At 39.1% G+C, this 72,089-nt stretch overlaps 1 protein-coding gene across 1 annotated transcript; it reads right to left on the bottom strand.

Moving 5' to 3' along the window:
* Positions 1 to 25,849: 25,849 nt before the first annotated feature.
* LOC133805798 (zinc finger BED domain-containing protein RICESLEEPER 2-like) lies at positions 25,850 to 26,323 on the bottom strand. The gene has a single exon (XM_062243952.1). The coding sequence runs from the start codon at positions 26,321 to 26,323 to the stop codon at positions 25,850 to 25,852; it is 474 nt and encodes a 157-aa protein (XP_062099936.1).
* Between the last annotated feature and the right edge of the window lie 45,766 nt (positions 26,324 to 72,089).

Genomic DNA, 72,089 nt, shown 5'->3' with positions numbered 1-72,089 from the left:
ATACTGGTTCTCCATACCTGTCGAAGTTCAGAAATGTAGGCATCTTGAACTTACTGGGGGTTTCGGCCGCATAAATCCTCTGTACAAAGGGGGTGCCCCTCCTCCTATCCTACTCAATATAGGACGTTCGTCCCCCGACCAGTTGTTGTACCGCCTGGTTTAGGGCATCAATCTGAGCCTGAACAGCTTCTGGGACTGCTGGGGCCACCGGTGACGGGGGAGCGTACTCGTCGTGCCTCTCATGACGGTCGTTAAGTACGTCCCTTAGATCATCCTCTCTGCGTCTCTGCTCACTAGCTCCTAGCCGACTGAAGACGTTTTGCTGCTTGCATTTCACCCTAGCATTATGGCTAGCTGGCCTATTTTCCCTAGGTGGGGGGCTTCTGCCTCCACCTCTTTCTTCATTTCTCCAACCAGCATTTCCTCTGCCGGAATCAGCTTCATTATAGCCATGGTCATCTCTGAATTGTGGCTGACTATGGCATGACCAGTTGTTCATGCTATTTCCTCCTCGGGCTGGCATTTCCTAAGCGTCAGGGGGAGGCCTCTGCAGGTCGTTGGGTCCCTGTGCATTGTTATGCCGTGGGGGGCCCCTGACTGCAGAGCTTGACTCGATGTTCCTCCTGTTGGCAAAAGGATGCTTCCCCCTGCTCGGTAGATTTAGCTCTTCATCCCCTGGGCGTCTAGGGCTGCGGGGCGGCTGCCCTGCCCTATTCTGCCTCAGGTGCTGGGGATTGCCTCGACCAGCCTGGGATGGAGGTTGCTGCTCAGGATCCCTAGGTGGGACATCATCCTGAGCCATAGACGGCTGCTCCGGCCTTTAAGGGCTTGCTGGCTGGAGAGGAGGGCTTGGATTGGGACCTCTTTGAGGTGGTGCATTGGGTGGCCGATCTTGTTGGGAGGCTGGCACAGCCTGATTCCTAGCCAGTAAAATGGCAGCTTCAAGGGCGGCCATGGCATCCCTCTACCGACGATCCATTTCCGCCTGCCACTCAATCAGCTCTTGGCGCTGGCGTTCTATTTCTCTTTGCTGCAACGCCATTGTCTCTGCAGCATTCTCCCGGTTGGCCCTCAGATTAGCCAACTCATCTTGAAACACTCCTAGCGTTTCCCTCAGTGTTTCAGAATCTAATTCCTCCTTATCAAACTCCAAATGTGGTTCATTCTCGACCACATTTGGGGGAGAAGGTTGGGATGGTGCAGCGTTGGCAGCCTGCCCAGTCTTCTTGGATGTTTTCGCCATTAGATTTTTTCACAGTTTTTTGTCACACTCTCAATGAAAGCACCAGAATGTTGACCCACGATTTGGCCAACGACACGGAGTCATATATACGACAAAAGATAAAACGACTAGTAAGAAAGATAATCTAATGGAAGAGAAGAAAACACCAAGATTTATAGTGGTTCGGCCCCAAAAGATGGTAATGACCTACGTCCACTTAGTGCTATTATTAAGATTGAATCTCAAAGTAGTGATCAGAGAAGTAGGGTTCTTGAGTTTCACAAACTTTGAAAGAAATACAATAAAACGATGGATAATTGCACTATAGCTCTCTCTTTTTCTCTATCTTAGCGAAAATATTCAGGAATCAAAAGTCCCTTCCTTGAGCCATTTCATGTATATTTATAGGCTCAAGGAGGGTTACATATGCCAACGTGCCCTATCTTTCCTTAATAATCGCGTATCAAGATAATAATGAAGAAATATTCAATGCAATTATTATAAGATTACAGTCTTAGAAGGAAACAAATTAAGTTATACGACCAGCCTGGTCGTATCTAAAAGTTAACCCCTGGCGAAGCAATGTGCCTCTGGTCGATAGTCGAGCAGCACTTCTGCCACGTGTCAACCATGTAGGAGAAATCCTTGCCACATCATTAGTAGCCGTTTTTAGGGTAAACAGGAAGTATTTGGGATTAGATATGATTCAGAAGACTAATGAAGCTATTGAGAAGATCCGAGCTCGAATGCTCACTTCGTAGAGTAGACAGAAAATCTACGTTGACCCTAAGCATAGGGACGTGGAGTTCTAGGTTAGGGACAATGTATTTCTATGAGTTTCATCATTGTGAGGGGTAAAGAGATTTAGGGAAATGGGCAAGCTGAGCCCTAGATTTGTAATACCTTTCGAGATCCTTGAGAGGATCGGGCAGGTAGCCTATAGATTGGCTATACCCCTGTCATTATCAGGAGTTCATGATTTTGGCCTGTTGAGGGCATAAATGTGATTATATGTGTTAAATGATTGAGACCCCATTATTATGTGGATATATTTGCAGTATTCGGCTCGAGGCAATCCAATTGAGCAGATTAGCGGAATAGTCACAACGTGATCTAATATCCGACTCGGGGTGAGCCTAGGGGTATTTGGGGAAATTTAATGTATATTTGGGATTTATCGAGTAACGGGTAAGTATGTGGTGATTAGTTGGGCATGTCGGGATTAATTGGGAGCTTATAGGACCACTTGAGGATTAGTAGGAAATGCGGTAAAATGACAGGTTTGCCTTTAAGGGCATTAGGAGGCTAAGGACAAGTTAGAGGGAATTTTGGTCTTATGTGTGAGGGATAAGCTTAGGAAACCTTAAGAAATGACCAGAAAACATCAGAATATCTCACAACTTTCTCTCTTTCTCGTTCTCTCTATCTCTCTCTCTTGTGAACCTTGGGGAATCTTTTGGAATTTTTGAAGAGAATGCTTAGAATTGAGGCAGGAAGTTGTGGGTTCAAGCTAAGAATTGGAGCTAGGACTACTTGGCAATCAGTTCAAGGTCGAAATCACTCCTGAGGTAAGCTTCATGACCTAATTTCTTTGTGAATTATGCTGTTATGATAGGCTTTGGCTGGGTTTTAAGGTTAGCTTTAATTTCTAAATTGGGGTGAGGTTTGTGGTTGGTTTTTGGGTAGTTATGATGCCTAGGCTGTGTTGTTAAGAGTCCTAGACTCAATTTTGGGTTTATTTCAAGGTTACAAGGAGTTTTTCTGAATTTGGTTTGGAGAAAACGTGGTGAAAATATGCAGGTTATTTTAGGTTTTGGGCTCGAGCCGCAACCTTGTTCTTCAGGCGCTGCGACCCGTGTGTGCAAAGAGGCTGGGAGCCTCTACATTCTGCCCAGGCGCTATGGCACAGGTTGAGGCGCGCCGCGGCCTGCGTCCCCTAGAAGAGAGCCTAGGGGCTCTCTGAATTGTAGCGCATTGCGGCCCTAGGGGCTGGGCCGCAGCTCAAATAGGGGATATTGGCCAATTAAGGGATTTTAGGCTCGGGAGCTCAAACCTAAGTGCTCGGGAAGGATTCTACTACCTGGCTTAGTGGAATTTGAGGTTCTAAAGGCTAGTATGTTATTATGGGTTTTTAATTGGTTTAGGTTTTAATGGTTTTCCATTATTGCTTTGTGACTAGGGTTACCGTTAAGGCTCGGGAATAAGGAACGTGCTCGGGAGTACTCTACGCCTTCAGCTCAGGATTCTAAGTAAGAAAACTGCACTTCGGTTGTAAATGGGGCTGAGACCCCCTGTAAATGAATAGATGTGAGATTGTAAATATATTCATGTTTGAGGATATCTAAATAGGCATGTTTGTTCGTGCTACTTTCGATTGTATGTTTTGCAATCTATATATTTGTTATATTTGATCCGAAAGTCCACCGTAAGGGAGCCGGGGCTGATGTTAAGCGTGCAGAACGCAGCCCGGCCTAAGCGAACCGAGGTCACCTAGATAACTAGAGATCTCGGCGTAAGGGCACCGACACTCAACTAACAATTTATTATTGCCTAGTTTATTTCTTATGTTCTGTTATTATTGACTTGATCAGCCTGAATATATTGTATGTATAATGTTGTGCATTTGTGTATGTGAATTACGTTTTCTTGCTGAGCCTTGGCTCATGGGTGCTATGTGGTGCACATAAGGGAAAGGGAAAGCTGGACCAGCCGTGAGTTGGAGGGCTTTGGGGGCAGTGTGTACATCAGCAGCTGCTCGACCACCACGATCGAGGGATTGATAGGGACTAGAACCAAAATTGTATTTTGCCACTTAGGCTGGCTTCAGCTGTAATTGTTTTGAGGGTTGTAATTGCCTTGTAAAAACCATTTTTGGGATCCCGTGTAAAAACTCTTACTTTTAATGAAAACAACTATTTTATTATCAAATTCTTTAACCCTAATCCGTTAGTTGACTTTAGTAACACGTTTATGTCTAAACGACTTGATCAGCAAGTCTTGCACTTTTTTAAATACACAGTGTAATGGTTTTGTCTATCCAGGGCGTTATACGCACTTTGCATCGAGGATATCGTGCCTAGCATCTCGGGAGGCCCATCACATGACGTTTTCATAGGACCACCCCACTAGGTCCTTGCCTTCGAAGCCTCTTGGAAGCATGGATCTCATTGATGAGGCCCTACCTTATTTTCAAGGGTAAGTGTCACGAGTAGGACATGCCTCAGGTATGTTTCCAATTTAAGGCCACAAGCGCCCATACTTAGCCGAATATAAAGAAGTTCGAAGCATAGGCATGACTAGGAAAAGTGATAACATCTAATAAGTACAGATTGCATGTACAAGTATGGAAGGCGCACGCAGGACAAAAAGAACTCGGGTATGTGCTTAACGTATGTTCTTGTAACATCCTACTAATCCAAATATTCATAAGAAATAACATATGTTTTACAAATGATAAATGCATTAATTCCAATCATATACATCATAAACACATTTCACTATCACAAGTATATTTATTTCAATCATATGAATCATTTACATGGCCTAGAAAAAACAGTATTGCTGAGCGCGTGGGGACTGCACCCTCAAGAAAAGCTCGCGTTCACGGCCTATGTTATGCACGCTTGTTGACGGCCTGCATTAAATGCACTTGTCAACTGTAACATGATGGCCTTGAGGGCATGTTACAAGCTAGGTTGGTGCTCGTTCAGAAGCGCACGCGAGGGTAAAGGCTGGTGAGCATGTCGATGCCTAGTTTGTATGACAATGAGCATGGTGAGCATGTTGAGAAATGGACGAGACTTGGTAGGTTCCATATTAAAGGGTTAATGAACGCAATGGTGTGATTGGATTTTGGAGATTAGGAGAATTGGTGAGCTAAAAGCCAAATATGTCTCCCAAGAAAAAATCATATATGTTCCTGGTAGAAGGCTAAAAGCTCAGAAGACTCTTTATAGGGGGAGCACCTTGTGTCAGCTCTCCACCACCCCCTGGCGCAGGTGTGTCAAGTGAGCTATTACTATTCAGGAGGGCTAGTACGGTGGGCATATGAGGACCACGAGGGGACTCAAATGTCTCCATGAGTAGAAGTACTCATGGCCATTACCGAGCCGCCCTGGTAGTGCGATGAAGTGTGTTGCCAAAGTTTTATGGGTATTGTTCTCTTGGCTTGCCATTATGCTGCTTGCATGGAACGTGGCCTAAACCTCTGAGAGACATCGTGGTGTGCCATGGCCACGAGTCTTGACATGAGATGGGACGGGAAGTCATTCATGGGACTTGCTAGCATACATGCATTGAAGGGTGCACAATGCTTGAGAAGGACAGAGGTCCAGTGTGTGCTACTAGTCTGGTAGTTAGTCTCGAGGGCCTGGCCATATGCGTGAAGGCATGGTGCCTTGAGGATTGGACCATGGACATATGGGAGTCCTTGGTTTGTGATGGAAACTTTTCGGATGGTATCGAATGGGGCATGACGATAGGTGTTGGCTTGCTAGCTTGGTGTTGGCTCCATGCCACACATGCTACCTTAGCTTACAAATGTCTGGGTGAGCATCAGGGTTTGATTTTCCTTGACATAGTGAGAACCTATGGACAATGTGAGTGTCTTGGATAAATAGCCTAAATGCATGGTTGCACTCATAGATGCTTGAGAGCGTGACTCGGCAAGAGTTGTACGAAAGACAGAAGTGTGCAGAGGCACACTATCGCGCGAAAAATGTGCCCATTGTTATCTGAATGGTTGGAAGGCTGAACTTGGCTTAGAGGAGTTAAAGTGTTGCACGGGCATTTCTGCTGTCAAAATGTCAACCCGTGATAGTTTGTATTAGAGATAGGTTCATCTCAAGTGGATGATGAACCTGGTTGGCCCATCCTAGAGTGGATGTATGCGTGTAGAAGGATCAAGAAGGTCTGGATGCTTTAACCTATGTCGTTGAGCCATTTAGTCACCAAGAAATGATAAGTTGGCTAAGATGGGATGAGACTTGGTTGCTTTTCTTCATGGGAATATTGGACATCCTAGAGAAGGGGCAAGTTATGGTTGATTCGAATTAAAGTTCAGTGATGCTAGAAAGACAACAACCACGTGCAATTGTCGAGGGGCGTTATAAAAGAGTTGGAACTTATTGACATGAGACAAGGTTTGATCGAGAGGTCAATGTTCTATGCTGGGTTCGCTAGTGTAGGTTTGACTGAGTGACAATGTATGTTGCACAAAGTGCTGTTGTTGAAAAGGGAACTTGTACGCACGAGTGTTAAAGCATAATGGTGGTCGTCAAACGCTTGGTAGTCACGATAGTGGTCGAGAGTGTACAACTTTGAGGATTTAGATAAAGATGAGCATGAAATGCTTTAATTGCTACTTTTGTGCCAAAGGGTATCACATGGAGACCATGGTGGTAGTGGCTGCAGTTGTCAGAGGATGATCGTACTTGGAGGTATTCGCATGTTATCTTGATTTGACCTAGAAGGGAGGCGCTGAGACAATTGAAGGGGATGTGTTGGCTCACAAAGATGTTAAATGGTGTGAGAAACACTAAGGCATCGGAGGAGATGCTGAGTTGTGGAATATATGCATCAAAGACCAGCAAGGCCAAGTAGACTACACGTAGTGGTCAGATTGGTACTAGATTTTCATGAGTACTGGAGGGCTATGCTAAGGAAACTTAGTACTACAAGAGGGCTTAAGGAGGCCAAGATGGTGACAGATTTTAAATCTGGGTCAGAGGCCCTTGCTATTGGGACTTAGTGATCATAGGAGCCTAGAGAAGCTTAGAAGGTGCGCTAGAGTTTGTATATGGACAGAGGGCTGCATCAAGAGGAACTTGGTGCTTCTTGGAAGCCTAGAGGGGTGAGATGCTAGTATGGATCAGATGGGTAGCTATGTGGAGAGTGCACGCATAAGGGAATCGACAATGGTGCTACACGAAGTAGTTGACTCGAGAGTCACATCCTGTGGGGTACACTTATAGATTTTTTTTGTGCATGAAAAGTTGGGGCGGTCAGACATTCTTGTGTGTGGCCAAGTTGTCAAGGACGCCAACAATTGAAGTGGGGGAGAGACCTTCACAATTTAAACATCCAAATAGTAGACCAATGTTCCATTACAAAAGCATCAAGATGAGTTATCATGGAGATCGTTTGTTGTTTAGAATGTAAAGTCAATGAGACTCAGAGACAAAGACAGAGCCAGTTACCTAGGGTGAAAGTCGTCAGGACTCAGGTACTAAGGTAACATCAGTGCAACATTTTCCTAAGGTGAAAGTTAGCAGGACTCAGGTAATAGGGCAACGTAGAGTTGTCGAGGGGTGAAAAGTCAGAATGATCGAGGCATTAGTTCAACATCATCCTCAAAAGTGATAAACGGAGCGAGGGACTGCACGAGAGAAAATGGTACGCTTGCAAGCTATACCTTGAGAGTTACACCTCAAGAAGAGAAGCTATTCCCAAGTTTAAGTGGGAGAGCCCACTAATTTTTATGTTCCAAGGGTCAGGGTACTTGTTCAGTTTTGGTGTGTGAATCTGGTGGGAAATACAACAATAGATGGGTTCTATAGTGCGAAGACATGCATGACTGATGCGAGTGGGTCTGGTGACTAAGTCAAGATGCAGATAGATAGTATGCATGGATGTAGGCTGAGATCAAGAATGGGCAGGTTTTGCAGCATGTTATGGGAGATGTTTAGTGTTTTATGGGGACACGTGTTTATGGAAACACAAGACGAATGGTTCAGAGAACATATGCCGAAGGGAGATAGCGGGGGACAACTTCAGCCCACAAGAGTGAGGTAGTGTGCAGTCAAGTTGATCAAGATTCAACATGTCGTATGAGTTAGGCATTGTTGATTTGGGGGCAAAACTTGAGGTAGGATGCTGGGGAGTCAGCATTGTAGTGCACCAAATATTTTTTTTAGTTTATTAAAACTTTTGGTGTTTCATTTTATTTAAGTCTTAAGTTTGGTGAATTATTTTATTTAAATGTTGTTTATTTTATTTAGTTGTTGTTTGTTTTATTTAATTATTTCTTATTTTATTTAATTGTTAGAATTGTTTGGTATAACCTTTTTTAATTTAAATTTGTTAATCGTTTGTTTGATTATTTATTTTTAATATGTGAATAATTGTGTAACTTATTTATTTTACTATTAGTGTTACATTTTTAAATAAGTGTGACAATTGATGTGATTAAAATAGGTTATTTTCTTTTATTTTTAGTGTGTGCCGAAATGTGTGTGTGTGTGTATGTGAATGTGTTTTATTTTTCTTTTATTACTTTATTTAGTTATTGTTCCCATTATAGAAAAGGAAAGGGTAGTATGAATCTAGAACTAATGTGAGTCTTGAGCATTTTCCTTTTAATTATGAAAAGAAAAGAAAATAGAAAAGAAAAGAAATATAAGTTGTCATCTTGTAGGAAAAGATGACAAGGTTGATTTTGGATTTGGTTCACATTAAGATAAGGGTTTAGGTGAGGTGTAAGGAGAGGAAATAATGGGATTTAGCTTAAATTATGGGATAGGAATTTGGATTTTCACACTTGAGTCATTTTCTTAAGGTTGGGTCACTAGAGGCTATAAATAGGAGAGTATGGAAGCCTTGGCATTCTTTTGCTTGTGGCTGCCGAAATTAGAGAGAAGGAGAGAGGGAGAGAGGCGTGAAAGAGAGAGAAGGAGGAGAAGAAAGGAAGAAGAAGGAGGAGGTCTTAGGTATGGTTTTTCTTTTGATTCCTTGTTGTTTTAAGATTTAGGTTTACCTTCCTCATTATCTTAAGTCTTTTTCTATGTTCTTCTTCTTCATGGGTTTAAAAAAAAACCCTAGGGTATTCAAGGGTGATTATCACTTGGGTGTTGATCAAGTTGTGTTCTTGATTTTACAATCAAGAGAGGTATTGAATCTCTACCCCTAATGCTGTGGTGTTCTCTTGAGTTATTGGATTTGTGGTTATTTTTCAATATGTTGATGCATGGGAGATTGATCTAGGCGTGGGTAGGGGTTTATGGTGTTGGTTTGATTTTTATTGTTGTATGTTCAAAATATGTGTAACGAGATGATTATTGAAATATGATGTTGATGATATTCTATGATTTTATGTATGTATGTTTCGGCCTATGTGGTTTGGGCATATTGGGTTGTTTTATTATGTGTCACATTTACATGTTAGAAACATGCTAGGTTTCATGTGTATATAGATGAGGATTTTGTGTAAATTATTGTTGGGTATCCTAGGTGTTTCGGCCTAGGGGTGATGTTAAAAAATGATTGTTTTTCTTATATATTTTAGAATCAATTGTGAATCTAGAAACATGATAGGGTGTATATGAGATTATGTATCAATATATTATGGTATGCATGAAAAATAATAGGAACATGTTAGGTTTAAAATAAAAGCATATATGAGGATTTGTGTTATGTTATTCATGCATGTTGTATTATTATTTTGTTGGGTTGTATGCATGAACTCATTAGAAAAATAATAAGGTTTTATAAGGTTGTATATAAATATGTGTTAGTTATGTTCTTTGAATTATTTGTATAATAAGAGCATGTTAGGATTTGTGAATTATTGTGTTTATGAAACATGAATGATCTTGTATCAATTTTATGAGGCATGAGGTAAAAGATAAAATTCATGGTGATTTATGCTTGCTGATTTTGTGATTAAATCACTATAACAAAATTGATATACAATGACTCCCTACAATGTCTTACACCATTGGTGTAAGACATTAAAACTTATCAGGGATTTTAAATGTCTGATGGTGGAAGACATTGAATGTTTTTATTAATGGCTACAATTGGAAGACATTAAAAATGGTGGAAGATGTTAAAAATATGATGGGTGCATGGCCAGGGGGACATCCAACGTCTCTCATTGGGAGACGTGGGACACGTGGCACGTCTCCCAGTGGGAGATGTTGGATGTCCCCCTGGCCATTTTATTAATTTGTGGTCTTCTTCCTCCTCATAACAGCAAACAGAGAGCACGCATATACGAAAGGGGGCTGCGATTTTAGGGTTTTAAGGTTAGTTTTTTTAAAAAAATTTTATGTATTTTAGTTAATTATTTTGATAAAAAAAATCATAGGTTTAGCATTAGGATGAGTAATATACATGACTTTGTGTTAGTTTTACATTTTTATGCATTTTTTTCTATACATTGTTTGATTTATTAGTTTTTCCATGGAAGTTTTTTATAGATTTAAGATTTCTTAGTTTTTTTTTTAATCTAACTTATCACATTGTATAGATTTCATTATAATATATATATGTTCATGATTTTTTTTTAATTTTTATCATTATTTATTTCGAAATTTAGATATATTTTTGTATGTATATTTAAACTTTTTTAAAAAAATTCTAACTATTTTGTTATATATATATATAGTTATGTTAAAATAAATTTATTAAATAATTTTAAAAATATAAATATAGGGAAAAAATTATGTTTTTGTTGATTATTGAGATTTTAGGTTATGAAATTTTTTATTGATTTTTTGTTTAGGTTATAATTAGTGGCTCATTGGAGTTTTTTTATTTGTTTACTAATCATTTACTTATTAGGTATTTAGTGATATTTGTTTAGTAATGTTTAACATATTAATTAATTTAATTTCGTAGGTTGTGATTTTGGTGGTGAGATTTTAGAGAGTATTTTGCATCAAAACTTCTATATCAATCACACATTTGAGGTAATTAAGTTTCTAAAATTACAATATTAAGTTATATATTGCTAGATATTCAGTGATATTTTATTTATTATTTATTGATTTAATTTTATTGGTTTGTGGATTTAATAGCGAATTCGATTACTACGTGAAGTAATTTTTCTAGCTTTTGGATTATTAATTGCAAGAGGTACATATATATTCTCTTAATTCTACTTTTTAATATTATTAAACAAATGTTATAGGAGTTTGAATATCTTAAATATTTATTCATAGTGAAGTAGGTTCTGAGATTAAAATTTTGTGCTGCAGTGATAACGGAAGGCTGAGAACTTGTGTGTTTTAGTGAAGTAGGTTCTGAGAAATTTGGTTGTGTGCTGCGGAGCTATAAGGAAGAAACTTATTGTATGTTTTTTTTTAATAGAAACTTATTGTATGTTGTTTGAATTGTTTGTTTTGTTATTCACATGCAGATGGTTAGGTCACTATTATAGGGGAAATGCTGCCCGATTTTATCTAGGATAATAAACAATTAGTTTTATATAGACATCCTATAAGGAAGAAACTTATTGTATGTTGTTTGAATTATTTGTTTTGCTATTCACATGCAGATGGTTAGGTCACTATTATAGGGGAAATGCTGCCCGATTTTATTTAGGATAATAAACAATTAGTTTTATATAGACATCCAACTTTATCACATGCTTATTTAGTGTCGTTTCTTTTATTTTTGATAGAGATAGGAGAATATATGGATAAACAGTGGATATCAGCGAATAGATTATCTGCGGAATATAGGAACGGGGTCGATTTGTTCTTAAGGTTTTGTTCGAAAAATGTGAAAGACCCAAATTTTACTTATTGTCCATGTCTTAAGTGTGTAAATGTTAAAAAGATGGATCTTAAAAAGATTAAAGAACACTTATATTTCAATGGGATCGACAAGAGTTACACAATTTGGTATTACCATGGGGAGATAACTCCTATTGCTCCAACTCTGCCAAGTAGACAAAAAGGAGTGAGGAGAAATATAGTAGAGGAGAACTGGGATCCATTAGATGAAATGATTGATGACACACATTTTGGATCAGGAGTAGACCCAAATAAGTTTGAGACACTCCTTAATGATGCTGAGAAACCAATTTACCCTGGTTGTACAAGATTTACAAAATTATATGTGCTTCTTAGGTTGTGCAATCTAAAAGATAAACATGACTGGAGTGATAAAAGCATTACTAATTTATTTAGTTTTTTGAAGGAGTTATTGCCTGAAGATAATGAAATTCCAATTTCATTTTATGAGGCAAAGAAGACATTATGCTCATTAGGCATGCAGTACCAAAAAATTCATGCATGTCCTAATGATTGCATATTATATCAAAATAGCTTTGTAGACGCAAAATCGTGTCCAACTTGTGGTTAGTCACGATGGCATAAGAAAAGAAATAGTGACGATGTCAAGGAAGGAGTACCTACCAAAGTTTTGTGGTACCTTCTGCCAATTCCTCGTTTCATCCGATTGTTTAGAAATGCCGAACATGCTAAAAGTTTATCGTGGCATGCTAATGAAAGAATAAAGGATGGTAAATTAAGACATCCAGCTGACACCCTAGCTTGGAAGAGAGTTGATTTGAAGTGGCCTTCTTTTGGAAATGATTATCGTAATATTCGTCTAGGTCTTTCCACTGACGGGTTTAATCGACACGCATCTCTTAGCAGTAAGTATAGTTGTTGACCTGTTATGCTTGTTATTTACAATCTACCCCCATGGTTGTGTATGAAGAGAAAGTTTATGCTTTTGACCTTGTTGATATCAGGACCTAAACAACCTGGTAATGACATTGACGTCTATCTAGCTCCTCTTATAGAAGACTTGAAAACTTTGTGAGATGAAGGGGTTAAGGTTTATGATGCGTATAGGCAGGAAGAATTTAATCTTAGAGCGTTCTTATTGTGGACAATTAATGAATTTCCTGCTTATGGAAATTTATCTGGGTTTAGTGTGAAAGGATATAAGGCTTGCCCCGTTTGTGAAGAAAAAACATGTTCTGAATACTTGAAACACTCTCGGAAAATATGTTATATGGGACATAGGAAGTTCTTGCATAATACGCATAAACTTCGGACATGGAAGAAGGCATTCAATGGTAAACAAGAGTTTGAGGAGGCTCCTGAGCCATTGAATGGGATCCAAGTACTTGAGAAGATGTCTAAAATTGTGTTCAAGTTAGGGAAGCCTAAAGTTCGTACACCTACAAAGATGAAACGTAGTCGTAAGGCTAATTTTGTGGAGGAGCCAAAGGGTGTTATAAAAAGAAATATGTTTTCTTCGAACTTGAATATTGGCATTTCTTATTTATACGCCATAATTTAGATGTTATGCACATAGAGAAAAATGTATGTGATAGTTTGATTGACACTTTGTTGAATATTCCCGAGAAAACTAAGGGTGGAATTAAGGCTAGACAAGGCTTGGTTGCAATGGGTATAAGGGATTAATTAACTCCAAAACCAGATAAGAGAGGAGCATATTTACCTCCTCCTGCTTACACTCTTACTAAAGAGGAAAGAATGGAAATTTGTAGATGTTTATTTAATATAAAAGTTCCAGACGGATATTCCTCAAATATAAGGTCATTGGTAGATATGAAAAGTTGTATTCTTACTGGTATGAAATCTCATGATTGTCATATTCTAATGCAGCATTTACTATCAGTGGCCATTCGATCTGTGTTGCCTAGGAAAGTTCGAGATGTAATCACAAGGTTATGCTTGTTTTTCAAGTCATTGTGTTGTAAGGTGATTGATTCGCTTAAGTTACCTAAGTTAAGAGATGAAATTGTTGAGGTATTGTGTGAGTTGGAGAAATATTTCCCGCCGGCATTTTTTGATATAATGATCCATCTGACAGTTCATTTGGTTAGAGGACTAAGATATTGTGGTCCCGTTTATTTAAGATGGATGTATCCATTTGAGCGATATATGAAGATTCTTAAGGGGTATGTTAGGAATAGTAGTCGGCCAGAAGGATGCATCGTCGAATGCTATATTGCAGAAGAGGCAGTTGAATTTTGTTCTGAATACCTGACTGGTGTACAAAGAATTGGGTTAAATGATGTTGAAAATGTTGAGATTCAAAGTCGTCGTGGTAGCTTTGTATGCACAGTAAGTCGAGATATACTAGATGAAGCGCATCGTCTTGTGTTGCAGAATATAAATGAAATTCAACCTTATATCAAGTGAGTTATATTCATATAATACATTTAGTTTAAGTTGTGTAATTTTGTATGTTCATTTGATTAACAACATATGTATAATTGAAGGGAACATTTTAATTGGATAAAGACCAAATTTCCATCCAAGTCAAGGAACTCAAAATGGTTACAAGATGAACATTATCGAGCTTTTAGTAGTTGGATAGAACAAAAGGTAAATTTTGATTATGGATAGTTGTCATTAATTGGCAATTACAAGATGACATGGTTGGTTGTTTTTAGTGATTTGTTTTTGGTATGTTGATTTAATAGGTTGTGGCAGAATTACAAAACACATCAAATAAGGTTTCAGACATCGCTAAGTGGATTTCTCGAGGACCTTCTGTTAATGTCATCAAGTTTTCATCATACATGATTAACGATACTCTATTTAACACTAGGGAGCGCGATAACAACGATAACACACAAAACAGTGGTGTTAGCCTTGTTGCTAAAACTGTGCAAGTCTCTAGTGCAAAAGATAAAAATCCAGTTGAATGTGATATGACTTTTTATGGAGTAATTAATGAAATTTGGGAGTTAGATTATATCACAACTTGAGTACCTGTTTTCTTTTGTGATTTGGTGAAAAGTGACAGCGGCATAATATATGAAGATTTTGGTTTCACATTAGTTAATATAACACGAATTGGGCACAAATCTGACCGATTTATATTAGCTTCACAAGCCAAACAAGTATTTTATGTGAATGATCCTTCAGAAAGCCAATGGTCAATTGTTCTTCCAACACAAACAAGAGAGTGAAACATTAAAGATGGTGATTTACATGATATACCTCTCGAACAAGAACTTATCACATTCACCGCAATAGAAGATAATGATGACGTTGATGATGATTGTATTTGTTTCTGTGAAAACGGTGAAGGATTATGGGTTGATGATAATAGGTCTTGAGGTACTATTTAATGATTTTGATATGTTTATGATATGTGAAATTTTTAGTTTCATCTTTAATTCAAATGTTTGTATAACTTTATTTTTATGATTATGAGGTTCCAAAATTGTTATAATAATGACATTTATGATTATAATCCTTTTGGTGGTAGTTCTAATGAGGGGGGCATCTCCCTCATTATCAGCCGGTGGAACAAGAACAAAAAACTACGAGAGGACGTACATGGATGTCTAAAAACACCAAAAAAAGGAGTGAAGGACATCTTACACGTGTTGAATACAACAAGTATGGTCAAATAGTTGGTGAGACTAGAAGTAGTGTTTCATCACAACTTGGAACTATTGTTCGAGCCACTGTGTCCATCAACACTAACACTTGGAACGATGTTAGTATGGTGGATAAAAATATAATATGGGATACAATGAAGGTATGATTTTATTAATTATAATTCATTTAATATTTTTAAAATATATATTGTTTTGATAATATGATTCTTATTACTTTCAAACTTGCAGAAAACTTATGATTTGGACCCCAAACAAAAGAAACAAATGTTGATGGATGCGGGAAAGTACTTCCGAAATTGGAAGACTAATCTCACAAGGGTACACGTGTATGACGCTATGAAAAAATTCCCAAATGAGTTCCCACCAGCTATTCCACTTGGATTTTAGAATGTCATAACTCCAGATGAATGGTTAAAGTTTGTGAACTCAAGATTAACTCCTGAGTGCCGTAGAAAGAGAGAAGAGATGCAAAATTATCGAACATTGAATAAATACAATCACAACCTCTCTAGAGGAGGCTATGTGCGTATTGAAGAGATGTTAATGGAACAAAGTGGGAAAAGTCTAACTGAACTTGACAGGGCAGACTTGTGGAGCATGGGTCGTCGGAATGCAAAAGGAGAGCTAGTTGGAGAGGCCTCTAAGATTAAAAAAAATATTGCAAGTGTTCATATTTAATAATGTTGATATATCAAATTATATATTAGCTTCTATATATAAATTTCTGTGAATATTGTTTCACAGGATCATTACCGACAACTCCAAACTGAGGGTAAATGGGCGCCTGATGGCCCTGATGATGTGCTGACGAGGGCGTTGGGCACTCCTGAGCCCCGAGGATGTGTTAGGGTTGGAGGACATGGTGTGTCCCGCACAGTATACTGGAATACTCCAACACCTACTCAACGAAAAATAAATCGAAAGCCTCTTCTTCAAATGACGACATTAGAAAGGAGTTTGAAGAAAGATTTCGAAAACAAGAAGAAGAGCATCGTCAACAAGCACAACGTCTAGAAGAGCGCCTTCAGCAACAAGATGAGCTCTTGAGAAAATTCATGGCCCAACAGAGTGAGTCGAGATCCAACGTTGGAGTCCCACCAGCACCACCATCATACTATGTGCTCGACCCACCAGTGCCTCAAGCAGAAGAACAAATTATTGCACTACAACTGCTTTTGCAAGAGGTAATTGAACTTTCTTGAATATTCTGAAACCAAATAAATTTCTTTACTGTTTCAAAATGCTTGTTAAACTTATTTGTATATAATATGTTTCTTGCACAGGGCTGAGCATGCCAATTAGCAATTGGTTTGGTTTCAAACGTTGTTGCATCAGGTAAACTCATTGAAAGAGAGGCAGGCAACAACTACCAAGTTATGATTACTAGCGTTATTAAGCCAACCTGTCCTCTCCCTTTTGCATATCCTGATTTGGACATGTACATAGTTGCTCAAGCCATTGGGATGCCAATAGCGTGGCCGAAGGATTTGGTCATTATATCTAAATATATATATCATGAGGTGATGCCAAATTTTTACATAATTATCTTTAAAATTCTATATTTATTTGTTTGCATTTTTTTTAATTGTTGATATTGTTGTATACAGGCTCCCTCTACAAGTAGGACCAGGTCACAACGACCAAAAGCTCCATCAACACAACAACCACGAGAAAGAAGACGACCACAAACTCCTCCAACACAATTGCCCCACACTCCATTGGAACGATTACAAAATATTGTATCTCATTTGGCTGATGGTGAGTGTGTCAATGTAGGCATAGAGTCTGAAGATTTTGATTAGGATATGTCCCACTGTTATATATTTAAGGATGATATACTTTAGTTTGATCGAAAGGAAAAGATTGGACAAGTAGTGGTCGTTAGCTACATGAGGTGTATATCTCACAAAGTTTGTTCATTTAATTTTCTAATTTGATTTATTCAATCATATAACAATTTTCATATTTTTGTATTAGGTTCATTTACAGATATGTGGTACAACAAGGTCGCCAAAATAAGTTTTTATTTGTCAATCCTAATATTGTAGCCACTCAAGGGAGTTCATTCGACGATCGTATTCAAAATCTGTTCAGACGATGCAATGACATAAAATCAAAAGAACAAGTTATGATTGTCCCCTGGAACCATGGGTAAGTTTAAAAAGTTGTCATTTTTCCGACCCATGTCAACACTTTCTTTGTTTAACATTTGAGTTATAATTTTTTGGTTTTTCTTATGCAGTGAACATTGGATGTTGCTTATTTTGGCACCGTATGCATATCATGTTTATTGTTGTGATCCGGTGAATTCATATCTGAATAACCGTGAGGAGATTGTATCAGCGATCGTCAGCACTTTCAATCTTTTTTTCTCTATGAATCTTCCTGATGTCGAGATCCCTGATACTCTACGCATTAAGCAACCTCAGGTAAGTAATTACAACTTAAATTTTTGAACTTTTATAATTATTAAGTAGAATAATATGTATGCATTTTTTAATAAGTTTCAATTTAATAATGAATTACTGATACTTTTAAATAATTAGTGTCCACACCAACCGGACAATGTGGCATGTAGATACTACATAATGAGGATGTTGAAGGATTTGATTGAACATGCGAGTCCCAGACATTACTTGAGAACGATATTATTAATTAAAATTTACAAATTATATTTTTGCAACCATATATATAAATGTAATCAAATAATTAATTAATATATTTTACTTTATATTTTTTGCAGCTAACAAATACGTCATATACATAGACACAAATTGATGAGTTGCGACAAGAATGAGCGACATATATGTTACCAATAATCCAAAGTAACCGACCTTGTTGATAAGTTTTTTTTTTTTATTTTTTACCTCTTTCTTCATACATAATGCAATATTTGTTAATTTTGAATATGTCTAACAAATATTGTATTTGGTTTTTTTATTTTTTACCTCTTTCTTCATACACAATGCAATATTTGTTAATTTTGAATATGTCTAACAAATATTGTATTTATTGTATATGTCTAACAAATTTTGTGTTTCTTGCATATTTTTATTTTATTAATTATGTCAATTTTAATTTAAATTAATATTAAATTTATTTCAATTTAATTAATTATTAAATCAAATTTAAATAATATTGATTATAAATTTATTTAAATTTTTTTAAATCTAGGAGATTTTCAATGTCTCCCATTGGGAGAGGTGGGAGACTTCCCACGTCTCCCACGTCTCCCAGTGGGAGACGTGGGAAGTGTCTCACATCTCCCAATGGGAGACGTGAGACCTATACCTACAATGACCATGCCTACAACGTCTTCCCTATTGAGAGACATTGTAGACTTTCAATGTCTCCCAAATAAAGTCATAAAACCCCTATTTTTGTTGTAGTGAATGGTGAAAAGATTGATGAAATAAGGATATGTATGCATAAGAATGACTCTAATGATATGTGGTGTTTGTGAAAATAAAATGGTGTTTTAATTCACAATTAAAATGATGTTTTTGCACAAATAATTACCTACAGATTTTTGTTATATTTTTTTTAGAAAATATGAGTTTTAAAAATAAGGATGGTGATTTTAATGATAAATTTGATTGCTGGAATTTTTGTTGAAAAATGTAAAGTGTGTTTCAATAAGAGGAATTTGATTAGTATTTGAAATAAATTAAAAATCATAAACTATGGTAATATAAAAAATGGTATTTTTAATGTGGTATGAGTGTTTATTTTAAATAGTTATGATTTTCTTTATTTTGATTAAGAAAAATATTGAATTTAATTTATTTGTGATTTTTAAAGAAATTAAATGGTGGCTGAAAGTTTAGTTTAAAAAGTTTAAAATAATTATTTAATTGTCACATATGAATTTGTGTTACATAAAATTAAGTATTTAAAATAATTCAAACAAAATATATTTTTCCAATGCTTAAAATTATTATTTTTCTCCCATCAAAATATGAAATTCTATTAACTTAAATTGAATTGTTATTTTCTAAGGAGACATGATAATCATATGTATTTTCTTTTTAAAATAATTTCCAATGCCTTTGCTTTCCTTGTAATTAAAAATAATAAATGAGTCTTTTATATATTCTTAATGGCTAAATAAATTTTTTTTTATGAAATAAAAAGAATGTCTTGGGAGATTTAATCAACCTAGTAATTTTAAGAAGATAAACAATGGTAAACAAAACATGCTACAAGTCTATTATTTTAAAACGATAGAAGTAGACGCATGGAATTATCGTTTTAAACGCCACATTTACGCAACATTCCCACGTATGCATGTTACATGCCAATTCACTTTTACGTCCAAAATAATGTCTATTATGCAACCATGTAGTTTTTATAGAAAGATCATGCATGCAATATAGGTAGAATGCGCATTATTCTTTTTATGACCTTATGTGTAATTAAGCATATGTGTATGTTGTGTGTAACTCCTACCATGTGTGCACGGACCATGCACACATGAGTTATATGAGAGGGCAAAATAGTAATTATATGAAGCTAAGAAACGTCGTTTTGATTATGGTATAGGCTCGTTGAGAAGTTGTGGTTTTACTTAGCTTGGACCTGAGGTAAGGAAGTTAGATAGAATTTATGATTGTTATATTATGAATGGTAAGACTGTGGTGTGAATGAAATGTTATGAATTATGAATGCCATAATGTGATGATATGATGGCTTGTATGAATGTTGTATGATATGAATGGATGTTAGCGAGATGTACGCGACACATCAAAATGGATTGCTAAGGATAAAGAAGACGTAACCCGAGTTACTAAGGATACGAAGACGTAACTCCATGGGTGGACGCGCCGAGGTTATTCAAGGACCAGAGACTCTTGTTTACCTCAAAGGGTGGCATGGACAAGTTAGCGGGTCATGTTCACAAGGAATTGTTCATGATTATGTTATGATGTTTGGTGATGTTTATAATTATGTTATGATGTTTTGTGACGTTTATGATTTTGTTATGATGTTTATAATATGATGGTGGCATTATGTTTATGTTTATGATATTGATGCCAATTTTATGATGATGCTATGATGTATAAAGATGGATGATAGTGTTTGTAAATTGTTGTATCTTACTTGCTTGTTGTTTTTACTTCCTTACTGGGCTTTTAGCTCACCCCCTTACTTTCCCTTTCAGGTAGCAAATAGGTTTTCTCTGTGGCACGCGTGGTGATGTGGGGAGTTCTGTCATCCTGGTGTGTATGGCGTGGGGCATCCTATGGACGAGAAACGATCAACTTTAAACGCCATTTTTAATAATGTTATGTTTAATGGGATTTTCTTAAAAAATTTCAGTGGGACTTAAACTTTTGTTTGTTCTAGAACTTTGCATAAAACCGATATTTTATTTTTAAACTTTTGGGCCCAATTTGCATGTTTTAAGCAAGACCCCACTGAAACCTTTATAATAAGTGGCTTTCTATTATAAACCTTTACAAATGTGAACGTTTTATTAAGTACTAGTTATGGACGTTTTACAAGCATGAACACAATTCAAAAGGCAGTGTAGTGGTTTCGACATTGGTCACATTGAAAAAGCTCAGAGGAGCATTTATGCTTATGGTTATGAGTGGCCATTTTGCATCAAGCTATGGGTATTTCGTAAGGTCGGAGGGCCAAATTTCTTAGAGACTACTTCGTGAAGTCTGTGTGCAAGGGTGCACTAGATACTCCATAAAGGCTACAATTGGCACGAGTGTCGCGTTGAAGAGAGACATGCCTTCAGCAGGAGGATGTTACGTAGGTGCCGTCGGGAACAGTTGGTTTAGGAACCTCACCCTGAGGGGTGCATCTTAATTTTGTCCTTGTCAATAGGAGTAAGCATTGGACAGTTGGCGGGAAAGCAACAATCAGATGATGTGTTAGCTTTGGGTAAGTGTTGCAAGGGTTGCTTGGTTCACTGGAGGGATGTTGTGATGGACTCGGAGGAGTTCATGTGTACAAGGAGTATTCACGTGCAAAGGCACTACATCATGGGGTAATTCTGAATAGTGACAGTGGCATGGGGTCTTTGATTGAGTCCAAGGGTGGACGTGGGAGATCATCACCAAATGGTGGTTCTACAGTGATAGAGGGACTAGTGTAGACTTATGATTTGGAAGAAGCATGGAGTGAGCTTAGGAGTCGAGGTAGGAAGAAGACTAGCCAGCGGTCTGTCGATGGGGGCATCGATAATTGAGGTGCAGGAGAGTGTAACATGCTGGCCTTGAGGACATGTTACAAGCTAGGTTGGTGCTCGGTCCATGCGAGGATGCAGGCTGGTGAGCATGATGATGCCTAGTTTGTACGGCAGTGACATTTTCGTAAATATCTTCAATATTGCCAGGAAATTGATGGGACTTGGTAGGTTCCATATTAAAGGGTCAATGAACGCAATGGTGTGATCAGATTTGGGAGATTCAAAGAATCGGCAAGCTGAAAGCCAAATATTTCTCCCAATCAAAAATCATATATGTTCAGTAGAAGGCTAAAAGCTCATAAGGCTCTTTGTAGGGGGAGCTCCTGGTATCAGCTCTCCACCACCCCTGGCGCAGGTGCGTCAAGTGAGCTACTACTAGTAGGGAAGGCTAGTAGGGTGGGCATATGAGGACCACGGGGGGACTCATACGTCTCCATGAGTAGGAGTACTCATGGACATTACCGGACCGCCCTGGTAGTGCATTGAAGTGTGTTGCCAGAGGTTTATGGGTACGATTCTCTTGGCTTGCCGATATGCTGCTCGCATGGAACGTGGTGCAAACCTTCAAGAGATGTTGTGGTGTGTCATGGCCATGAGTCTTGACATGATATGGCATGGGAAGTCATTCATAGGACTTGCTAGCATACATGCATTGAAGGGTGCGCAATGCTTGAGAAGGATAGAGGTCCAATGTGTGCTACTAGTCTGACAGCTAGTTCTCGAGAGCTTGGCCATATGCGTGAAGGCATGGTGCCTTGAGGATTGCACCATGGGTGTATGGGAGTCCTTGGTCTGTAATGGGAACTATTAGGATGATATTGAATGGGGCATGACGAGAGGTGTTGGCTCTTGGCCACACATGCTACGTTGGCTTACGAATGTCTGGGTGGGCATCGGGGTTAGGATTTACCTTGCCATAGCGAGAACCTATGGACAATGTGAGTGTCTTAGATAACGAGCCTCGATGCATGGTGGCACTCATAGATGCTTGAGAGTGTGACTCGGCAAGAGTTGTACAAGAGACGGAAGAGTGCTGAGGCACACAGTTGCGCGAAAGATGTGCCCCTTGTTATCTGAATGGTTGGAAGACTGACCTTGGCTCAAAGGAGTCAAGGTACCACACAGGAATTTTTGCGGTCAAAATGTCAACCCGTGACACTGGATGTCCCCACATTCAAGTACGATGGCCGAATATAGATTATGTCAATCATCCACAAATAATTTAATGCTAATATGCATAATAACTAATCAGCTCTATGTGCATATGCAATTTTTCTTACTTCAAGTCTTGCGCTGATGACAAAGCGACCTCGAGTGTGATCCTCTTTCCCGAGCCTCGTAGAACTCCTTGTCACAACATAAATGGCATGCTTATTAGGGACTTAGTTTTAATCACGGGTTTCACAACTAAACCCTAGATCTCAAGGCCTCCCATTTCATTCAACCAGGTAATGGAATCGTCCCCCGAGCCCTTAAGTGAGTTCCCAAATCCCTAAACGAATGCACTCGAAAAACTATGTTAGCATCGCCCCCTACCTTCCCGAAGCGTCGCGACTTTAAACAAACCGAGAGGCCCTTTTCTAAAATTTTTGCATTTTGAGCCGCAACGCTTCAACAAAGAGAGAGCTTTCCATATTATTTTTCCTCATTTAGGAACACGGTGCCCCCTTCAAAGGACTGCGACACCACGACAGTCTGAGGTAAACCCACCCTCGAAGAAACTCAAGTATGTTGCGGTACTCTACCCAAGAGACGCGACGCCACCGTGAAAACCCAAGAAGTGCGACTTTACTATGCATTTTAATCCCAATATCTCAACCCCAAAATAGCTTCCTATCATATTTTACCCAAGAATTCGACTAAAATAAGGATTACAATCGTAGAACAACATCCAAACATCTTTAAAACTCCCAAAAACACAAAGATACCATGATTTACCAATTGAGCTTTGAACTTTGAAAACTTACCAAAAATCCGAGATTCCAAGCCAAGATTACGAATTCAAACTCAGTTCCAATTTCAAATAACCACCAAATCACGACTTCATCATCACTAACTACACAAAAATCCCTTAGAAGATTCAAATCAACATAATTTAGCTTAACCTCAAAATAGCCAAGAATACCTCAAATACAAATGAAAACAGAGCAAATAACTTTCTTACCCCCTTTGAATTCGAATTCCCTAAGTGGAATGGATTCTCAACAGCTACCAATCCCACCTTACTAGCTTCATATCTCCAAAGCCCTCAAAATTCCTAAGACTTGGTTTTCCTTAAGTCCTTCCTTGTGCTTAAGTAGTTAGAGAGAATATGACCCAAGGATAGTGGCTAGAATGTGAAATAAGGATGGCTTCCAATACGTAGCCTATTTTCCTATCAAATGACCATTTTTCCCCTAGCTCAAATACCCCACTAATTAACCCCTAAGGACATTTTGGTCATTTAGACTAATTTCCCACTAAACCTCAAATTATACCCCTAATCTCCAAATTAATTAACCAATCACCCAATACAATTTATTTCCCATCAAATACTCTCATTTATCAATAAATCCCAAAGTGTGTAAGATTACCAAAATACTCATTAACTCACCTCGAGTCGGATATTAATCCTCATTGTGACTTTTCTTTTAAATTGCTTGAAAGGATCGACTCCTGTCGAATATCACAAATATAAAATTACAATTATACCCTCAATAGATCAAAATTACAAAAATGTCTATTTCTAACATAAGTGGGCCATTGAGCACATTTAATACACATAATCATGCACACTCGATTATAGACTAATATAAAATAGGCATGTGAATGGGGCGGGTCTGCCCCGCCCTGCCATGATTAGTTTCTTGGAATAGGTTGGGTCGGGTCCGGTCGCCCCACCCCGTTTGCCCCGTTTAACTTTTTTTTTTTTAAGAAATATTGAATTATAATTTTAAATTAATTTTTTTTATTGCAATCCTTAATTTTTACACTTCGTATCAACTACATTCTCAAATATTTTATTTTGTTTTTTATTTTAAAATTTACAAAAATAAATACAAGAATAAGGATGAATTATATAAAACATATTTTTCAATATTTACAATTCTTTTATAGAGTAGTTATGGAATAAAATATCATATAAATATTACACCTAAAGTCTATTTAGAATTAAGGATATTCTATACCACATATAAACTGTCAACTTTACGTACTATGCATGTATATAAGTAGCATGAGAGAATTGAATTAAATAATATCATTATATCATCATTTAAATCAAGAATTCGTCAAGTGCACCCTTGCACACAGACTTCACGAAGTAGTCTCTAAGACCTTTGGCCCTCCGACCTTACGACATACCCATGGCTTTATGCAAAATGGCCACTCATAACCATAAGCATAAATGCTCCTATGAGATTCTACACCCTTGCACACAGACTTCACGTATAATGAGAGTTTCGCAAGAGAACAAAGTATAAAGAACTATCATATATTTCATAGCGCTCCACTTTCGATGCCTCAAAAGAATCAAATGACTTTTTTCTTCTTCATTGACCTGCTACCTTAATCATCAAGATCAACTATGTATGGCTCCTACAAAAAATATATATGTATTAATAATGGAAGTTAATAATATATTTGATGACTTATAAAAACTTAACTAATTACCATAGTTGGATATACATCATTATCTTCATCATTCATGGTGACTAGTGGAGTATATTTACCTTTTTTGTCATTTACCAACCAATTTTGAAATAATAATACAACGAAATATGAATTTATATATAAAGATAAGTATATTTACCTTTTTTTTTCAGTTACCAACCAATTTTGAGTGCATATCAATGCTTCAAATGTAGAAGGATGAAGTCTCGCTCGGTGTGAACTCACATGTCTACCACCAGTGCTGAATGTAGATTCCGAAGCAACAGTGCTAATAGGCACAACAAATATATCTTTGGCAATCATATTCAACACAGGAAATTTGAGTCCTGTTACTTTCCAATAATTACATATATCAAAGAACTCATCAGTCCTAGGTATCAATTTCTCTTCCAAATAGAGTTCTAACTTTGACTTCACATTCTCTACACCATATGCAACTCTAACATATGTGTCAAAGTTAGATAGATCATCTATTTGTGTTGAAGAAGATGCTGATACACTATCCATTTGCTGACTTCTTTCTCTAAGATTAGGAAACTTAAAATTGTACTCTTCCAGTAGCTCATAACAAAGCTTCCGAACTTTCTCAATTTAAATCTCATATTGATCATTTCCATAAATGGTAGGAAAATAATATTCGATCAACATAAACTTATATCTTGGATTCAAAACAACTGCCATAGTCATTTGAAAACAACTCTGTCACTTTATGAAACACTTCCAACTTGTCGCACAATTTTTGAGCTCTAATCCAATCACCTTCTAATGGCGCATATCTAATATACCTTGAATCATGTATCTTTAATCGTTCAAATACTCTACTGTACAATAAAGCTATATTGAGCATCAAGTATGTTGAATTCAACCTTGTTTGACAATCAAGTGACAACTTTTTAGTACATGTCACTTCAAGAGAACGAGCAGTGTCCTCAAATTTCCCATACCTCTTTAGTGTGCCCGACAAATAAACAACGCTGTCTCGAATCTTGTCAATGCTATCACCAATAATAGACAAGTCATCCTTGACAATAAGATTCAAAATATGCGCATAACAACGCATGTGAAGTAGCTTTCCTTTTAAAATGAAACAGCTAGAATTAAAATTTTCCTTCAAAAGTGGAATCATTGCATCGTTAGTAGTACAATTATCTATAGTCACTGTACTAATCTTGTCTTAAATATCCATTCATATAGACACAAACTCAGTGTATCAATAAGTGTTACAGCGTCATGTGGGCATGGTACATACTTAAAACTTATAATCCGACTATGAAACTTCCAAGAGCCATCTAAGAAATGAGTTGTCACCATCATATATCCCTTCTTTTGATGATTGGCAGTTCACATATCAGTGGTGATAACTATTCTACTTCTATTTTTCTCCAAAATTTGGCTATATTTTTCATTCTCAGCCTTGAATATTTTCAAAATGTCAAACCTGTTGGGAAAACTTATACAAAATCTTAATTATTTTCATGTAAATCATATATTAAACACATTAATATAAGACAACTAGAACATGTTTCTACAATTGAATTTAACACAGATATAATGATAAGAACACTTACATTATAAGCAATGGAATGTATTAGTCCTTCCTTCAGTTTCTCTAAACCTTGAATCCTTTCTGTCGCAGAGTATCACTAAGAAACTGAATCGATCTTCAATTTCTTCACAGCCTTACAAAGTATCCTTAGAATCACCTAGACTAAAGTGGGCAATTCTTAACACATGAGATAGATACAAAGAGAAGAAGAATAGAAGAGAATATTGAGGCTTAGAAAAGGACTTATGTTGTAGAGAGAATTTAAAACCTAGAGCATCAAGAATAGATCTTCTGATCTTCTCAAAACAATTGATTCAAAAAATCTTATTTCAACTCTCACTCATCATTCCTTTTATAGGCTCAATTAGGTCATTTCTTTTAATTAAAAATTCAATAAAATAATAGATAATATCAGCCATTAGGTCAAAATTCTCATGGGCGTTAGGCTCGTGAAATTTCCCATTTAATTATATAAGCTCATTGGACTTAAAATCAAGGCCTGTATTATTTTCTATTGATTTAATTTATAGAATAATTATTTATATCCTTTATCAAATTAATTATTTATAATTTTAACCTTGATTTAAAATTATTTATAAATTTAGACACCAATTTGTCTTAATTAATAAATCTGTCATCAAATCTCTTTTCTTCTCTAAATTGTATAACTATGTGAAACTATCCGAAATTGAACTGGTCAACTTTGATAATTCTAATTGATAATTAAATAAATTAATTGAGACTATCAAGATGATTTTATCCAAGGTACAGTGGGGACCATAGGCCTATGAAATCAAGCTCTAATAAGTTATCATGCATTTAAAAAATAAATTTACTAATTTATTAGTTCCTCGTGACTCCACTAAAGACTCAGAATTGCACTCTTGAATTCATAGAATACTATATAAGCAATATATATACGTTATTAATTGTCCATTGTTACAACCATAATTTCCACTCAATCCTGTATAGATGATTTTCAATGAGATGGGACTAAGAATACCATTTTACACCTCATTGTATTTTATCCTCAAAACACTTAGTTCCTTGTAAATGATATTTTAGTAAAGTAATATTAATTACTGAAATTAGATCTGTATCATTTAGCCCCTTGAACCAAACTAAAAGGAAACCATCGTTTTACTTCTTCATTATAAGATATATGTTCATATCTATGATTAACACTCCCACTCAATTATACTACCGAGTTCCCAAGATGTAAGTATGGGCTAGTCCGTAGGGTAAGCTTGCAATGAACAAGTCAAAGAACTCAAATAATACAATTAGTTAGAATACTAACCACTCAAAATTGAGATTGAATTGACCTATGGTAACCTATATGATATGACTAGAATAAATAATAACGGTATGTTTACTTGTCCTATCTACTGTCAATATCGGTCATGTCCGATGTAACAAATACATCTGATCTTACCTACTTTGCTAATGTTCTGGAAAGAACATAACACTACAATGTGTAAGTAGATTATAATCTAGATTGGCAAGTTAGTGTAAATCCTATGCACTGACTAATCTTAGGACTAACTTATTTTGAACATAAAATCATATTTATATTCCACTGTGATTACTTCACTATAAATATGATTATCTATATGCTCGGGATTTAATAGAAGTTTATATTAAACAAATAATCATGAAAATAGAACATGTGAGAAAAGTGATTGACCAAGTCAAAAAATGATTTTTATTCCTTTATTGATAATAAAATGAGATTACAAAGAAATTGGGTTTTAATTAGGGCATAAACCCCCAACATACTCCCACTTGCACTAATTGAAACTAATGCCTTAATTCTACTAATCTCATTTCCTTGATATGCTTATCAAATTTAGCTTCTAGTAGTGTCTTTGTAAATGGATCTGCAAGATTGTCTTTAGATGAAATCTTCATAACCTTCATATCTCCCCTGGCCACATATTCTCGAATTATGTGGTACTTCCTTTCTATATGCTTACTCCTCTTGTGACTTCAAGGTTATTTTGAGTTGGCTATCGCTCATGTATTGTCAGAAAACAATACAAGCACTTTATCCATATATGGAATAACACCAAGATCTGAAGAAAACTTCTTTAGCCAAACTATTTCTTTAGTTGCTTCAGATGCAGCTATGTACTCAGCCTCCATAGGGGAATCTGAGATCGCAAACTACTTTACGCTTCTCCATATCACAGCTCCACCCCCAAGAGTAAACACCATTCCAGAAGTAGACTTCCTGTCATCGACATCAGTCTGAAAATCTAAATCAGTGTACCCTACAAGGCTCAGAACACCACCCTTGTGGACTAACATATAATCCCTAGTCCGTCTTAAATACTTAAGAATATGCTTAATGGCTATCCAATGTTCCGGTCCTAGGTTTGACTGATACCAGCCCACTACTCCCATTGCATAGCAAATATCTGATCTAGTACACAACATAGCATACATCAGACTTTCAACTTCAGATGCGTAACTTTTCTCATTGCATCTTCCTCTTCAGGAGTCTAGGGAGATTGCTTCTTTTAAAGATGAATTCCATGGCGGGACGGTAGACGTCCTTTCTTGGAATTTGTCATTGAGAAACATTCAAGCACTTTATCAATGTAAGCTGCTTGAGATAGAGCTAAGAATCTGTTCTTTCTATCCTTGATGATCTGGATACCTAGAACATAACTTGCTTCACCCAAATCCTTCATCTGGAATTAAGTGTTCAACCAATTCTTCACATCTGACAATTTCTTAACATTGTTTCCAGTGAGTAAGATATCATCTACATTAAAGAACCAAGAATACCACTATTTGATTTGCCTTCGGTTGGTAAACACAAGGCTCATCAATATTTTGTTCAAAGCCATAGGTTTTGATTATTTCATCAAACCTAAGGTTCTAGAAATGAGAAGCTTGCTTAAGTCCATAAATGGACCTATTCCACTTGAAAATTTTTCCTTCTTGTCCAGCTACTTTAAATCCTTATGGATGATGTAATGCCCCGAATTCTCCGATGTGTTTATCGGCATGAATAGTAGGCCGGGAGGGCCATACTTGCTTAATTATGTTACTAATTGATTAAATGCATGTATATGTTGATTATATTATGATATGATGTGAAATGCATGCATATGAGTCCATATTTACAATTACAGGGATGTGATGATAATTTGGCCCGTTGAGGGTAATTTGTGTATTTGGGTGCATGATATGATTTGTGAATGAGATTCTATTATTATGGAGATATATTCGAGCTAAGCGACATGAGACGGTTATTTTTAGTGGATTAGTGGTTTTACCATAACGGGGTCAATTTTGGGGTAATAGAAATGTTCATTTGATGATAGGTTGGGAATATTTGAGATCAGGATGAAATTCTGATCGTTTTGACTATAATGTCCCCGGGGGTGTTTTCGGGACCCCGAACATTAGGTTTTATTTGAGGTTACTTAAGGTTGAAGTAACTTATCAGATAGAACATACGATAGAAAACCTCTCTTTTTCCTTCGTTAGTTCATTTTCGCCACCCGGAGCATATTTGACGAAATCTTGAGTTCTAGGAGTCGGAATCGAGTGAGGATCGAGTCATAGCGATCCTAGGGAAGATTAGAAGCTTCTTAACTGAAGGTTTCGACGGAAATCAACCCAATTAAAGGTAATCGAAGTTTAAGTTTTGAGTTTTTTCGAGTTTCTAAGCTTTGGATTGATTTTGCGAATTGTTGAGTTTTCGATCCATTTAAACCTTGGGTTTTGAGGGTTTTGATGCATGGGGAAGCTTGGGAGCTTTGTTTTGATGATTGGGGAATGTTTAGGTATGTATTTGGAGGCTTTGGAGTGTTAGAAACGTGGTTGGGAATGGCCCAGGGTTGGGGGCCGCGGCCCTGTTCTTGAGCGCCGCGGCCCTAGTTGAAAGAAGCAGGTGTCAGGAAATTGGCCTTGCTGGGCGCCGCAGCCCAGGCCACAGCCCTAGACTCAGAGAACCCTGGGGGCCACGGCCCAAGGTTCTAGGGCCACAACCCTTGCCCTGTTTTCGCCCCGTTTGCTCGTTTTGACCCCGGGAACCTAGTTTTAGGTCTTGGGAGTGTCCTTACTACCTGGATTAGTTTGGATTGATCTCTTGGAGGCTAGATAATGGTTTGAGAACCCTTGGTTATCTTGATTATTGATGGTATCCCATATGTGTTGTGATTAGGTAACCGCTAAAGGACTAAAAGCTAAACCGTTCTCAAAGGTTGTTCTTTTGCTTATTCTAGCTCGAAACAAAGGTAAGAAAACTGCACCCAAAGTGTGACATGCATGGATATTTGTGAGGCATGTTGATTGTATAAATATGGACATGAAGTGAATATGGACATGGATTGAATACAAAAATGACAAAAGTGTTAGTATCAACTGTGAAGCTGTGACTCATTAGTCAGGTTCGGCAGTGGTACTGGACACACGTCAGGTAGTGCTGACTCTTTAGTCAGAATTGACAAAAGTGTTAGTGTTAACTGTGAAGCCGTGACTCATTAGTCAGGTTCGGCAGTGATACTGGACACAGGTCAGGTAGCACTGACTTATCTGTCAGAACGGCCTTAGCGTGAATCACGCAAGCCAACAGAGATTAGATCTAATCGACTATTAGCATTGAATGACTCAAGGAGCATTAATGCCTGACCGACCCTGAGGGTCGATGAATGAAAGAAGAGCCTGGAGGCTAGTGGCATACTTAACAGCCACTCTCCCGCTAGAAAGAAGAGCTTGGAGGCTAGTGGCTTACCTAACAGCCACTCTCCCGCTAGAATCATGTGATGTTCATTCGCTTGTTTGAAAGCTTTATGTTCAGTGTGATTATAATGATAATCATTTGATAATGTTCATGTAGAGTATTATGTTTTCTTGCTGGGCTATGGCTCATGGGTGCTATGTGGTGCAGGTAAAGGGAAAGAAAAGCTCACCTAGCCTTGAGTGGAGAGCTGAAGTGGTGATGTGTACATATGCGGCCGCTTGACCACCACGGCCAAGGAGTTCTCAGAGCAACTAGGGGGTTTACCCTATTTTTGCCGCTTAGGTCGGCGGGATTGTAAATTTGAAACAGTAATGACCATTTTGTACTGAGAACCACTTGTAAATGTTTTGTTTAGCTCTGCAGAGCAATTTGTAATAAAATCTCCATTACCTTTTTATTGGTTTAATACCTTAACCTGTTAATTACACTTAGAGCACGTTTTTGACCAAAGGACTCAGGTAACAAGTCAAATTTCTGGTCCACCATTCACCGTAACTGTTCTGGGGTAGCCAGGGCGTTACAGATGATCCATACAAATGACGTTGTCAAGCTTCCCATTAAGAAAAGCTTTCTTGACGTCCATTTTTCGAATCTCATAGTCAAGAGCGGCTGCTATGGATAGGAGGATGCGAAGGGACTTGAGCATGGCTAATGGACTAAAATTTTCCTCATAGTCCACACCTTCTCTTTGGGTATAACCTTATGCCACTAATCGAGCTGTATAAGTTTCAATATTTCCATCAACACCTCGTTTCTTCTTGTATATCCACTTGCACCCAATGGCCCTAAAGTCACTAGGTGCTTCCACAAGATCCCAGATGGAATTTGATTACATGGACTCCATTTCCTGTTTCATGGCTTCGATCCATAGTTCCTTTTCAAGGCTTTTCATTTCCTTTGTGAAAGACAATGGATCATCATCACTAGTGTCACCAATAAACATACTGGTTTCACCATCCAAACCATAGCGAACTGGGTTCCTAGAAACCTTCCCTCTATGTCGAGGCTTCGTGACTATTTGCCTAGGAATAGTGGTACTTTCTTCATCGACTTGCGTCGGTTGGACATGAAGAGTGGGAATTTCATCATTAACTCGCATTGATGATGGAAGATTGGTTTGAGTCAATTCTTCAACCATCTCCTCTAAAACTACTTTGTTGCACGGTTTGATGTTTTAGACATAGTCATTTTTCAGAAATGTAGCATTCGTAGAAGTAAATACTTTCTTTTATGAATAACTCTAGAAAAGTCCATTCCAAGTTCCTTTAGGATAGCCAACAGACATGAAAAATTTGGTTCGTGGTTCTATCTTTCCTTCCTTTTTCCTCAAGATGTGGGTGGGACATCCCCAGATTCTAAAATGACGTAAACAAGGTTCACGACCATTCCAGCGTTCTAAATGTATTTTGGGGATTGATTTCGATGGTACGACATTTAGAATGACCTTCACAGTTTCAATGTCACGTCCCCAAAATGAAGTTGGTAGAGTTGAGTAACTAAGCACGCACCTAACCATTTCCAATAAAGTTCTATTCCAGCGTTCTGCTACACCATTTTGTTGCAAAGTACCCAAGGCAGTAAGTTGTGATAAAATACCAAGTTCAGTTAAATGAACTTTGAACTGCATATCCAAATATTCTCAACCCCTATCAGATCGCAAGATCTTTATTGTTTTACTAATTGGTTATGAGCAATAGCTAGGAATTCCAAAAACTTGGAAAATGTTTCTCATTTCCTATGCATTATGTAAAAACATGAGTATCTAGAGTAATCATTAATAGTAGTTGATGTGGAATTCAAAGTCGGAGATCAAGTCTTCTTAAAGATATCTCCTATGACAGGTGTGAAGCGGTTTGGGAAGAAGGGCAAGCTTAGTCCCCGGTTTATAGGTCCTTTTGAGATATTGGACAAGGTGGGAACAGTTGCATATAGATAAGCCCTACCGCCAGCTCTAGCAAATAGCCATAATGTGTTCCACATCTCGATGCTGCGTACATATGTGTCAGACCTGTCTCACGTCCTCAAGTATGATATGATAGCACTCCAAAAAGACTTGAGTTACGAGGAACGATCGGTTAGCATCCTAGATAGATGGATGAAGGAATTAGGGTTGAAGAGTATTCTGATAGTCAAGGTCCTATGGAGTAATAGTTCTGAACGGGAGGCAACGTGGGAGTTGGAGGAGGACATGTTAGCTTGGTATCTAGAATTGTTCGGTAAGTAAATTTTGGGGACGAAATTCTTTGTAGTAGGGGAGAATGGTAGTGTCCCAGAATGTTTACTTAGCTAGCTAGGTAGTAGTAGTAGTAGTAGTAGTATTTTAGTTACCGTGGATTTTGGTTTAAGTCGGGACTTAGTTGGAAACTCATAGCAATAGTTATGGATTTTATAAGTTTAACCTATAGTTTAAGAATATTAATTATAACATAAGGTTTAATTAATATTGCTGGTTATAGATATATATTTATTATAACCTAAGGATTAGATAGAACCATTAAGAGCATGACACTTGTCATAATCATGATTATTAAGGAATTAAGTATTTTTGATGAATAGTTTTAATAAAAAGAAAGATCTAGACGCTCTAGAACCTTCCAGCAGCTGTTAGGGTCATATTATGACTCAGTCAAAGCTGTTTATCCAATTCAAATTATGCTGAAAAAGTGCAATTACGTGTTTAATATATCAACGCATGTTGATATATCGCAGCATAGGGGCTGATATATCACCTACGGAAGATACGAAAAACACGTTGACTTTGCACGAACGTTTGAACGGGGGCTCAGGATTAGGGTAGAGCCGATATATCGCCTATAGGGGGCGATATATCGCCCTTAGTAATTATTTTTGATAAGTTTGTGATTTTGAATTTAAAAATACCCTTAACCACTTAGACCTGCCTTTGAACGACTTTGACTGAGTTCTGGGCGTAAGTTGAACAAAAATTCAAATCTTTTTCATTTTATAATCAATTTTTTATTCAAATTAAAAGGGGTTAGTTTCACTCCTTGGACTCTATAAATAGGACCGAGTGTTCAACCATTTTCTTCATTCTTCAAGCATTTGATCAAAGCCTCCAAGGTGCTAGTGTTACTATAGAGAGATACACTTGGGTTTTGGGTTAAAGCTTTATCATTCTAAGCTTTTATAAACACTCGGGAAGTGAGAAATAGTGTGATTTTGGTATTGAGGTTTAGACCAATCCATAAGGTCATTCAAAGTATTTCTATTCCTAAGTTTAGTTCTATATAATTCTTTAGTTTTCTTTTATTCAAATCCTAACTCTTGTTATTGATTCTTGATTAGGTATTTAAGTTCTTGAAACTTAAGGTCCTTCTTGGTAAGTTTCTTCTTGATGGTTTAGTTCTCATTTCATCTTTATTCTTTAGAGATTCTCACATTTTCTACTGTTGGTTTATAGGAGTTTCTAAATCTCGTTCTTTTTCCCAAATATCCCGGCTTTTGGTAAGGAAAATAGGATAGATTTTATATGCTTATATGTTATGTTATGATATGTTCAAGTTATTATATGTTTATGTTATGATATATATGAATATGTGTTGTAGTCCTTGGGGCTTATAGTTGCTTAGATAGCAAACCCCAAGATTACCATTTTCATGGGTTATAGTTATGATATATGTTTTATAGTATGTGGTTATGATATAGTCTTATGCTTTTGATTTATGATGTATGTTGTTAGTAGATTTTCCTTGCTGGGCATTAGGCTCACTCCTTTATTTTTAGTGTGATGCAGGAAAATGATTATGGAGGCGGAATGATTCTTGGTAGCTTGGCTTATGTGTTAAGGATGAATGGATTTAATGGACTGCGTTTTGATCGAGGACGACGTTATTTATTTTATGTCTTTAAAATTATGTTTTGATGTAATTCCACAACTAGTGTTTAAATTTTATGTTTTATGTTTTATTAAACAATGGGTGCCTATACCATATTTTACATTCTATTTTATAATTTGCACAATATTATTTTGGCGTTTTAATAAAGTTATGATTATTTTGTATGTATGTTTTACCAAAATAATAGCTATGTCTAGTAGTTTTAATGGTCCAAGGTCTTAGAAATAGTTGGGTCATTATAGTTGGTATCAGAGCCAAGTTCATTTGCATGAATTTCTCCTTAATACACACGCTCAAGCTCCGAATCTAATTGCCAATGTAAGTTTATGTTATAGTTATTATGTTTATGTGTTTAGCTAATGTTTTAGCCTTATGTTTTCAGTTAAGAATGAATGAAGCCTTAACCTATGAGGATATATGAGCCATTAAGGCCTTGAAAAGAATTAGAGAGCCAAGAAATTCAGTAGGAGTGCTAGAAAGAATCACTCGGAGATTACTCTTATTCCACAGGGAGATAGGTCACCTCCAAACAACTAAGCAAATCATGATGAGAGCTACGGAGCAATATGTTTTAGTGATTAGACTTTTTAAAGATTATCCTACTGTAATTGCAGCTTTAGAAAAAATATGGGTATAGATGATGAAGATGAATTACCAGTAGGTATGAGATATTATTTTCTCATACTTAGGTTCACCTCTAAGATGGAATTCCAATTCACAAATGAGCAAAAACATAGAATCTTTACGAATCTTCCTCGAGGGAATTTTGAGGCTCAAGATAATGATGATTATAAGGAGATAAATGATGAAATGTTAGATGAAGTGTCAGATGTAGAAGATCCTGATTTTTAGATTAGATTAGTTTCTTTATATATTTTATTTATTATCTTTGCATTTATGATTGTACATAGTGAAAACCTTTTTCCAAATAAATATCATTGTTATTTTTTAATGACATGTATGAGTTTGATTTTTTTTACAATCATAATAAATAATAAATAATAAATTCAATAAATAATGACCAAGTTCGGTGAGGGTGGATACAAATCAATGGACCGGGTTCTATATTGAGAGTTAGGGGGCCATAGTAGTGCGAACGATTTTACTGATCCCAACCCTCCTTCAATATGGTTAACTTTGGAACAGCGACGAGTGTTGAGCTTGAGAATCAAGTCATATAGGATGATTAGAAACACACTTAGAAAATAATAAAGATGGCTTATCTTTCTAAGTATAGAAACACACCCTAATTATAAAGAATGCTTATATAATTTTTTTCATAAGAAATCATTATTAATAGGTCTGAGTTATGTTTGCTTAGATTAAGTTTTGTTTTAGAGCCTATTAGGGTAAGTTCTAACATGTTTTTCTCGACTATTAGAACTCTGCTGAAGATGTCGCTCAGAAGGTCTGTACGCACCAACGCTAATGCCTCCGACGTCACTCTTGAAACTAACGTAGCCCCTCCAGTTCGCAAAAGGGGAGCGCATGCTACCACTGCTACTGCTAACTGAAATGCACCGCCGTCGCCGCCGATTGACAACATGGCAGAAATTGCCAAACTACGACAGCAAGTGGAGGAATTTCTGCAGCAACAACGACAGCGGGCCCAGCCGCAGACTCAGACTTAGCCTCAACCACAGCCTCAGCAAATGGCTCCAGCACCCCAACAAGTAGGTCCTTATAGGGAATGACCAATGGTGAACTATGCGCCATACCCTGCTCAGTACATGGAGCCAATCTACGAGCGGTTTCATATGCAACAAGCTCCAAACTTTGAAGGACAAAAAACCCCTTTGAGGCAGAAGAGTGACTCAGAAATGTAGAGCCAAACCTAGCGCACATGAATCTGGGCAACGCGGACCGTATATCCTGTGTTTCGTCTCTTCTTAAGAAGGATGCTAGAATATGGTGGGACTTAGTTTAGCAGACTCACGATGTCGCCACCATGACATGGAACAGATTTGTGGAGTTGTTCCACAAAAAGTACTATAACTCGGTGGTCATTGCCACAAGGGTCGAGGAGTTCACTAGTCTGAAGCAGGGCAACTTGACGGTAGCAGAGTATGCTTGACAGTTCAACAGATTAACCAAGTTTGCACCAAAGTTGGCTCCAAATGATTTTCTGAGGGTTACCAAGTTTATTAGAGGACTTAGACCAAATATTGAGCTAGGGATTAAACTTGCAAACCCTAGAAATACTACTTATGTCGATGTTCTAGAAACAGCTATAGAAGTAGAAAGGCTTCAGGCGAATGTTTGTAAGGAGGAAGCTAGTAAGCATGAGCCTAATCAGCAGATTCAACTTCAGAATGGTCGGAACAACAACCACAACAACCATCAGTCCAACAACAATAATGGTCAGAAGAGAAGGCATCCTGACAACAAGCAATCTGTCAACGATAAAAGAGCACAAACAAACAATGGAGGTAGTAAGTGGGGTTATGTAAAATACCCACAGTGCTCTAAGTGCCAAAAGAAACATCTTGGTGAGTGTCATGCAAATACCAAGGAATGTTACAAGGATGAATGAATTCAATGTACTGCGTGTTGATCGAGGACGACGTTATTTATTTTATGTCTTTAAAATTATGTTTTGATGTAATTACGCAACTAGTATTTAAAGTTTATGTTATGTTTTACTAAACAATGGGTACCCATACCATATTTTACATTCTATTTTTTAATTTGCACAATATTATTTTTGGGGTTTTAATAAAGTTATGATTATTTTGTATGTATGTTTTCTTAGAATAATAGCTATGTCTAGTAGTTTTAATTGTCCAAGGTCTTAGAAATAGTTGGGTCATTACATATCTCTATTTGCAAAGAATGGACGCTTGGTCAGTTTTCCTTCTAGATAAGATTCATAGACAGGTAGTTCATCTAAGGTGAGTTCCTTTAAAGGCATGTCCTTTGTATGTCTTTGAATTCTATCATAGCCAATGTGACCTAGTCTTAAGTTCCATAAATATGCCATGTTATTGTTATCGTCTTTTGACGTTTATTGGTCCTAGGTTTAGCTACTTTAAATAAATCATTGTTAAGAGAGAGGGGTTTGTTAGGTCGCAAAATATAAAGCCCATTTTCCAAACATGCAATACACAATTGTGATCCATTGAAAGAAATAAAACTTGTGAAAGTCATAACAAATTGTTCTAATTGCAACATGGAAATTGAAATTAAATTTATACTAAAATTCAGAATAAAAAATACATCTTTCAAAATTAAATATTTATTTCCAAACTTCAGGCGAGCACTTCCTCTAGCTTGGACCGTAACGAAAGCTCTGTTCCCAACTTTAAGCTTTAAGCAGCCTTCATCCACTTCCTCCCATGATTCAAGAAGTTGTAAAGAGTTACAAACATGGTTAGTAGATCTAGAATCAATAATCCAAACAGATGAACTATAATCATTCTGTAAAACTCATGTTTCTAAGATATATGAACTATAATCATTACCTTTGTTTTTTGCTACTAGAAACTTGGGGCAATCTTGAATCCAATGCCCCTTCTCTTTGCAGTAAAATCACTTACCTTTACCTTTCTTGTTTTTCTTTTTCATCCCCTCAGGCGTCTGTGCACTTGGTTGTGTGCTCGTCTTTGCAGCCTTTGTAGGCCTAGGGTTGTTGGTTTTTCCATATTTCCTCTTGTTTTTAGCTTTTGAAGACGAAGCTTGGTTAGCTGAAGCTCTAGCTGGATCAGCAGCAGCAACAATAGTCTTCTTTTATCCTCCCTTACTTGGTTCGCCCATGATAGACTCAAAAGTTTGAAGCTCATTCATTAGCTGTGTCAGACCATAGTTGAGTTTATTCATCACATAGGTTATAGTGAACGACAGGAAAGCTGGAGAGACATTGTTAAGGATTAAGCCGACTCGAGTCTCCACATATATAATTGCTCCACACAGTTCAGCTTTCTGAAAGTAGTTGGTCTTCTTGATCAGGTGATCATGAACGTGCTGAGACGGTGTCATTTGACCATTGACATATTTCTTGGTGGCCTCAAAACGAGTCTGCACAGACTTTGTGCCGAACATGTCTTGGAGCTGATCCATGATTTCGTAGGCCGTCTCGACATTTTCCGTCTTTGTCTTGATAGTGTCGACCATACTAGTCAACATGTAGTATCATGCCTTGTTATTAGCCATCTACCAACGCTCATATTTGTCTCTTACAAACTTGGTAACTCCTTCAGCTGGAATTTCTAGGGATTCCTCAGTCATGACAAACTTGGAGTTGCCACCAATCAACACTATGTTGATGCTCTGCTTCCACTTAAGGAAGTTTTCTCCATTGATTTTCTCCATCGAAAGTTGAGAAAGGATGGGAGTAGGCACAACCCTACTTAAAACTACATATTATCATTAAAATAGAAATCAATCACATTTGCTCAATAAAACTTCTATTCACTCTAATTTCAAGAAATAACACAATATATACCATAAATATGTAAGATATGGAAAAAAAAAATACCAAAAAAAATATCATATCTCTATTTCTTTAGGTTTTTAACTATTCTATGATATCGTTGTCCCGGTTGGCAAGAGTCCAAAAAATATCATTAGTTAAATAGAGTTGTAAACTCATTTAATAATGGACACCATTATTAACATCTTACTATTCGATCAAAATAAGAAAACAAAATCTCTTATTTTATGAGCCAGACCTACGATTTCGATAATCAATATATTTAGTTCTAGTAGTCACCGTAGGGGTGAGTCTAGTATAATTTTGACCTATAATTATCTATCTTTCAAAATCTAACCTTATAAAAATAACTAATGAATACCTTCCGTAGGGTGATGAATCAAAGCGTCTCGAGGCCCCCTTAAGCTATTGACCTTGTTAAACTAATGGTGGAGATTGAATATTAATTATTAAAATAAGCTCATTATTTAATTAAAATAGTATTTTTATTATTTTTCGAAAATTAATGACTACATTTCTCCAAAAAATTGTTAAATAATTAAAATTTTAAAACCAAAGTCCTATAATTTTCTATTAATTCTAAAGTGTCACATTGAAATAAATTCAATTAAATTAGAATTAATTTGTTGCTAATCAATATTTAGGTATTATAATGAACCTATACAATTAAGTCCAACTCAGGCAAATATGCTTTACAATTGGGCTTGTATGGAGGATGACTGAGTCCAGTATGTCGTTCCCACTACTAAGGCTCCCATACTTCCATACAAGATTCAAAAGACAGGAATTTAAACATTCGTCTTATTATTTGTTATTAATTGATTAGGCCTACTATAGTCATGTAAAGAAAATGGGCATTCACAAGTGGAACCACCCACAAGAGAGGAATTTAAACTTGGGATTTTTTTTCATAAATATGGATTTTTAGCTATTATTGTGCAAAAATATGGGAATTAAACTTTCCCTAATTTGTATGGAAAAATTTAATCAACAAAAGCTTAATTTATGGGAAAACTAACTACACATGGTAATTAAAATTTAAACAAAAACATATCAGCCCAAGCAGGGGTAGAATCATAATAAACAATCAAATCTCCTCATAAACAATCAAACTCAACACGATTACGTTACCTTTGCTTTGTCGTGACTCTCTCCAATTTCTTCTTCCATCTCCGGCTTCCTCCTCCAGCTATACGTTCCTTCTCCGGTGAAAACTTCTATCTCCGACGATCACCTCAGCATTTGATCAACAATAGTTATTTCTGAACTCATCTCAAGCAAAAAACACTTCAAGAAAATCTGGTCACTTTTGCAAGAAAATTGGTGATCATCTTTTCCAGAAATCAACTCAAATTCAAGAAATCTTCTTATCAGTTGTGCTGCAATCTTTGGCATTTCCAACAACCTGCATCTCTAGTATACACTCAAGAAACAAGGTATGCACAAATCGGGGTGGGTCAGTACCCAACTTGACCTGCTTTAATATATAGCAGGTCGGGTCGGATCAGAACCCCGCCCCGAATTGTACCTCGATTTTTCTGGGGCAAAGACGCCCCGCTCCAAAGCCCCATTTTTCAATGCCTAAATATAATCCACATATTTATCCCACGTGCCCTCCCAGCATGCTAATTCAAACACTTAATCTTATTAGGAGTTTTGGGACGTTACAACTATCCCCTCGTTATAGAAATTTCATCCTCGAAATTTACTTGAACATCTCGAGATATTGGTTCTGCATATCTGACTCTAACTTCGGAGTCCTGTTCTTTACCTTGTTATTTCTTTTTAATACTCTCACTAAGGTGACAGTCTTATTCTTTAAGACTCTATCCCTTCTATCCAGAATCCTCACTCGATTCTCTTCACATGATGAGTCTCACTGTAATTCCAAAGTCTTTTAACCCAAACAGGTGTAGTACTCGACACATCTTTCCTTAGCACCAATATATGAAACACCCTATGAACCTCAACCCATGCTTGGGTAAGGTTAATTTATAGGCCACTTGCCTAATTCCTTTCCAGAATCTCAAAGGTTTAAGAATCTAGGGTTCAATTTCCCTTTTTCTTCCAAATTATTTTATCTCTTTAATCTATGATACTCGGAGAAACACAAAATCCCCAATTCTGGAACCCCACGTTCCTATACCTGAATTTGAGTAGTTTTTATGCCTTTTCAATAAAGTAGATGTTCCCACTCTAACATTTTCCCCATTATCTTTATTGGCCCTTGATAACTCTAGAATATAGAGTTGTCTTTAAGACTTTTAGCTTATAATTTGATTAAAAAGATGAGTTATTTAACATTTTCTTCTTACCTGTGATTAGAAGTTAGTTTTGGTTTTATGAGGTAAAATGAGTAAGAAAATGATAAATTTGATAGATTTAAGTGAATTGGAAATGAGCTAATGTGATTTAAAATGATAATTTTTGAAGTGGGATTCTCAGGATGCTGCAGCAACGTTCAAGCATTGTGTCCTGGCAGCAAGCAATTATTTTAGGTCAGCCTGAGGAGCTGCCACATCACCAGTATAAATCAACATTTTTTAATTAACTTGACTTAGGCTGGAAAGTAAATGAAGAGATTTGAGCCTTTAAATGAGTTGATCCATATGATAGCAAAAGACAAGAAAAAAAATAAAAGGAAAAAAAACTAGCTCACGTGGGGTAAGTGGAGAATGCCCTAATATCATATATCATAACCTTCATTCCCAATTTGGGGGGAGACACGTACAGAGTAGAGGAAGAAAAAGAGGCAGCCATCATTGAACAAGGAGGAGAATGAATCAATAGAAAAAGAAGAAGAAAATGAAGAATTCAAGAGAGGAGGGTTATTTTGGGAACATCTTTTTGGCTTGATTCTCTTACCCTTCTCCTTAACATTTTATATTCTTTTTCTTGTATTTTCTAAACTATGATTTATTTTGTATTGGGTGTTTTTGAGATATTGAATATGAGATAAACTTTTCATTGCTAGGATAATTGATGAACTCTATCATGTAATTTTGATACTTGTTATTGATGTTAAATGCTAATTGGGTTTTATTCATTAAGGTATTTTTCATGCTTAGTGCTTGCTATTGCTTGAACACCTTTAGTGAGCAATTGGATTAATTGTGGCTGTTGAAAAGAGTTATAATTAATAGACATAAGACTTGAATGATGCAAGATTAATTTCTTTTGATTTTAATTTTGTAACGATATAGACATATATTGTTACCTTGCATAATATTTTGTAATTGGTGCTTGGGAATGTAGTCTTGTAATTAGATTGCATAGACATATGTTAGTTTAATTAGAGAATTGATACCATAGTGACTTCGACAAAAGCCTATGAACTAAATTAGAATTCTAGATTAATTATTCCCAGTTTTCCACAACATTACTGTTGGATTAACATCAGATTTATATTTTTAGGAAGAATTAATTATTCTAGCTCATCATCATTGTCTAGCTCTCTCAGTCATTTGTTTATTTTATTTACTTTATTGTTTAGCTTTTAGGTTTAATCAAACCATTATCATTTGCATTATTCCAATTCGTTAAGTGTTGATTTTACACAATTTATTGCTAACACAATCCCTGTGGAGACGATACTCACTTATCACTTTATTACTTGTTTGCCGACTGTGTACACTTGCACATGTACATTGCTAATTAATTTTGCAACAACCCTCTAACCATTTTAGGACCAAAAGACTTCATTTCTCCCATTTCATCCCTAGAAATGGGTGGTTGTCACCTCTTATCTCATAATATCACATACGAAGTCACTCTGGTTGTCAACTGATAACCATCGTTATAGGAACCCAATCAAGGGACTGTAGGGTCCCTAAAATCCTAATTCATATGCCCAAGGCATATTCTTTAACGTCTGAGTTGTCCTCTCAGATTGTCTATCTGTCTGAGGATGATAAGTAATATCAAATCTCAATCTTGTACCCATCTCCCTCTGCGAGCCTCTCCACAACTTGAAAACAAATGTAGGATCTTTATCCAGCACTATAGACTTTTGTGCCCCAAGGAGATACACCGTCTCCCTTCACATATAACTTAACATAGTGTTCTGCATTATAACTCGTTCACACAGGCAAAAAGTGTGCTAACCTGGTATATCGACTCACAATCGTTCATACCAAAATTATCTTACCCATAATCCTAGGCAATCCATCCATCAGGTCCATAATTATATACACCCATGTTTATATTAAAATTCCCAAAGGTCATGATAACCCCACTAGCCCCTGGTATTCAGCTCTCACTTGCTGGAAGGTTAGGCGCTTAGCCACCAATATACTGATTTCAAATCTTGACACATTCATGGATTCCCGAGTATAGCGAGTATGAAGTGGTATGGGATTCCTTCAGAATCTCTCTCTTGATGGCAGCATCCATCGGAATATATATTCGATCTTCATATCACAACAAACCCATGTCAAAATAGTAGAGTCCTTAGCCACTACTATTAAGATTCTCTTTCTATGTTTCACCATTTGTATAATCATATCTCTCAATTCATCAATCACAAATTCTATACCAATTCCAGTTATTTCTTCAACTGACTTTGATGTGATCTATTTCGAATTATACACTCAGTTTGGACGTTTCCCACTTAAGGCATCAACCTCCACATTAGTTTTGTCTGAACTATAAAGGATTTCGCTGTCAATCCTTCACTAGTTCTAATCAAAATCTTTATCTCATATTCGAACTCCATGGGTAATAATACACTCTAAACATTTATGCCTGTGTATGTCTCACACTTCTCCCCACATAAGTATTGTCGCGACACCTTAAACGCAACATCATGACTGACAACTCAAAGTCCAGTATAGAATATCTCTATTCTTATTCCTTTAACTACCGTGAAGCATAAGAAATCACCTTCCCAACCCACGTACGGGCGCATCCTAGTCTCTGTCGTATCGCCCCTCGAAATACTATGAACTTCTCATTATTGAACAACAAAGACTGTGTCCACCATAGAGTCGTTGTATATCAGTCCACCACATACTCATACTAATATTATGGTGCAATGATCAACCTCTGTTTCAACTCATGGAAGCTCAGTTCTCATTTATCATTCCCAACAACCTCTGGTTCTCACTTTACTTTAGCCAAATGTATTGCATTCTTCGAAGATTCTTCAACAAAATGTTGATGGTATTCCACCAGTCCCGAGAAAATTCTAACCTCTTAAGCATTCCCTTGGCTAATCGTTTACTGCTTCTATCTTAACTAGATCAAGCACGACCCTATCTTTTCCATAACGTAACTCTAAACATCACTCGAAGAAATCAAAAATCATCCTTCTTGAACCTCTCTTGCAATTTATGTTTCCTTAACCTCTGTAATACCAAATAGAGATGTTGCTCGTGTTCTGTCTCTGGTTAGACGTGGGCAAATCCGTTACCGATAAACTCTAACACAAATTGTCTAAATAATCCTTGAACTCTTTATTTGTCAAGTCCACGTAGGCCGCTGGAGCATTTGTCAATTCAAAAACCTTCATTGAAAATCTACAATGTCTGTAATTTCTCTTGATCCTGAGCTGGTAATAATCAGATTCAAGATCAATCCCTAGGAACACTGCCTTACCTTGCAATAGATTGCACAAGTCATCAATTCTTGGCAGTGGATACTTACTCTTGATAATCACCTTATTCAACTGTCTGTATTCAGTACACATCCTCACTGACTTGTCCTTCCTCTTAACAAATAATATTGGCACATCTCGTGGTGAGATGCTCGTTCTAACAAACTCCAAGTCGAGTGACTCCTTCAACTAAACCTTTAATCATTTCTACTCTGCTGGTTCCCACCTATACGGTGCCTTGAATATCGGTTCTATCTCTAATGTCATTTCAGTGATAACCTTAATTTCCTGATGCGATGGTAATCCTGGTAGATCCTCTGATCCGACTAGTACAACCCTTTTGGTATCCACCACACTAGCTAGGAATCCCATGCACCCTCCTTAGGATAGGTATCTAACCTTCAATACCAAAGTCATTGGATTTGCGAGGCCTGTTCACAACACTCATGAACACAAACGGGTCCTTCAAACTCAAAAATCACCATTTTCCTCTTACCGTCTATGGTCGTTTCCACTTGGCCAACCAATCCGTACCCACTATCATGTCGAATTATTTTACTACTAATTCTATCAAGTCCACAAAACACTCCCTAATATCTACCGCTACTTGTAATAATCTAATTCCACCTTCTAGAGGCTACCGATTTCTGGTAGGCAACAACGTTCCAAATTCTACAACATACATATCACGAGGTCTACCCATTATATCCATAGCCTCGTAATTAAAAAATAGTATGTCTACTGTCAAAATTAATTTGTACTGTATAAGAACATTCAATGCTAAAAGTCCAATCTATCACAACAGAGGGGCTAGCCTCAGCCTCTGTCTATGTCGAAGCAGCTACTCAGGCCTGAATTTAATTGTTGCCTTTCCTCAGTTCCTCATTCTCCAATTGCGGGGACTCTTTCTTGAAATGCCCCACCACGCCACACAAGAAACATGCTTTCGCACAACATTCTCCTAAATGGCGTCTCATGCACCAAGCACACTTTGGGTAAGTCTTCCAGTTCTCACCCTCACCCTGACGACTACTCTGAGTACCCTAGAATCCTTTCTCTGGTCCAGAGGTGCTAAATGTGTCTAAATCATTTCTTTTCAAATCACTGGGGCTTCCACCCTTACCCAATCCAGTAATCGAATGTACCATACTCCGAGCGTCGCGCCCTACGATGCCCTTTTTCCATAGCTCATCCTTTGTGCCCTCAACAATAAGGGCTTTCTCCACTGCCTGAGGGTGGGTAAAAATCTCAGTAACTAGGGTGATTCTGACGCCCTTGGCTACCCTGAAATTTCACCCTCAAATAAATCGCTCCTTCTGGGCCACATCAGGCGGCACCAAGTCCAAAGAAAACTTTGACAACCCATCAAATTTAATGGCATACTTTGTCACTATCATGCTGCCTTCACCTAGATTCATAAGTTTATTCGTCTTCACAGTTCGAACTGTGTCGTTGTAATACCTCTCATTGAACAATTGTTTAAATTTTTCACAGCCCATCGTAACGACATTCTGGGTCTGGGATACCATTTCCCGCCAAGATTGGGCGTCATCCTGCAACATATGCGTGGTGCATACAACTCTATCATTGTCTGCCACCCTCATAAGATCGAGGATGGAACTAATCATAGGCATCCACTACTCAGCTCTGAGGGGATCTAGGCCTCCCTCAAAAGCTGGTGGGTAGTGTTTCTCATAACTTCTCGAACAGTGGTTCCCATTTGTTCTCAACCCCAGGTTGAGTCAAAACTGGTGCCACTACCAGTGGAACAAAGAGATCAGCATTCCCTGGCAGAACCTGTTATCTCAACCATCTGATTTCTTCCTCTTAACTCTACAATCTCTCTTTCATATCTGTAAACATCTGGTGCCAATTCCAAGTGGCAGGCGGAGGGTTCTGGCCTTGATTATCATTTCTGGCCTCAATATCAACCCTACTCGGTCCAATTAACTTCCTTGGTTTCTTAACTTCCAAGTGCTTTTGCAATCAATGACCCACCCTATCAAGCATGATAATCGTATCCAGAAACCGTCCCATGGTCAAAAGAGAACAACACAGCATCCACATGCAGCAATAATGTTAAAACACGTGTCTATAACATTCATGCATTAATTAATAGGCCATGCTCCCTAATCTAACAAAATATATCATGCTATCTATTCTAGCATGCAAATAAGCCATATAGTTTAGATAAACATTTAAACAGGTATTCAACCCCTTACCCACCGAACCGTGAGTCAAGCTTGTCTTTAGCAGTGAGCGTACATATTCTGTCAATCTTCAGGAACCATAAGCCTGAGAGCTATGATACCAAGTTGTAACATCCTACTATTCCAAATATTCATAAGTAATCAACATATGCTTCACAGATGATAAATGCATTCATTCCAATCATATACATCATAAACACATTTCACAATCACAAGTATATTTATTTCAATCATATGAATCATTTACATGGCCTAGGAAAAACAACCTTGTCGAGCGAGTGGGGACCACGCCCTTAAGATAAGCTTGCATTCACGGCCTACATTACGCATGCTTGCCGACGACCTGCATTACACATGCTTGCTGACTGGCCTCACGTTCAAGCACGATGGATGAATATTGATTATGTCAATCATCGACAAATAATGTAATGATAATATGCATAGCAACTAATCAGCTCTATCTGCATGTACTAGTTTTCTTACCTCAAGTCCTGTGCTGAAAACAAAGTGACCTCGAGTGTGATCCTCTTTCTCGAGCCTCACGGAACTCCTAGTCACAACATAAATGGCACGCTTATTAGACTTAGTTTCAATAACTGGTTGCACAACTAAACCCTAGATCTCAAAACCTCCCATTCCATTCAACTGGGTAATGGAATCGTCCCCCAAGCCCCCAAGTGAGTGCCCAAATCCCTAAACAAATGCACCCTAAAAGCTACGTTGGCACGGCGGCGCCCCTCCGCCCCCTGAAGCGCCACGACTCTAAACGAACCAAGAAGCCCCTTTCTAAATTTTGTGCATTTTGAGTCGCAACACCCCCTCTAAAAGGTCGTGGCACTCCAACAAACAGAGAGATTTCCCTATTATTTTTTCTCATTTAGGACAGTGGCACCACGTCGGTCTAAGGCCAACCCACCCTTTAAGAAACTCAAGCGGGCTTTGGTGCTCTACTCAAGCATCGCGGCGCCACCGTGAAAACCCAGGAAGTACGACTTTCCCCAGCATTTCAATCCCAATATCTTGACCACAAAATAGCTTCCTAGTAGATTTTACCCAATAATTCAACTACAATAAGGATTACAACCCTAGAACAACATCCAAACATCTCTAAAACTCCCAAAAACACAAAGATACCAAGATTTACCAATTGAGCTTTGAACTTTGAAAACTTACCAAAAATTTGAGAATCCAGTCCAAGATTACGAATTCAAATTAGTTCTAATCTCATAATGGCCACCAAATCACGAATCCATCATCACTGACTACTCCAAAATTACTTAGAAGAATCAAATCAACATAATTTAGCTTAACCTCAAATTAGCCAAGAACACCTCAAATACAAATGAAAACAGAGCAAATAACTTTCTTGCCTCCTTTGAATTCGAATTCCCTAAGTGGAATGGATTCTCAACAGCTACCAATCCCACCTACTAGCTTCAATTATCTCCAATGCCCTCAAAATTCCTAAGACTAGGATTTCCTTAAGTCCTTCCTTGTGCTTAAGGAGTTAGAGAGAATAAGACCCAAGGATAGTGGCTAGAACGTGAAACAAAGATGGCTGCCAATGCTTAGCCTATTTTCCTATCAAATGGGTCAAATGACCATTTTTTCCCTAGCTCAAATACCCCACTAATTAACCCCCCCAAGGGCATTTTTGTCATTTAGCCTAATTTCCCACTAAACCTCAAATTATACCCCTAATCTCAAAATTAACCAAACAATCACCCAATACAATTTATTTCCTATCAAATACTTTCATTTATCAATAAATCCTGAAGTGTGTAAAATTACCAAAATATCCGTTGGCTCACCCTGGGCCAGGTATTAATCCTCGTTGTGACTTTTTCGCTAAATTGCTTGAAAGGATTTTTTCTTGCCGAATATCACAAATATATCCACATAATAATGTGGACTCAAGCACATAAAATATAAAATAACAGTTATACCCTCACGGGTCAGAATTAAAAAATGCCCATGTCTAACAGAAGCAGGCCTTTGAGCACATTTAACACATATAATCATGCACACTTGATTATATACTAAAATAATCCACATATTTATCCCACGTGCCCTCCCGACATGCTAATCCAAACACTTAATCTTATTAGGAGTTTTGGGATGTCACAGTGCCCGACAAGTAGTGGAAGTACAATGATGGTACATGTCGAGGCCTCCACTACCATGGTCCCTACATTCGTACCAGACAAGTGGTGGTGGTACGACATAGTACAAGGCTAGAAACATTACCTGTAGGTCTCTGACATGTACAAGATACAACCACCACTTCTCCAACACCACTACCACATGCATCACGATCACCTGCAGCCTGCAGCTACTCCCTTTTGTCCCCTTGGGACCACCATGTAGTAAGAGCCAGTAGTGCTCCCCTATAAAAGGAACTTCACTTCTCCAAGGGAGGGTGGTTGGAAAATGTTTACCCAAAAATGGACTACCTAATGACGTGGAAGGATTGGTCTACACGTGGGATGCACGTGGCAATTTTAAGAGAGTATAATCTGTTAGACCATTAACCAGAAGAGAATTAGCTCATCAGACATCATAGTTATGAGCGACCAGCCTCGTCGCATATATTCATTTATTTCCTTCAGACATGTGATCTTGTAATTATGTATTGATTGTAATTTCTATTATTACTTAGATATGCCCGTATTAAATATAATTAAGGCCCATTGGCCCATGTAAAACTCCTTGAGCCTATAAATAAGAATGAAAGGGCTCGAGAGAGGGGACTTTTTGCTTTTAAAACTTTTGAGCTTTGGAATTCTAAGAGAGAAAAAGAGTGTTGTTATCCACCACAATTGTATTCATCTGAGAGCTTGTGAAACTCATGAACCCTGGTTCATTGATCACTATTCTTGGAATTATACTTTAGTAAGAACGCTAAGTGGACGTAGGTCATTACCATTTGATTGGGGCTGAACCACTATATATTGTTTGTGTCGTTTACCTTTTCGTCTTGGTTTTCATCTCATTTTCATCCTATTTTCTATCATTTTTCCGTGTCGTTGACCATTTCAAGGGTCAACAAAAAATTCTTATAAAATAAAACTTTCCTAAGTGCAATATACAAGTTCTCTTTGATTGTTGTTCTTGAATCCTACTCTAATTTCTTTTAAGTTCTATCTAAGTTTATAAGTTCTTATTGAATCCTTTGAGTTTTTTTGACTTTGATTCGTTGACGAGTTCTTACCATCAACAATTTGGCACCATTTGTGGGAAGAGCAAGTATAAGGCTATTGTTCTTCCATTGTTTCCTATAAGAAAGGATTCCTAGGTGATCAAGATGCTTACGGGAGTCTCAAGATGTGGAGATTCATATGGACAAAGACTAGCTAAGGGCATCCATGATAAACCCTCCTCCACTTCAAAACGGAGAAGAACCAAAGGGACATCCAGCTCCTGCTAAGGAGAGAGAGTTGTCATCCCCGGCCGTCTAACCCAACGAGAATCCTCCAGCACCATCGGCTGCCCTCACAGGTGGCTTAGGTACAGATCCTCCTCCTCGACCACCAACGACACCACATTTTAACCACCAAGACCCTAGTCCCTACACATGTAGGTTTGACAAGAGTCCCCAGGTACACTCAGTGAGCTCAACCTCCCGAACCCATTTCTATGAGGACAAGATATGCGAGTTTCACAAGAAAAATCAAAGGCTAGAGACCACGTTGGAGAATAAGCAAGAAGTGTTAAACGTCCTATTGTAAGGGAAGTTGGACATGCCTCTTCCCACTGTCCCTATGGACGATGAGAGGACCCGACATTCCACTAGCAAAACCCCCAATTAAGGTGTCGTGAGGACTCCACACTGATGAGGAAACTTCAAGAGCAAAGGCAGAGGGATGAAGCTAATCGAAGGAACAAAGCTGAAGTCATATCTAAGGAAGTACCCCTCAACCTAAGAGAGAAGCTAAATAGAAGAAGGTCGGACATGAGGACGAAACCCCCTATGGCTTCTCCCAAGGGCACAAGAAAGGGGAAAATCAATGCATCTGACCTTATGGACTCCTTAAATAAAAAGAGACAAGAACTAGACAATGAAATTGATAAGCCTTCAAAGAAAGATAGTCACTATGTCGGAAGGACATATGGTTGATGATGAGTTCGACTATGATTCACCTTCACAAAGGAAATTCAGGTTGAGTGACTCCCAACCAACATCAAAGATCCTCACATGACCCCATACAAGGGTAATACGTACCCTAAGTACAACTTAGATGCCTTCAACGACTTTATGAAAATGATAGAGGTCAACAGTAGGACAAGGTGCCATTGTTTTGCCGTTACACTAAAAGAGGCTTCCTATAAATGGTTCAAGAGGCTAAGGCTGGGAACCATCAGGTCATGGCATCAGTTTTCTCAATAGTTTCTCCAGCAACACCATGTCGTTCGCAACTATGCTCTGACATGTACCAGCCTCGCCAACATTAAGTAAGGCGAAAGTGAGAGCCTAAAGAGCTACATCCATAGGTTCAATATAGAACCAGCCAAGGTAGGGAGTTTGACTAGAGGAGAACACAAGATGGCCATCATGGTCCGGGTGCGTTCTGGAGGAAGTCATGGGACAATATGCTCAAGATAGAGGTCATTGACCTAGATGACTTCTACGAGAGGGCTATAAAGTACATCTGAGTGGAAGATGGTCATGAAAATCTCAAAGTAGGGCGAAGTGAAATTCTGTCCAAAACTCCTGCCCACGATGGCCTGAACAGTGCAAAGAGAAGGGCATACGGATGATTGAAAGATGACCAAAAAATGAAGCACAAATGCGAAGGTGAACTAAAGCATATGTCATATACCTTCTACACGAACATGATAGATACCAGGGAACACATATTCCTCATGAACAAAAATTAGGTCCCATTCAAGAGACCTCCGCCCATGAGGAAGGACCAATCCAAAAGGAACCCAGCAAATATTTCCAATACCATAAGGACATAGGCCACACCACGACAGAGTGCACCCATTTAAAAGTAGAAATTGAGGAGCTCATATGCAGGGGCACCTGGGTTGGTATGTTAGAAAAGAGAACCCAAGACCAAAGGATAGGCAAGCATCACTACGAGCATAAGAGGGGGGCCCAGAGGTGCAAGGGGATGTGAGGACAATATTTAGGGGCCCCAGTTTTGGAGGAGATTAAAGAAGGGAAAAGATCAATACACCTGAGAAGCTAGGCGAAGCCCACTCCCTTGCACGATGAGCCTAGAACAACATCCCCCAAAGAGCTTTAAAGGGGAAAGTGACTCGATAACTTTCACGGAGGAAGATGCTAGGGGCGTACACGTCCCTCATAGTGATCATTTGGTACTAACTATCGAACTACCCAACATGAGAGTGCACCAGGTTCTGGTGGACAATGGTAGTTTTGTAAACATCTTATATCGCCCGCCTTAGAAAAGTTAGGCTTGAGCCTCAAGAACCTGAAACCATGCAACACCTCCTTCTACAGGTTTACTAAGGACTTGATACAACCCTTAGGAACAATCGAGCTCGCTCTCACCATGGGGGAACAACCCAGGCAACCCATTGTTATGTCAACTTCATCGTAGTTGACTGTGCCTTAGCTTTCAATGTGGTATTAAGTAGACCTCCCCTGAGAGAATTAAAAGCAGTTATATCCATTTATCACTTGTCCAATAAAATCCCCACGCCAGGAGGAGTAGCAAACTTGAAAGGGGAACAAAGAGAAGCAAGGGAGTGTTACAACACCTCCCTTAGGACAACTGCCAAATCGCGAGAGCCCATGAAAATAGGGAACCAAACCCGCAAGAATTGGACCCTCAGGTAAACGAGGAAATCAGGGTTGAACCTATGGAAGAATTGGAAGAGATTTTCATGACTGAAGAACCATTAAGGAAGTTGAAGGTTGGGAGGAACCTTCGAGAGGACATCAAGGAGAAGTTAGTGAAGTTCTTAAAGGATAACCTCGACATATTCGCTTGGGATCATGAAGATATGATAGGGATAGATCCCTCTATCATGTGTCACCACCTGAACATAGATCCCAAAGCGAAGCTTGTGAGACAGAAGAGGCGAGCGCTTGATCCTGAAAGATATGTCGCCCTGAAAGAGGAAGTAGATAAATTGAAAAAAAATGGATTCATCCATGAAGCATTCTACTCAATGTCGGTCTCCAACCCTGTATTAGTCCCAAATCTGAATGTGAAGTGAAGAACTTGCATTGATTTTACAAACCTCAATAAGGAATTTTCTAAGGACAGCTTTCCACTCCCAAGGGTAGATCAATTGGTTGACTCAACAGCCGACCATGAGCTACTTAGCTTCATGGATGGATATTCAGGATATAACCAAATACCCATGAATCTAGCTGATGAGAAGCACACTTATTTCATAACGGACAAAGGGCTATATTGCTATAAGGTGATGCCCTTCGGGTTAAAGAATGCAGGTGCCACCTATCAAAGGATTGTGAATAGGATGTTTGCTAATCAAATATGAAGAAATATGGAAGTATATGTAGATGATATGCTGGTAAAACCAAGAAAGTCAAGGAACTCACCTGGGACCTTGGAGAAAAGTTCAACACACTCTGAAAGTATAGGATGAAGTTGAACCCGCTCAAGTGCACCATCGGAGTCTCATCACGAAAATTTCTAGGCTTCATGGTTAATTCCAGGGGCATCGAGGCCAACCCTAACAAAATTAGAGCCTTGATAGAGATGAGTCCTCCCAAGAGCAAAAGGAAGTGCAATGCCTGACATGAAGATTAGCGGCGCTCAATAGGTTCATTTCGAGGTCCACTTGGGATGAAGAATGTGAAGAGGCCTTCACCAAGCTGAAGGAACACCTCAGAAAACCACCCCTACTGGCTAAGCCAGAGAAGGGCGAAATGTTGTACCTGTATCTAGCCTTATCTGAGCATGCCATAAGCGCTACTCTAGTCAAAGGAGAGAAAAAACACCAGCAGCTCGTGTATTACATCAACAAGCGCCTGGTGGATGCCGAAGCTCAATACCAGAGACAAAAAAACTAGCCTACGCACTGATGGTGGCCTCAAGGAAATTGAGGCCCTTCTTCCATGCCCATGCCATTGAGGTACTTACCAATAACCCATTAAGGCAAGTTTTTCACAAACCTGAAACCTCAGGAAGGTTGCTAAAATGGTCAATTGAGTTGAGCCAATTTGACATTACATATACTCCAAGGGATTCCATCTATGGTAAAGTGCTCATGGACTTCATAGTTGAGTTCCCTCACCACCCCAATGAGGAGAAGCGGATAGGAGGTAGCAAACCAGCTCAGAAAGAGGAAAAAGGAGAACTCGAGGAATGGAGCCTACATGTAGATGGGACTTCCAATGAGGGAGGTGCAAGAGCTGGAGTAGTTATGATTGGACCTAAGGGCACAAGATTTATTGTGCAATAAGGTTCGAATTCGAAGCCTCAAACAATGAGATAGAGTGTGAGGCACTTCTAGTTGGCCTACACTTAGCCAAAGAGCTGAAGCTAGTGCATTTGAACATTTACAGTAACTCACAACTAGTGGTGTTTCAGGTGAAAGGCGAGTATCAAGCAAAGGGTCCCCAAATGGTGACCTACCTAGCAAAATTGAAAGGCTACTTGGATTATTTGAAGGGGTATACCATAGAGAAAATCCCAAGGGAGAAAAACACCAATGACGATGCCTTCACAAAACTTGCCTCCACCAAAGACGGAGACATTCTCGAGTCCATTCCTGTGGAATACCTATCTAAGCCAAGTATCGACGAAGAAGAAGTTCATATGGTTAACACCTTTGAAGGGTCATGGATTGAACCCATCACAACATACTTGAAAGATGGGACTTTGCCAGCTGACAAAAAAGATGCTCGGAGACTAGCATACAAGGGCACCTGAATCTCTGTCCCACTCCTATGATGCATTAATGAAAGGAAAGCCATAAATGTTCTCTATGAGATTTTTGAAGGGGAATATGGGAACCACGCATCCAGGCAATCGACGGCCAAGAAAGCTATGAGATAGGGGTATCATTGGCCCACCATGGAAAATGATGCCACTGACTTCGCACGTAGGTATGACAGGTGCCAAAGACATGCAAACTTTCCTAGGCTACACGTAATCGAGCTGGTCAGCATGACTAGTCCCGGCCTTTTACGATATGGGGTATAGTTCTGATTGACGCACTACCCATGTGGAGAGATGGAGCAAAGTATTCAATAGTGGCAGTGGATAACTTCACCTAATGGGTTGAAGTAGAACCTTTAACCAACAACACGACCAAGAAGATCGTTTCATTTGTCAACAAGTTTATTGTCTGCAGATACAAAGTTCCCTATAAAATCATATCTGATAACGACGCTCAATTTGAGGGGGGTTTATTTGAGGCTTACTGTGAAGAGAAATACATAAATAAGAGCTTCTCGGCCGTGGTACTGTAGGAAATACATATTGCAAAATCTTTGTTTATTTTCATGTAATTTACATATTATCAAACAAACATGTAAATTCCTAGAACATGCTCCTATGAAATTGATACAAAATAGAGAAAAATAAAGAAACTTACATATATGCAGCGGAACTAGAACAACTCTTTCCTTCAATCTCTCTAACCCTTGATTCCTTTCTGTAGTAGAGTATTATCGAGAGACTGAACTAGATCAACAACACAGCCTTCCTCACCAAGCCTTTGATCTGCCTAGAACTAGTGTGGGCAAGTTCTCAACACATAAGATAGAGATCTAGAAGAGAAGAAGAAAAGTGAGTGGCCATGAAAGGATTAGACTGTCTAGGTTTTCACTTACCCAATGAATCAATTGAGACTTCCTTATGAAAATCCTAGATATCATATTCCTTATATAGGCAACTTAATGGGCTTTATTTAAATTTAAATTTAAATTAATTAAAAATAATAAACAAAAAATAAAATTCTTGGGCTCCCACAAATGGACTTGGGCCCAATCTCTTTGTTTTGAATTTAAATCCCAGTTAGGCCTAAATTCCAAACCTTTTATTTATTTTAATTAATTAATTAAATCCTTATTCAAATTAACTAATTATGATTTGAAACTTGATTTAATATTGTTTATTTATATTGACACCAATTTATCAATATTAATAAATTTACCCAAAGATTCTCTTTTATTCTCTAAATCTCATATGTCTGTAAATTTTCCAAAATTGATCTAGTCAAGTTTAAAAAATCCTAATTGATAATTAAATCAATTAATTGAGTCATTCTAGATGATTTACTCAAAGGTGATGCGAGGACCATGGATCCATGAAATTAAGCTCCAATAAGTTATCGTGAATTTATTTACGAATAATTTCACTACCTTATTAATTCCTCGTGACTCCACTATAGAGTCGGAATTGAACTCTTGAATTCATAGAACGTATTTTCTGAATCATAGATACGTTATCCATTGTTATAACCATTACCTTCAGTCAATCCTCTATCGATGACTTACTAGCGAGCTAGGTGCAAATGACTGTTTTATTCCTCATCCATATTTTTTCCTTAACTCCCACCAAGTTCCTTATAAATGATATTTCCGTGAACTTAATCACAAAAATGAGATCTCATTCATTTAACCTTTTGAACAAAGCAATTAAGGAAATCATCTTTTCACTTCTCATGCAGAAGTTATAGATTTCATATCTATGAATAATACTCCCACTCAATTACACTACTAAATCTCAAGGATGTAAGTGTGGGCTAGACCGTAGGGTAAGCTAGTAATGAACAAGCCAAAAGATTTAAATAATATAATTAGTAGAATATTATCACTCAGAATTAAGATTGACTTAACCTATGGTCAACGTTGTGACATTGATTATATTCGATAACAACGATACTTCAATATCGGTCCTAGTCTGATGTAACCAAATACATTCGATCTTATCTACTTGGTCAATGCCTTGGACAAGACATCACACCCCAAATGTGTATGTAGATCATATCGTAGATTGCCTGATCAGTGAAAATCTAATGCACTAATCTAATCTTAGGACTCGTTCTTTTGAACATATAATTACAACTATAATCCACTATGACCTAGTCACTATAATTGTAACTATCCATATGTTCGGGATTTTATAAATGGTCATATTATTTCCATAATCATGTAATAAAACAAGCAAGCAACACAGTTGTCAAACTAAATGATTTAAACTACTTTTATAGACAATATAAAACTGTGTTACATGTCCGACATGGTTTTATAAGGGCATAAAACCCAACAGGTTTACGCCGAAGCCAATGGACAAGTGGAGGCCATCAACAAATTCCTCAAGAAGAAATTGAAGACAAAGTTAGAAAAGCTTAAAGGAGCTTGGGTTGATGAGCTATCCAATATACTTTGGGCTTATAGAACCACATTGTGCTCTACCACCGGAGACACGTCTTTCTCCCTAACTTATGGATGTGAAGTTTTGCTTCCGATGGAGATGAAGATCAGCTCCTTCAGGGTACAAGCCTACGAGGGTGAGGCTAACTAGATAGCAATAGCTGAAAAATTGGACTTGCTGGAAGAGAAAAGGGAGAGCGCACAGCTGAAATTGGTGACATACCAACATCAAGCCGCGAGATACTACAACTCCAGGGTGTGAGAGCGAGCGTTCAGGGTAGGAGATCCAAGAGTAGGGGTGTTGAGAGAAAATTGGGAGAGGCCCTACCAGGCCGCGCAGGTTATACCTCCTAACACCTATGTTGATGGCAATAACTCGTCAACTAAGTTAGATTAAGGGTTTTGTTAGTTGTAAAAGAAGTGAACTTAAATCAACTAAACTTCAACACAAACTTTCTGATGGTTTCAAGAACTTAAAACTTAAAACGTAAATGCTAGAATTTTATAACGAAAAATAGAGAGAGTGTAGAATATATGTGTGTATTCATTAGCAATGGTTGTTTACAAAACCCCCCAAAATTCAACCCCCTTCTAAGGTGAAGAGAGGTCATATTTATAGGAGAGCACTATTGGCTCACTGTACATGGTGGTCCCAGGGAGAGATGGCTCTGCATATGCAGGCTAAAGATGGTAGTGGTGTTGGGAGAGTGGTGGACGGCTCCAGTACATGCCAAAGGTCTGTGGTAGCACCTCAATATTAGTAATTGGTTGTACCTCCACTATCTGCTTAGTACGAACATTAGAGGTTGGCTGGGATGGACCACATCAGGTACCTTACTTGTACGGCCACTACTTGTCTGGTGTGGAGATTAGGATCAGACATCTGGGGTCTTCAGGGTCGTACCCCCGTACGTACTTCGTACTTGTACGATCTCTTGGATTCATGCGTGGATTTTTATCCTCACAAGGCGTCCCGTTCTTTTAACCTTCAAATGTTGAAGTCCTTATGGGGCCTCATGGGAGACACGATCTCAAGGGGCATGAGCGGCGAGAGCCTCACAAGATGCCCGACACGGGGGGAAGGACCACGGGCAAGGTAACGCCTCGTGAGATGCTGGTATGAGGAGGAGGTTTGTGTGCCATACGATGCTCTGCGAGGCCCTTAGCGTGAGTCACAAGGGCATGTGGGCGAGGCCATGGCGAGAGACGAAGGCCTACGCACGAGACGGTGCTTTGCGAGGCCCTTGGAGTGAGGCGTAGGGGCATGTGGATGAGGCCATGGCACGAGAAGGAGGCCTATGCACGAGACAGTGCTTCGTGAGGCCCTTGGCAAGAGGTGCACGGGAATGTGGGCGAGGCCATGGCAAGAGACGGAGGCCTATGCGCGAAATGGTGCTTTGCAAGGCCCTTGGCATGACGTTCAAGGGCATGTCGGCGAGGCCTTGGCGTGAGGCTGTGACGTGAGATGGAGGCCTGTAACGCGAGGTTGTGCTTCGCGAGGCTTTTAGCGCAGGGCGCCAGGTCGAGCTATGTCATTTCCATCTCGAGCCTATATTTTGAGGGTCATGAGGTGGGGGACTCATTCAACTTAAATTTTGGTATTCACACTTTCCCCCTAGTCTATGGGAGGGCCTTTAGGCACTTCAGTAGAATTTTCAGTATGGTGTCTTTCAAGCCACTTATGGTGTTAGTGTGTTTCTTTGCTTTGGTGGTGTTAAGTAACACACTTTGGGATGGTGATCCTCATGATTCCTTGAGGGTAAATGTGAACCTATCATTTGGCTTCACAAATGCCAATGCGGGTTTTGACTTCATTCTTGACCATGGATCAAATATAGGATTCAATGTCTAGGATGAGTTTAAGCTTCCTATAAATAAGCTTCATTCTTAAATACAATTACCACACTCATTTCTCTTGGCTTCGTAGTGCTTTAGTCTTCCAAACTTCCAAGAGGTGGGTGATTCTATCTCCCACAAGTGCACTTTGTCTTTCTTTTCTTTTCTCCTTTTTTTTTTATATAGATATTTGTAAGTATATTTGGAGACTAAAAATTGCTTATTTCTATCCCTTTTCCTTTTATAGGCGTGTACTTTTGACCCTAGGTACTTTTGCTGATGTGACGGTGTGAAACTTCACCTCTTCAAGGTATGCCTTTACCCTTTCTCATGTTCATTGGGTCTAAATTAACGTTATTTGGGAAGGGTTGCCTCGGCCAGAACACCTCGTGTGCTGAATTATGCATTTGCAACCATTAACATGTATACCCTCCATTGTACCCTGTAGTTGGTCATTTGGAGCACTTGTGTCTATGGGTTTTGAGTTTATTACTTTGTGTCTTGTAGTACACTTTCCTCATACACTTGCACCCATGTTCCTATCGAGGCGTGGCTTTATGGCATTTAAGGGGTCGTCTAGCATTCGTCGGGGCCAGAGTTTGTAGACTTGTCCTCAAACTCGGGGTCCCCCAAAAACATCCCCTACCAAAGATACAACACCTTAATGAGGGCTCGTCTATGCCACTTAGAACGCATGGCTGAGCTTGGGCAAAATATTTGGGTTGTCGAAAGTGAGATAGGCTCGATTATGAGAGGTGATGGAGCCCCATTTTCCATTGATTCTGATGCCTACCATGTCAACCTTAGAGTGAGCCTTCTTGACCTACAAAAGGAGCTGGAGTTCATGGAGGGAAACATCCCTCCTGAACCCTCACCTCTGCATCCTCATAGCAATCCTGAGGTCACTCCTGACTCCCTGGCCTTGTCTTCAATCCACTAGTGTTTGATGCTCCCTGTCTCGATGGAAAACTCTCGCAAGAAGAAGAAAATGGAGGGTAAAGTGCTCTGTTTTGACCTCACCTTTTTCCTTTGGTTTTGTACACATATCGAAGAGAGTGAAGCGATAGGTTGCTCCCAAGAAGCTGGACCCTGGTCCTCTATTGGCGTCCACCATTGTTTCCAATGTGTCGGAGAACAGACTGTTAGAGTTTTCAGAGAAATACCTTATTAGTAAGGGGTACAAAGTGTATGTACCATCCAATAAGTTTCAGGCTAATAACCCCCCCCCCCCCCGGGGCTACGTTTCTTTTAGTGAACATATTTTGAAGGTGGGTGGTACCATTCCTCTACACCCGTTCTTCATTATGATTCTGAACCACTTTGACCTTGCTCCACTTCAGCTAGCACTCAACAGCTGGTTGACCCTGAGCTGCCTGTATATGGAATTCATGAAGTTTAATGGTCGTGCTCCCACAGCCCAAGAGTTGCATTTCATGTACAATTTCATGCCCACTCCTAAGTCGAAGGGCTTCTACTTTTTACAGAAGGCCAACTCTCGGATCTCTTTGATCAAAGGATCAATTTCTAACCCGGGTTCGTGGAAGCAGGTCTTTTGCTTTGTCAAAGGCCCTCTTTCTGTCCGCGAACATTTCTGCTCCTCTCTAAGTAAGTACTTCAAGTCTTTTCTTTTACATTCAGCTTTCTATTGTGGATCTGATATTCATACTGATAGCTAAGTTGGTTGTTCAGAGAATTTTACTGTCCCTGACGTTCCTGAGTCGAAGGCGGCGCCAGTGGATGTTTTCCTTGATTCGGACCCTTCAACGAAAATGGCTGCCCATCTTTTTACTGTGGCCAACCTCAACTATTATGGTCTATCCAGGGTTTCAGAGCTCGACCTGCTATGGCACATTTCTGAGCGAAAGAAACAAATGGCTCCGACAGAACCTCATTCAAATGATGGTGATGTTCAATGGGTTCCTAAGGAGACTTCTCCTGAATCAAAACGTCTAACCTGACTATCTCCAACCTCCCGGGGATGCCCTTCTTCTGTTCCTATGGTCCGCGACACGGTTTCTCATCCCCACAGTTCATAGTCCATGCAAGGGCACTTTGTTCTGCCTTCTTACGATGAATTTGACAATCTCCCTTATGTCTCCGCTAGTCATGGATATTTTGGGTACCCTTCATCTAATGCTCTTGCACCTCCTCCTCGCTCGAGAGTAGGTCATCTGTCCCTGCTCACCCGGACGCTCCTGATTTGGAGGGGATATCTTGGGTGAGTCCTCAACCCCTTATGTGCAGAGTTCTATCCGAGTTGTCGAGGATATCCCCAAGACTGAGTGGAGAGGTCTCAATAGTTTTAACATGGCGGAGCTTAGCGAGACCCTCATGCACACCACTACTTGGGTGAGTTCATGTGTCTTACATTGGTCTTTTTGTGTTTGGGTTCCCTATTTTCTCACTTTTTGCTTCCTTGCAGACTTCTTTGGTGGTTCAATGCTTGATAGACTCAGCACAGAACCTATCCTTCTCCAATGCTGAAAGGTATTGTCTTGCAGATAGAGTTCCGGAACTCAAGGAATAACTTGTTGATGCCAATCTCAAGCTGGAGACAGCCCTGGCAAAGGCCTTATCATTAGCCAAAAAGAAGAAGAGAGCGGAAGCCCAGACTGAGGTGTTGCGAGAGAGGATCACCCTCCTAGAGACAATTCTGTCAAAGGTTGAATAAAATTCTGTGGAGCACACCCTGTATGGAGTGTGGAGGCAGAATCCTGGTTTCAACTTCTCCTCATTTGGTGATCATGTCGTTGCCAAGGAAACCGAGTAGAATGCTCGTGACGAGATACCTTGAGATTTCCTTTATGTATCTTTTATTTTCTCATTTCAATTTGGTTGTATAATTATTCAAACCTTATTATGCTAGAGAGGTTTCTCCAAGTCATTTGCCTTTTCCTTCAGGAACTTTTATAAGTCTTGTTATGGTTGGTGTTGGCTCTATCCTGCAACACTATCACGACTTTATATATATATATATATCTGTGTGTGTGTGTGTGTGTGATCTTTTGTTATTGTTTCTTTATGTTTGAGGTCCTTTTGAGCCCGCTCCTGTATCCAGAAGCAAAAGGGGTTCAATAGGTCTCTTTTTTTTTTATAACTTGCTGATGTTTTATCTTAATCGGTAGTAATAGTCTCTTCGGTGCACCTTGACTGTATTTATAAGGATATGTTGACCCTTTGAGATCTTGCTATCCTTTTATATATTTTTGCGCGCGCTTGTTATTTATTGCAAGAAGCCTCCTTCTCGTCATTATGCATAGTACTATTTTTACAAAGGTCTCTTTTAGGACCCTTTTTGTCCAGACAGCTTGGTGGTCGCTCTAGGCTTATTGGTGGATGCTCTCCCTAAGTCCTTTCCCCTCGTGGAGGTATCAAACTTTATTGGGGGGTTATCCTCGTGAAACCTTTTGACTTATTTTCACAAGCGTCTCTTGTCAGACACTTTTTGGCTAGACAGCTTAGTGGATGCTCTAGGCTTATTGGTGGATGACCCCCTTGAGGCCTTACCCCTCGTGGAGGTGTTAACCTATCACGAGGTTGTCCTTGTAGAACCTTTTGGCTCCCTTGACATCTATAAGGGTAGCTAATCCTTATGAATTCAAGAAGTGCTCCAGGTTTATTAGTGGATGTCTTCATTGAGACCATACCCATCATGGAGGTATCTAGCCTTTGTTGTGAGGTTATCCCCATAGGACCTTTTGGCTCCCTTGATATCCATAAGGGTAACTAACCCTCATGAACTCAAGAGGTGCCTTGCAAGGTTTTCTTCTTTATTTCTTTTTTTTCCTATATACTCTGCCCCACAAGTGGTTGGCGAGATTTATCTCGTCGGGCAGTTTGATCATTTGTCCCATGTACTTTGATAATTTCAATTGGCAATGGGTATACGAGAGGCAGATATGTGCTTCGCGTAACTAAGGAGTGTGACATGCCAATAAGAAACATATTCATTAAGAATGAGTATAGTACATAGGTATTCATGGAAATAATGTGTCTACTTCGTACCAGGACAACTAGGTGATCCACTTAATTCATAGCTGCCTCTGAGAGGAGGACTTACAACTACGTTGGGAGGTTAACGGGGTAACCTCTTTGATTCATCGCACTGAAAGTGGAGCATTACTCGATATTCCCTCTCAGGCGTGTATCCTCAATTGGTCATGTTCATCCTATGTTCGGATGCACTCTAAAGCTCTTTCATAGAAGTCACCTATGTCCCCTATTTCTCTCCTTACCATACTCCCCCACATTCTGCTCTTCAGATGTACCCCTGCAGTGATGGCCATTCTTAACTCGTCCTTAGATAACCTTCCCACTTTGGCTACCTCTGCATTGAAGCACTGGATATACTTTCTCAGGCTTTCATTTTCGCCTTGCTTTACATTGACTTGCTCCCATCGGGTGTCACATAGTCAGGGAAGGCGCATTGTTGTGGGAGGCATTCCCCTCCTCGAGATGTCATGCGCGATTTTTTGAGGTGAGATGGGAGAGGTTTTTCTTGTATCTCCTTCGAAAGTGGAGATTTTTCCATGGACTTATTGGCTTCCAGCTTCCTTTTTTGCGCAGCTGCAATCTGGTTTCTAAGGTTCTTCATCATGTTTCCTAGCTCCTTCCTCCTCGTATTTATCGAGTTCAGAAGGTCACAGGTGGACAGAGGTTGGGTCTTTCTCTCCTTCATGAAAGAATCTGTGAGGACCTTCTTTCCTTTCACTCCATCTTCTTTTTGTTGGGGCATGCCTCTCTTGTCCCCTGGCTTCTTCCTTGAGGAGGCGATATTCATATCGTGCATGTGCACCCAACTTCTTAACCACACATGTGGCATAGAACCTCCATGGTGCTTCAGACGTGGGTAACTACTCCTTGGAAGATTGATTTTTCCACCATCAATGGGGAAAGCCATTTCCTTCTTTCCCTGTTCTTCTCCTATATTCATGGTGGAAGGTACATCGGATTTTTCTTGTGTCATGCAGTAGAGCACTTCTAGCATTTTTTGCACTGTCTCCTCTAATTTTTAATTTTTTAGGCGTAGATCATAAATCTCTCTCTTATCTGTTTCGATTCTGATCTCCTCAGTAACTCGGGGGTCTAATCCTTGTGGGTTTTCTTTCCTATGGATGACCATCGCCATCGGTCCCAGTACCCTGGCAGTAGTGCAAAGAGAGGTGTTATAACATTCCTTTGCCTTCTTAAGTTCTCCCTTTATGCTTGCTATTCCTCCAGAAGTTGGGAATATAATAGACAGGTGGTAGATTGAGGTCACCGCTTTTAATTCTCTCAGGGAGGGTCTCCCTAATATCGCGTTGAAAGCTGAAACACAATCTACTACAATGAAGTTTGACATGATGGTGGTTTGTCTGGGTTGTTCCCCCACGGTGAGAGCTAACCCAGCCGTTCCTAAGGGTTGTATCGAGTTCCCAATAAATCCATATAAGGAGGCGTGGCAAGGTCTCATGTTCTTGACTCCCAAGCCCATCCTTTCTTAAGCGGAACGATATAAGATATCCACTGAACTTCCATTATCCACGAGGGCATGGTGCACCTTTTTATTAGCTATATGGACGGTTAGCACCAAGGGATTGTTGTAGGCGAAAGCTTCTTTTGCATATGTACTTCTTCCTCTTCCCGACTCTCCTTCGAATGTTGGACCTCCAAAAATCATTCTTACTTCTCCCTGCACCTCAAAGGCTCGTTCGTGGGCTCGTGGTGAATCTGGCCTACCCTCTGGTCTTGGGTTCTCTTTTGTAACATACCTACCCAGGTACCCCTACATATGAGCTCCTCAATTTCTACTTTCAAATGGTTACACTCTATCACGGTGTGGCCCATGTCCTTATGATACTGACAATACTTACTGGGATCTCTCTTCGATCGAGCTCCCTTCATCTGCGGGGGTCTTTTGAAGGGCACCTTATTCTCGTTTGTGAGGAAGATATGTTCCTTGGTATCTGTTAGGTCTGTGTAGAAGGTGTATGGCATTTGCCTGGGTTCACCATCGTGTACGTGCTTTCTCTAGTGGTCGTCTATTGGCTCGTCATACATTCTTTTCTTCTTTGCACCATTTGAGTCTTCATGGGTCGAGGGCTTGAAAAAGGGTTCACTTTTTTCAGCCTTTAGGTTCTCATGGCCATCCTCGACATGAATATACTTTTGTGCTCTTTCATAGAAGTCATGTAAGTTAGTGACCTCTCTTTTGAGTGTTTTATCCAATAACTTACTACCTCGGCACACTCCAACCGTGATTTCCATCTTGAGTTCTCCTCTAGTTAGGCTTCCTACCTTAGCCACCTCCATGTTGAACTTATAGATATAGCTCTTCAGAATTTCTCCTTCACCTTGCTTTATGTTAGTGAGGCTAGTACTTGGCATGGTGTAATGATGTACTGCATGGTACTGCTGGAGAAATTCATCAAAAAATTGTTGCCATGACCTGATGGACCCTAGCCTAAGTCTCTTTAACCACTTGTATGCAGGTCCCTTCAACGTGTCAACAAATCAGTGGCATCTGGCTCTGCTATTAATTCCCCTTAACTTCATTAAGTCATTGAACGCATCAAGATGGTACTTTGGATTTGTATTGCTCTCGTAAGGGGTCATGTAGGGCTCTTTGAAGATGGATGGGAGCCTTCGACTTGGATTTCTCTAGTGAGGGGTGATACATAATCAAAATCGTTGTCGATAGCATGCCCCCTAGATGCGGTGATTATCTTGCTCCATAGGCTCCTTATCTCGATGTCTAAGTTCTGTCTTCATAGCCGCACAACTTGTCTAAGTTCAAGGAATCTCTCAAGTGGGATGGGTTAGCCTTTCCTTTTCTTTTGTCTTTCGGGGGAGCCACAGGAGGTGTAGTCCTCTCATTCGACCTTCTCCTGTTGAACTCCTCCCTCAAGTTTGGGGGTGTTTCCCTTGAAGTGACCTCAACTTCGTTCTAAGGGTTAGTGTCGTTCCTCTGCTCTAGCCTCTTAGGCTGCTTCGCCTGCCCGGGACGCTCATGTTGCATTGGCTGAGGGGTATTGCTAGTGGAGAGTTGAGTTCTCTTGTCATCCACAGGGACTGTGGTCTCTCCCCTCTCATGGCCTTTTTCCTTTCGCTTAGGAAGAGGCATGCTTGACTTTCCCTGTAATAGACCATTTAAAACCTTTTGCATTTTTTCTAAGGTAGTTTCTAGCCTTTGGTTCATTCGGTGTAACTAACGTATCTCATCCTCGTAGAATTGAGTACTAGAGCTCGAGCCAATGGAATTTACTCGGGACTCTTGTCGGGCCTGCGCGTTGAAGGACCCAGATCTTGTTGGCCGGAGTTCGGCATCGGTGATGGCCTTGTGGGAGGAAACGCTCCCGCGCTACCCGTAGGGGCAGATGATGGTCCTGGGCAGTCTCCATTAGGCTGGACAGCTGAGGATGAAGCCTCCCTTTCATTCTCAGGAGCCCTGGGCTCCTTTGGTGCATCCACATTTTTGGAAGGAGGAGGGTTCTTCATGAAGGCTTTCAGCTGATCTCTGTCCAGGTGGACATCGACCTCTTGTGGTTCTTTCAAATGCTTAGAACGTCTTGGCATCTTTCCCTGCCAGAATTAATAGAAGAACAGTGGCTTAACACTTATCATTCCCATAGACGGAACCAAACTATTGACGGTAAGAACTCGTCAAATATGTTAGATTAAGGGTTTTGTGAGTTGTAAAATAAGCGAACTGAAATCGACTAAACTTCAAAAATATTTCTGATGGTTTCAAGAACTTAAAACTTAAAATGTAAATGCTAGAATTTTAGAACGAAAAATAGAGAGTGTAGAATACATATGTGTATTCATTAGCAATGGCTGATTACAAAATCCCTAAAATTCGACCCCTTTCTCAGGTGAAGAGAGGTCATATTTAAAAGAGAGAACTATTGGCTCACTATACATGGTGGTCCCAGGAGAACATGGCCCTGCATATGCAGGCTACGGATGGAAGTGGTGTTGGGAGTGTGGTGGTCGGCTCCAATACACACCAAAGGTTTGCGGGAGAACCTCAATTTTAGTACCTGGTTGTACCTCCACTATCTATTTAGTACAGACGTCAGAGGTTGACTGGGAAGGACCACATCAGGTGACTTACTCGTACGACCACTACTTGTCTGGCGTGGAGATTAGGACCAGACATCTGGGGTCTTCGTTGTTGTACCTCCGTACGTACTTCGTACTTGTACGATCTCTTTGAGTCATGCATGGGTTTTTATCCTCACAAGGCATCCTATTCTGTTAATCTTCAATTGTTTAAGTCCTTATGGGTCCTCATGGGTGACACGATCTCAAGGGGCATGGGAGACAATAGCCTGGCGAGATGCCCGACATGAGGGGAAGGACCATGGGCAAGGCTACGCCTCACGAGATGCTGGTATGAGGCAGAGGTTTGTACGTGAGACAGTGGCCTATGCATGAGACGGTGCTTCATGAGGCCCTTTGCGCAAGGAGTAGGGGCATTTGGGTAAGGCCATGGTGCGAGACAGTGCTTCACGAGGCCCTTTGCACGAGATGGTGGCATATGCACAAGACGGTGCTTTGCGAGGCCCTTGGCGCGACACAGGGGCATGTGGGTGAGGCCATGGCGTGAGATGGAGGCCTATGCGCGAGATGGTGCTTCGCGAGGCCCTTGGCGCGAGGCGCAGGGGCATGTGGGCGAGGCCATGGTGCGAGACGGAGGCCTGTGCGCGAGATAGTGCTTCGCAAGGCCCTTGGTGCGAGGCCCTTGGTGCGAGGCACAAGGGCATGTGGGTAAGGCCATGGCGTGAGGCTGTGCTTCGCTAGGCTTTTAGTGCAGGGCTCAAGGTCGGGCTTGGTCGTTTCCATCCCGAGCCTATATTTTGAGGGTCATGAGCCAGGGGCCTCGTTCAACTGAAATTTTGGTTTCCACAACCTACAAGTTAGCACGCCTGGATGACACTGTTGTACCTCAGGCATGGAATGCAGAGCTTCTGAGGAAATATTACTAGTATGACCTTCGTACCCAGCGCAAGAAATGAAAGAAGTTGTTCTCGTCGTCACCTTCGTAGTGAAGTATTTGTAGTTTGTATGTTTTATGATTTCCTATCTAAGTAGTAGAGAATTAAAGAGGTCACCTAGTTTCCCCCATAATGTCATCGATGCAATATCATCATGTGTGTACTTGTAAGCTATATGTTATCAACAAATATGTTTCTTATCTTGCATATTATATTTGTTCTTTTCATAAGCACTTATCTAACTCATGTACACCCATTGTTGATTGAAATTATCAAAGTGTATATCGAGAGTAAAATTACCAAAGTGCTTGACGAAATATATCCCACCAGCCACTTAGGGGGAAGGATAGGATATTTATAAAAAGAAAAAATAGGAGAAAGGAACCTTGTAAAGCACCCCTTGAGCTCATAGGGATTAGCTACCCTTATGAATATTAAAGGACGCATAAGGATAACCTCTTAAAAAAGGCTCCAACCTCAGAACCCCCTCTACGGGGAGCAGGAAGGATGCTCACTGATAAGCCTAGAGCGGCCAGCAAGCTACCTAGCCAAAAAGGTTCTCAAAAGAGAAGCTTGCAAAAATAGTATTATGCCTAACAATGAGAAGAACGCTTCTCGAACAAAAAATAACAAGCGCGCACAAAAAAAAAATAAAAGAATGGCAAAGACCCAAAGGGTTAACATATTCTTATACAAGCATTCAAGGTGCACCAATAGCCACAAACCACATACAATAAGAGGACCCAAACGAAGTATGGAATAAAGGGGTGCTTGCAAAAAGCCCATACAGATAAAAGGACATAAGAATGTTCCTCACAAAATAAGCATAAAACATAGTAGGACTTTCCAATGTTCCTCTCAAAAAGCAAAAGACTTGGAGAAACCTCTCAAGAAAAATAAAATAAGTACCATTACAACCAAATCAAAATATCAAGTAGCAAATAGAAGCCTCACATAGAAGGGAGCAAAGGATGAGACAGTGAAGAACTTCACGATCTCCCTCCCCGGGCATTCCACTCGGCAGCCTTAGCAATAACATGATCGCCAAAAGAGGAAAATTCGAAGCCTGGATTCTGCTTCCACACCCCGTACAGAGTGCACTCCACTGACTTGTATTCGGTCACCGCTAATTCTGACTCGAGAGAACTAATCTTCTCTTGTAGTGTCAGATGCTTCACCTCTGACTTCTTCATACCCTTGGATGAAGAGGACGCCTTCACTAAGGTTGCCTCCATCTTGAGTGCGGCCTTGGCAAGCTGGCTCTCAAGCTCCTAAATCCTAGCAGCAAGTCATTCTTTCTCTACTTCAGCCAAGGATAATTCTTTTGTCGAGGATACTAGGCGTTGAGCCATAAGAGAAGTCTGCAAAAAACATCGATGGCATAAAAGGATAAGAGGTCAAAATGTAGGAAACCATATATGCAAGGACTCACACGCGACAAACCCCTAAGAAACTTACCCAAGTATCTGAATGCAAGAGCGTGTCTCCAACCTCAGCCATATTAAAGTTCTGAAGAGCCCTCCATTCTCCCTCTACAATGTCCTTGGCGGATCGAGCATACCTCTCCACAAAAGGAGCTGCCACATAACTTACCCACGACACCTCTTTTGCTCCTGGGACATCCAGATACGTCGGAATAGATGAACCACTGGGCCAAATTGGGCAGAGGCACTGAGATATAAGGTGGAGGGCCTCTAAAAGTGCCATGACCAAGGAGGTTGCTAGGAGAGACATCAAACTCATCATAGGAGGGCAAGACAAAGCACGTTGGGTTGGAAGGCAGTGCTCGTGAATTAGAAGCCATATCTGGGTCCGCGGAAGAGGGAGGCATCCGCCCCTAGAATCAGAAGACACACGAGCAGGTCTCTTTGACTCAAAAGAGAGCTCATCCTGGAACCAGTCGTCATCTTCATCAGAGGTATCTGGGCCCATTGGAATGGCCTTTTTCTTTCGTTATGTAATATGCCACAGCAAATTGAGATCGAAGACGTTAGAAAGACCGTAAGCATTGGGATTTGCTGCAGTAAAAAGGTAGGCAACCATCTTATCCATAATGTCCGCATTAACCAAGGTCTCAACACAACTAAGCTACTGAGAAGATATTTTGGGAGGGTCAAGGTCACCTGAACCACCAACTCCATTGTTATCCCATCAACAATGATAATAATAGCATAAAGAAAATAAGAGAGAATAAAGGAGATGATGCTTACTAGGGAAAGTGCGAAAATTCTCGAGAATTGAAGGAAGGTCTTTAACGAAGAAGAAGTTTTGTTTCCATGATCTGGGATTGGAAACACCACCCTCAATTAGCAGGACATGAGCATTGGCCTTCTACAGAAAATAAAAAATCTTCGACTTTGGAGTCGGCATGAGGTTTTACATGAAATGCACTTCCTTCACAAAGGGGGTATGACCCACACATTTCATAAATGCCATGTATAGGCAAATGAGGGCCAGCTAGCTATTTGGCGCCAATTGAAGCAGAGTGAGACCAAAGTACTTGAGTATTAGGATGAAAAATAGATGGAGAGGAATAGAGCCTCCCGCCTTCAGGCTGTGCTCACTGAACATCGTGGAGCCAAGGGATGGCTCATGAGCACGTCACTTATTAGTGGGCACATAAAACTGGAACTCACTACCGATCTGGTAGTTTTCCAATAGTTCAATCAACTTATTCTCCGACACGTGGGAAACAAGGGAGGCTGCTAACAAAGGACCAGGTTCCTGCTTCTCGGGCACCACATTTCGATGACCTCTCTTCGACATATCTGCAAGACCAATAGAATAGGGTGACGTCAATACAGGACATTTTACCTTCCATTTGTGCCCCGTTGTTTTCTGCCCACGAGAGTTTTCAACCTTGATGTTGAATATGGAAGAGAACGTGATCTAACTTTGATGTAGATCATGATTGCTTTTTTATTATCATTATTGTATTAGTTTAAATTTTTTTCATTTGGTTTGATTTGAGCTGTGAAGAACAACCAGAAAGATGATTAAAATTTAGGGTAAGATTTCACAAAAACTTTTGTTCTATTTTTCTAGGTTTGAGACTTTGAAGAATAATGGATTGAAATAAAGCGACTATCATTTTAGTTATAAATACAATTATTTAATTAAGATTTAAGTTATTTTATTTTTATTTAATTATCAAGAAACGTTTTTATTTTTATTAAAATATTTTAATACAATATTTTAATGATTTAACTATTTATAATTGAGAGTAATTTGGTTATTATAAAAACAAAGTTGACTAAATTTGTGACTAGGGCGCCATTTTTTACTGATTTTACAATTACAGAGTACCAAATGATAATTAATCATAATAGAGGGTATCAAAACTGTACTCGGTAAACA

This window comes from Humulus lupulus, chromosome X, assembly GCF_963169125.1.
Source record: "Humulus lupulus chromosome X, drHumLupu1.1, whole genome shotgun sequence".
NCBI lineage: Eukaryota > Viridiplantae > Streptophyta > Magnoliopsida > Rosales > Cannabaceae > Humulus > Humulus lupulus.
Note: the sequence above shows the minus strand (reverse complement) of the source record. Positions and strands in the feature narration are given on the sequence as shown.

Excerpts from the sequence above, each read along its gene's own strand:
- LOC133805798 (XM_062243952.1), bottom strand. The coding sequence starts at position 26,323 with ATGATTCCACTTTTGAAGGAAAATTTTAATTCTAGCTGTTTCATTTTA.